A 72,089-nucleotide genomic window follows, 5' to 3' on the forward strand; every position below is an offset into this window, starting at 1 on the left:
CAATAAGAGGACAATAATGGTATCTACTTCAAATGGTTATTGTGAGAATCAGATGAAATATTTTGTATAACATACCTCAGACTGTGACAGGCATTCGATTATTATGTTGTGCATTTTACCACAACAAACAGATAAGTTCAGTAACTCCCCAAGGTTGCACAGTGTGCCCATGACAAAGCTAAGAGGTAGGCCAGTCTGACTCAAAGCCCATAGTCTCTCTTGAAAAAAAACAACAGTGCTTGATAAGAGGCATATGAGCCCTGGCCGGTTTGGCTCAGCAGTTAGAGTGTCAGCCTGCGGTCCAGAGAGACCCGGGTTCGGTTCCCACTAAGGGAGGTTACCTCGGTTGCAGTTTGTCCCAGGCCCTGGTTGGGTCGTGTGGGTGGCCACCACTCAATGTGTCCCTTTCACGTTGATGTCTCTCTCTCTCTTTCCCTCCTTCCTACTCTATCTGAACAAAATATCGAAAAAATGTCCTCGGGTGAGGATAAAAAGAAAAAAAAAAGGCATATAATGACTGTGTACCAGGAAAAATGGAGTTTGTTAAAAGTGCACTAACAGCCTTAAAATATTGGTTATTGTTTTAATTTTTACCTCCTCCACTAGCCTTGCTGATTCTGTTTTCCAGAAATAATTACAGTTTTGTCCTGTGAGTCTCCGAGATTCAAATGAGAGGATGGCACACTTGGCTGCGTCCGGGCCACATGCTCTGATCTGTCTAAACAGGTTGTTAGGATGGAGCCATAGCCGAGGGATCCAGCTAAATGCCTCTTTCAATACAGGTTGTGTCACATGCGAGTTTTTCAAGAGAAGCTGAAAATCTGACATTTTTAGACATGCTTTCTGGGTTTATAAATACTGGCAGTCAACTCAGAATTTAAAAACACCTTGCTGGCTAAAGAAATGTATGTTTGTTTACGAGGTCAGCTGCAAATGGGATCCAACAGGGTAAGTTAAATGAGAGGATGTTTGAGGCACTGGAACCGCCGGGGCGGAGAAGCCCAGGTGGGTGATGCCCCAGAAGTTCCTCTGGGGTAAGGGACAGGTTGGACTTGTGATGACAGAGGATGCTGAAATGATGAACCATGTGACCTGGCCATACTTCAGAACCTGATGTAGGGCTGGCCCCGGTGACAGATATCTGTGCGTTGAATGTGCAGCTTGTTGTTACGTCCTCGGCAGTCAGGTTACACAGAGGAAGTATTGTTCGATTCCCTCTGCTTCCTGGGCCCGCGCTGCGCGTGTCGCTGGGCATTCTCCACAGCCAGGCAACTGCTTGTCTCTGCCTTGGGGCTCCCTTGGCCTCACCTGATGGAGGGAGCACACACAGCCAGGCTGCTGGCGTCAGGTCACGGAAGCCAGGACACCAACCTGAACTATCCAGCAGGTGCATGGGCGTTGCTGGAGCTGAGTTTCACTTTCAATGATCTGGACTGTCACACGGCTGTTTGGTTCGAGTTTTCAGAACTCAACAATGCTAAATTAAAGCTTTGTATTTGTAGAATACTCTTTCATCCACTGGCAGAGAAAAGCAAAGTATAAAAATCGGGGGGAAAAATAAAACCTTAATAATCACTACAAATATTCCAAATGAGAACCAAACATCTAATGTTTAACAGTTATATAGGACATCACTTATTTGTGGAATATAATGAACATAACAGTCTGAGGAATAGGGTAGACCCAGAGACGTGAAAGTAGGGTACAGACTGACAACCCTCAGAAGAGTGGTTGGTGGGGGGAGGGAAGAGATAAACCACAGAACTTCTATGTATGTACGCATAACCGATGGACATGGATAACAGAACCGGGTATGGGGTGGGGGGATGGGGAGGAGGGTGTCAATGGGGAAAAATAGGAGAAATATCTGTAACAAAAATAAATGAATAAATAGAAAAAAATAAAAGTTATGTAGGACAATACTAGGTGATCAGGGGTTCTCAGGAGCAATACTGTTTCCCCCTCCCCCTCACCTCCCCCCGCCCCAGGGGACACAGAGCAATGTTTGGACACAGTTTTGGTTGTTGCAGCTGAGGGAGGGCTTTGTTTTTTTCCCCTAGTGGGTAGAGGCCAGGGGTCCTTTAAACATGCCACCCTGCACAGGACGGTCCCCCACAACAAAGTTATTGGGTTCAACATGCCAACATGACAAAGCTGAGAAACCCACAATAGAGTAAAAGAAAAAAGTTCATATGAGTGTGAGAAGGCAACTTTAGAAATGAAATTAGGGGCATAAGGTAAAGGCTGCCACGCACTGGGTTAGAGGTGTGTACACATGTGATATAGCAAATTGTCCTCTTCATGAACTCGTAGCTGGATTAATTAAACCAATTATACACATGATATATAAAGCAACCTGTCTCGCTTTATGACAAGAACCTGTTTTTGCTATAAAGGAGCTCAGGTTGCACATGGAAGTCCCCCAAAGGGGAAGGTGCTGGCATGCAGAGCAGTCATCATATAAACAGGCAGAACCTGAAAAGCAAAACCTAGGGTCTTTGATCCTCCCAGTGTAGCCACCAATTGTGTCATCGCCATCAAATGCTTCCAGTGGGGGTAGCGTTTATCTCCGACATCTTGCTTTACTGACAGATGCTTTCAATGGAAAGGAAATTCAGACAAGTAAACAGACGCTGCTGAAGGGATGTGCTGTGGACCCATCCCCGTGTCAAGTTCAACATTTCCCAGGGGTACCCCGAATGGCGGACACAGGTCTGATTTCCAAAGGAGAGGCTGCAGGGCAGCACAGAGTGGCTGGGAGGGTGGGACACGGAGATGAATTACTGAGTTTTGTGAAATGTCTGTTAGAAAGGAAGCAAGATTAGTATAATTGAGCTTTCTTTTTCTCTGAGAATGGTTCTGGTTTCTGTGAAGTAGTCTTAAAGAAATACTTTATTTCAATTTCCCTGCAAAGGGGAGGGGGTGAGGTCTGGCATTTGAAATATGCATATGATCTGTTAGATAAGGTAGACTTTTTTCCTTGCCCAGAAACAACCTCATTAGGCAGCCACAGAGGTCGTATCACCCACGTGAACCAAACCGAAACCAAAACCCAAATGAGCGTATTAACATGGGGTCCTTAAAAAGTCTTATTTGTCAAGCTTAAATGATGTACACATCCTTTTTTTTTTTTTCCCCCACATTGGTAATCCTCTCTCATAGTTCCCATTATTAAAGCTCTCTCTCCTTTGACCTTGACCAACATGAAAAGAGTTTGTGTTTACTGAGTACTTACCAGATGCTGTAAGCACTTTGCATACAGCTAATTATTTAAACCTCACTTGTGAAGTACGTATTATTATCCAGTTTCCAAATGAGAAAACTGAGGCCCAGGGACATTAAATAATTTGTTAAAAGTAATTCAGCTAGCCCGGCTGGTGTGTTTCTGTGGTTGAGCATCGACCCATGCACCGAGATGTCGTTGGTTCAATTCCTGGTCAGGGCACAAGCCCAGGTTGTGGGCCAAATCCCCAGTGTGGGGCATGCAGGAGGCGGCCAATCAGTGTTCTCTCTTATCAATGTTTCTGTTTCTCTCTCTTCCCTTCCTCTCTCTCTAAAATCAATAAAGTTAAACAAAATTTTAAAAAATCAATAAAGAAAAAGAAAAGTAATTCAGCCAGTCAGTAAGGAGCTGAGACTCCAGCGTAGGCTGCCTAGCTCCAATGTCTCTGACTTAAACACTATCCAGTGTGGTCAGAAAGCAGGGTTTAGAATTTTTCAAAGCAACATGAGTCAGGTTTGCCAGAGAGAGTGTTGAGAAAGTTAATTGCTTGTTTTCCTGAGATTTCTTTAAGTTCTCCTTACTTTGTTTGCAAGAAAAGAATATGGCTACCATCAATAAATTAACGAACAGTAAGTGCTGGCGAGGGTGTGGAGAAAAGGGAGCCCTTGTGCACCGTTGGTGGGAATGCAGACTGGTGCAACGCTGTGGAAAACAGTATGGAGTTTCCTCAACAAATTAAAAACGGAATTACTATTTGACCCAGAGATCGCACTTCTGGGAATATATCTGAAGAAACACCAAACACTGATTCAAAATAATATATACACCCCTATGCTCATTGCAGCATTATTTACAATAGTCAAGATGTGGAAGCAGCCCAAGGGCCCATCAGTAGATGAGTGGATAAAAAAGCTGTGGCACATTTACACAATGGAATACTGCTTGGCCATAAAAAAGAAGGAAATCTTACTTTTTGAGACGGCATGGATGGACCTGGAGATTATTATGCTAAGCGAAATAAGCAAGAGAAAGACAAATACCATATGATCTCACTTATATGTGGAATCCAATGAGCAAAATAAACTGACAAACAAAATAGAACCAGAGGCATGGAAACATGGAACAGACTGACAGTTGTCAGAGAGGACTGGGGAGGTAGCAACTGCATGAAAGAAGGGAAGAGATTAACCAAAGAACATATATGCACGACCCATAGACATAGACAACAGTGAGGTGATGGCCAGAGGGAAGGGGGCGGGGGCTGGGTGGAGGTGGGCTGAGGGGGAAAAATGGGGATATGTGTAATAGTGTCATCAATAAAAATAAAATTTAAAGACTACGAGACATTTAAGGGGAGTCTTCCCAGGTAGAAGTAGACAAGAAAATAGACTGTACTGGACAGTGTCTTGAATTGTATTTAAACTTACCAGCTGAGTGATGTTGGGCAAGTTACTTCCCGCCTCTGAGACTTGGATTGCTCATTCGTAAAGTGGATAATAAGACAATCTTGTGTTGTAAGGATTAAATAATGTAATTCAGGAAAAGCACAAATGCAGTGACTGGCACACAGAAGGTGCTCAATAAATACCAGTTCTTGTTCTTGCAGAGAACCTAGTGGTGGGATTATAGAGTGGGGGTAGATTAACAAACAAATCTCAAGTAACCACAGAATTTATATGCATGTACGCATAACCGATGAACATGGACAACAAAGCTGGGGATGGGTTGGGGGTGGGTGGGAAGGAGGGTGTCAATGGGGAAAAAAGGAGAAACATCTGTAACAAAAATAAATTAATAAAAAAATCTCAGGTAAATATATATTTCTTAAAAATTTTATTTTTCTTTATTGATTTTAGAGAGAGAGGAAGAGAGAGGGAGAGACAGATAGAAACATCGATGAGAGAGAACCTTGATGGGTTGCCTCCTGCATGCCCCCACTGGGGACTGAGCCCACAGCCTGGGCATGTGCCCTGACCGGGAATCAAACTGATGGCTTCTTGGTGCATGTGTCAACGCTCAACCACTGAGCCACACCAGTTGGGCTCAGATAAATATTTTAAAACTGTGAGATGAAATTCTGGCTCTGCCACTGAGAAGTAAGGTGATCCTTGGATAATCATTGACTTTTGGAAACTTTAATTTATCAAAGACAGGTATGATGTATTGTGTGAGTCCACAGTATATGACTGTCTTTGTCATTTACGAGGTGGCACTTTTTTGATCTTAGAGATAATACCAGGCAGAACAAACAAACAAAGCCCAGGAAGAGGAAGCTAGAGATGGGACACCTAATGTGTCAATATTTTGATATGTAGCAAACAGCTGTTACTATTTTGATGACAAGAAAACATCACACAAGGAAGGCGGTAGCATTTATATAGCTGGAGGGGGCTTTTCGAGGTCACTGGACTTTATCTCAATACCAAGCTAGTTCAAGGTGATTCAACATTTCATGGATGTGAGAATGAAACAAAAAAAGTACGAAAAACACAAAGACTGGGTGATGGGTGTGTGGCAGGTAACTTGAAAGCGGTGAAACATTTTCCCAGGTCTGTCGTCTGTCGTAGTCTTCACAAGAGATGACTGCTTTCCACTTCTGGGATTTGGTTCATTTCTCAGCTCTTTGCCGTGGAATCGGATCCTAGGAAGGATCGCCCTCTAGAGGTCAAACTAAAGAGAGACTAACTGAAGATAGATTCACATCCGGGAGGATTTGGGAGCTGGAAAAAACTCCTAATTTGAGAGGAGATGACTGTAGGCTCTGCAGAAAGGGAGGGACTTGACCATGTTAGGTGAATTAGTATAACCCAGAGGTAATTAGTTAATCCAGCTTTCTACCCCTCCGAGGCTTCCCCATTACACTAATTAAATAAAGCGACAACTCTTTAATGACAAATCCCTTTCATAAGCAGGAAGTTTAAGCACACTAAACAGAAGACGCAACAGTTAATCAGCAACTGATGGCCCTTTTCTATTTATTTACTTTCATCACTGACACAAAGACTGATTGCTTTAACGTTGTATGCAAAATTTGGTTCATTTGTCAAGTCTGGACAGAATGAATGGAAATGCCAGGTCCACTAGATTTTCCTTGTGCTCCTCTTATACTGACTGTTTCCGAATGTCCCGAAGTGAACTGATGGAGCGCACGCATGTAGGGGTGCGTGAGGGAGCCGTGGTCACAGCTGTGGGTGCAAAGGTGGAGCATAGGGAAATCCTTTAGAAAATATACTTACACCGGCATCTAACAAGACATTTATGAATGCTTGAACATAGTTAAAACTGTCATCCACATTTAAGAGAATTGTTTTAAATTTAATTTTTATTTTTCAATTTTAGTTTACTTTCAATGTTGTTTTGTATTTGTTTCCGGTGTACAGCATAGTGGTTAGATCATCATATACTTTACAAAGTGTTCCCCCTGATATCTCCGGTACCCAACTGACGCCATACATAGCTATGACAGTATTGTTGACTGTATTTCCTATTCTGTACTTTACTTCCTCGTGACTATTAAAAATTTGGACTTCTTAAGCCTTTCACCTTTCTACCCAGCCCCCCCCCCCCAAACCCCTCCCCTCTGGCAACCATAAGTCAGCTCTCTGTGTCTATGAGTCTGTTTCAATTTTGTTTGTTTTGTTCTTAGAATCCACATCTAGGTGAAATCATATCGTATTGGTCGTTCTCTGGCTGAATTATTTGACTGGGCATATTACCCTCTGGGTTCATCCACATTTGCTTTCACAAACGGTGAGATTTCATTCCTCTTTTTATGGCCAAGTAGGGTTCCGTTGTGTATATACACGTACCACAGTTTTTTTAGCCACTTGTCTATTGACTGGAATGCAAATTTGAAGAATATTTTTATTAAAATTTTCCTCATAATGAAACTGGCACTTACTGTCTACTTTGACCACTAAAGAGCCAATGCATTGGTTTAAATATTCATAACTTTTCAGCCTAGAAAGTTCTTTCCAGAGTTGTAGAATTTGTTGAAGTCGTGTAATTTTTTTTTATATCGGTAAATCCTTTATAAATTGGTAATAATAAGTAATGGAGCTTGGTAATCAGTGACACTTAGTTCTATGCTGTTTGCCATCACTGTACATTTAGAGAATTGCACTAAAAAAAAAAAAAAAAACATTATCTTTCTTCTAAGACGTTATATTTTGGGGTGATTTTTCAGTTCCTCGCGGAAGGTGAGCGGAAAGCTGCTTGGATCTTAACCGAAAGCTCTGTCAAGACCATAAATTCTAGGAGTGAGTCGCAAAATCAGTAACAAGAGTCATGGCATCAGTGAAGTACAAGTCTGAGACCCCTTTAAGGGTAGGATGTAAAATAGGTTTGAAAGGCGCAGCACGGGCACCTCAGGATGCAGAAGCAGGTGACCAAAAGGAAGTGGAGGTCTTCTTTGGCCAAGCACAGAAATGTTGCACCTCTGACTTAAATTTAACAAGTTGCATGGAGAAGTACTTCTAGCCTCACAGATCTGACCTGTGTATAGTTTTAGGGAAGCAAAATATCATTCTAACTTAAATAGCATGTTAGCAAGTCCGTTTTCTCCTTTATACTCCTTTTAAAGCCATGTAAACAAAGGAAAGCGTCGCTCACAAAACGGCCTGGAAGCGCCTCTGTCGATCTGAAGGAACGTTGGACGGAATTATCCTCAGCCTGACATTTGTATTCATTCATCTTTGGTGCTGAAATCCCTTAGCCTTTGTTGAGCATTTGAAATTATAAAGAGTACAATGGGTTGTGTTTTGAAGTGGTTACTTTTAGGAAAGAGAAAAGGGTAATAGTTATACATTTTGTTTATTTAGTAGTTGTGAAAGGACTGGGACACATTTTGTGATCAATTTAGCCTAATATACACCCACATAGATGCACACACACAGTACTCTCCATACAACACATTGGCCATCATTTTTCTCTAAGACCAGCCCATCTAATCTAGGTAGGATATGTGATATTGGTTCAAGATAAAAATGCATAATGTCAGGAATGTGCGTCCCCCAAACTTTTAAAATACCTTTTATTTTATAGGCTCTGCTCTTGATCAATAACAATTAAGTACATTTTTTATGAATAAAAGAATACATTATCATAATGGATAAAGCATCTGCATCAATCCAGAATGGTTTATGTTGCAAAGATCTTTATCTCGCAAGGGCTGACGGGTCTGCGTTTGAATCCCCGCTTCTGGCATTGAACCCGGTGACATTGGACTCTGACCAGCAACCATGGGTATACATACATATGGCTATGTAATTATTTTATTTCAGGCAAAGGAGGTTAATGAGAAAAAAATTCTAAATTTTTTTCTGAATGCTTAAGAGTCTGTTGTGCTTGCTCATGGTGGTGGGTGGGGAAGGGATTAAGAAAGAACAGTTCCTCAGAACTGAAGGAATCGAGAAGTCTGCAAAACTTGACTGTTGCATGGAAGTGAAGAGAGCTGGCACGAATGTTTCCTAGAGTATCAACTTTTATATTAAAACCTATTTTTGGTTTTAATAAGGAAGGAATGCCCACCGATCGGCCTGAAGCTGAAGTGGTGTGCGGGCAGATCGCTTCCCGGTGGTTCTACAATATTGACATCAAGTATTGTGTGCATGCGAGAGAGGAAGTAAGAGAAAAAATGTATTTTGTATTTGGGGGAAATCATGTTTTTGCTCTCTCTCTCTTTTTTTCCCCCAGAAGACAGTCCCCTTAAAAATCCTCTATAAGTTTTAGAATTTATGGTCAGTTAATTCTGAGTTGTTTTCTTCTTCTTCTTCTTCTTTTTTTTTTTTAATCCTCACCTGAGGGCATTTTTGCATTCATCTTCAGATAGAGTGGGAGGGAGAGAAGGAAGAAGAGAGAGAGAAACATTGATGTGAGAGAGACACATCGAGTGGTTGCCACCCACATTACCTTAACCAGGGCTGGGGACAAACTGCAACTGAGGTACATGCCCTAAGTGGGAACCGAACCTGGAACTCTCTGGTCTGCGGGCAGACAATGTTTTCAAATAAAAATTTCATCTGTTGGTAACGTGAGGCTCAGACCTTAACTTCAGTATTCCGTGAGTGCCAGTGCTTACCATGTGGCAAAGGAATAATGAGTGGTACCTAGACGCTAATGTGATACCCCCTCCCCCCTGCAAACGTCTTCTCTTTCTCCACTTCCAGGAATTAGAGATGAGTTGTGCCCACCTGCCTCCTCTCATTCAAGCAGGATTTATCTAGAGAAAAGCTTTTCAAAAGGAGACATACCAGTTTGGTCCAGCCAATGTGGCTCAGTGGTTGAGCATCGACCCATGCACCAAGAGGTCACCGGTTCGATTCCCGGTCAGGACACATGCTCAGGTTGTGGGCCCGATCCCCAATGGGAGGCATGCAGGAGGCGGCCAATCAATGTTCTCTCTCATTGATGTTTCTGTCTCTCTCTCCCTCTCACGTCCTCTCTCTGTAAAATCAATAAAGGAAAAAAAAAAAAAAAGAAGAAGACATACGAGTTTGTCTTTTCCCTCTTCTTATTCCAGCCCTCATGGCATGCCCCAGTCTGTCGGTGCTGGAGTACAGTGATAAAAGCTAGCTTCTAACTACAGTGGAAGCTTGTCACTGACATGGTCAGAGATACTCCCAAAAGTCTGTGAGTATTTTTTTTCATCAGCTCCCCGTATTTTCAGAGGTTTATAACTTGGTGGTAAAAGGATTTATAAATTCTGTAACATAAATTGATAGAAGGTGGAAAATCTCCTAGGCATTATTTTAGTGGCTGAAAATATTCTGAAAAGTTTTTGCTAAACAAAGATATAGCCAATCTATTAAATGTGATGCCTTGAGAGAGTTTAGAAAGAAGTGAGATAAATAATTCAGTTACCTAAAATTCATTGAATGTGGATGATTGTAAGTACTGATAAATAGATGTTTATGGATAATAGGTACAAACAGATATAATGTGGCAGGTATATAACCTTAGTACTTATTCACTGTTTCTAGAAGAGTGTGTATATGCATAAATACACATATACACATATTTATGTAGTCTACCTTCAGACCATTCTCAAGCATGACTATATATCTAAAATATGTTCCTATTTTGTGATACATGATGACTGCACAATGTATTTTGATCTAAAATATGTGCTTTTTTCACATCTACAATGGAAGGTGGAGGTAGAATGGAACATAAAAATGTTTTTTGTTCATAATTTAGGTGTAAATCTTCTAAGACCGCCAGAACATTTTGTGAATTGAAAGACTTCAAATAGCTTTTCTAAGTTCCTGACTTAAATAACCAGAGGGACTAGGAATAAAAGAATCTGGCTGTTTTGCCATAATAATTCTATTGAATTCCTGAAGCCCAGCTGAAAGTGGTAATTTTAGTTTGGAATGTACACTTTTTAGTATTGATAAACTGCAGAACATTAAGAACAATGGTTGAAAAGCCTGTGTAATATTCTCTCTCCACATTATTTCAAGTGTACATTTATAAAAACCTGCCCAAAGTCACTGGTAGTGGAAATGTGGGGTGGATGCAGTAGATAATATTAGGACTTTGCCCAGACGTGTTTATATTCCTTTTTACTAATTTTGAATTTTCTCCTCTGTCATTGTGCTTCCCCCCCATCAGTTATGGCTTTTCTGAGGTCTTCCCATAGGCTACTGGACACCTTTGTCTGTGCACAGAATTTATATTCTCTGGGGGCTGTGCCAGTGACTGACAGGTGCAGGAGCGTGCAAGCCCCAACTCCTTGTCTGGAATGGGAACCACTTGGAGGCGTGGCTGACAGACAGGGAGAGCTCTCCAGCAGGGTCAGGCTGATTTCGCCCTCTGGGGACTCTGCCTGGCATTGCACCTGGCTGGGCTTCCAGTTTTCTCTTACCAGTCTGCCGGTGTCCTGAATCACTCCCTTCCGTGAGTCTGTATTTCAACATCAGTTTCTGGAGCTCCAGGTCTGAGCCTGTGAAGGAACAAAAAGGAGACGAGCTTATTTACAAAGTTACATGGTTTCTCTGAGAGTGTTTACTTTTGACTTGAATTAAATCATCATGGGACCCCAGGAGTGGAGATCGTTTCAAGTGGAAATCACAATTCGGTGGCTCTGCTCCCTATCTCGGGATGTCCTTGTTAATACCAGGAATTTTACTCCTCACTGCTAAGCTGTTCAGTGGAGTCCCTGGATGATTAGTGTGAAATGACAGAATGTTATTTATACTGGCCGAAAAGAGGATATATTTGTCCACATATCTGAAAAGTCAAGCAGTAGAGTTTCAGGTACAGTGAAATCCAGGTGCCAAACGTCATTAATATGATTCCTCTCATTTTCTGGTTCTGTTTTCTTCATGTTGGCTTATTCTTGGACAGATTTTCCCTGCTGGTGACAAAGATGGCATCAGGCTATCTTAGCACCTTCTGGACAAAAAGCTTATATTTTTCTATTCTTCTAATAAAGGGACTGGAGTCAATTCTTCTTGAAACATATTGTGTCATGGATCCATCCCTAAATCAATAATTGTGGCCTGGAAATGGAATGCTCCCATTGGCTGCTCTGAATCACATGGGGGTTGGTGTGAGCTGGGGTCAGCTCATCTAATCTTGTGGCCTAGCGGCTGGAAAAGTAATAGCTCCCTGAAGGAAGACCAAGTGCTGACCTACAGAGCGGGGCTGGATGTTGGCCAGGCCAAAACAATAGGTGTCTCCTAAATGATTGCAAAATCTAATGGGCTTTAGGGTCTGTTTTTTAAAAGAGGGGACAATAAAATGTGTTTTAACTTACTTCATAGCATCAAATTCAATCCCTTGAATGAAGTTTAAGGGATTTTACAAAGGCAAGGTAACGTTATAAGTTATCTTTCTCTGGTCTATGATGAAGGGATTATGTAAGGAGATATTACTAAAGTGTAAGACATAACCAATTTTCTTGATCTTACCAGATATTGACTCCAATATGACTTTTTTAAAATCCTCACCTGAGGATATTTTTCTTCCATGTATCTTCAGATAGAGTGGGAAGGAGAGAGAGAGAGGGAGGGAAGGAGGGAGGGAGGGAGGGAGAGAGAGAGAAAGAAAGAGAGAGAGAGAGAGAGAGAGAGAGAGAGAGAGAGAGAGACATTGTTGTGAAAGAGACACATCGATTGGCTGCCTCCTGAATAACCCTGACAAGGGCTGGGGACCAAACCACAACTGAGGTACGTGCCCTTGACCTGAATCGAACCTGTGATTCTTCGATCCACAGGTTGATACTCCAACCACTGAGCCAAACTGGCAAGGGTGACTCCAATATGATTTTGAAGGAGTTTGGAGAATATTTCTTTGAGTTTGCAACAGATCAGAGTTTGACCATGTGCTGATGACTGAAGCAGGAAATTTCTATAACTTCATGGAAAACTTGAGGCATTACCTCGTTACTTGTCCCTGTCACACCAACAAAGAAATGACATATTTTAAGAGCTTTCAGAGTTTTGCAAAAAGTCACTAGCAGGTTAATAGTAGAGCAAGTATCTTAGTTCTCACTCTCTTTGAGAAGAGTTTTCAGTTTTCAGTAGGTAATGAGCAAAGTAGATAATTGGCTGGGAGGTAATGGGAGTAGACACTTATTCTGAGAATTGCTCTTATACAAGTCTACTTATTTTTCAGTGATGGGTCTTTTCTTTGTAAACAGTGCCAATTATGGGAGGACATGGGGAATTTAATTATTAAGTTAAACAATAAACTCTTTGAATTACTTCAGTTTCCAAGGGATTCAACAATTCTATTAGTCCAGGTGCATATAAGTAAATAAAATCTTGAAACAATCAGAAAACCCTGGTACAAGAGGCAAAAGATTAGAAACACAGTACCCTGGGACCTAAGTAATATAATTAAAAGAAGCATTAAAAAAAAGTTGTCTTACAAAGTAGATGAAGACAGTTACCTTGATTCCCAGAAGCTGTCCCAGACCCTGGGTGCATTAGTAAGATCTGCATATATTTTGTAACATACAGAAAACGTATCACGTCATTTACCTTTCTAGCATATAAAGACATTTTGAAAGGGCAAATACTCTTGTTTAAATGCCACTTATATGTCACAATCGATAGTAAAGTTAGAAGGGAGACACATACTCCTAGCATTATGGAAGACAATGGAATATAGTAATAGCAACTATCATTTATTAGGGTTTACAAGGTCTTTTTCTTGACGATGTAATTTACTCTTTTATTTAAAAAAATGTTTTTATTGATTTTTTTAGAGAGAGAGAGGAAGGGAGAGAGAGCTAGAAATATTGATGTGCGAGAGAAACATTGATCAGCTGCCTCCTGCACGCCCCCTACTGGGAATCAAGCATGTGCCCTGACCCGGAATCAAACTGGGACCTTTCAGTCCATGGGGCAGCCACTCAACCCACTGAACCACACTGGCTGGGCTGTTATTTACTCTTTTAGACGTAGAACAATTAAGGATGACACTTTATTTATTTATTTATTTATTTACTTACTTACTTACTTACTTACACATTGGAGATGAGTTCACCTTCTCACTGAGTAAAGACGAATGAGGATGAGCCAATGCATCACACCACTTCTCATTCATGTGGACTTTGCCATATTGTTTCAGGCGTCTCTGACTGTGAGGTTCTGTTCACTATTATTGTTGTTCTAGCTATACATTGTGAGTATCCTTCCTTTTCTAGATTCACTGAAACATCCAGGGTGACTATATCAGTTAATTATTGCTGTTTAACAAAACACCCCAGAACTTGGTGATTTAAAACAATCATTTGTTATTTCTTACATTTCTAAGGGTTGACAGGGCAAGGAGACTCATGGAGGCAGCACCATTCAGCTGGAGGTCACGGGGCTCACAGTTCAAGACTGCCTCACAGACACCCCTGGCTGGTGCAGCTATTGGCTGGGGTGCCTCAGTTTGCTTCCAGTCTCGCAGCCCCACCAGGCCAGATTAGCTTTCTCTCACAGCAATGACAGGACAGTTTTCCAAAGCAGGCCAATGCAGAAGCTCCAAGGCTCTTTGAGGCCCGTGGGCTGGGACTTGTATAATGTCACTTTCAGCGCATTTTGTTGGTTAAAACAAGTCATGAGGCCAGCTCAAGTTCTGGAGGTTGAAACACAGACTCGGGTTTTGGATGAGAGAATCAGCAAAGTCCCACTCAAAGGTGCACTGTGAGATGGGAGAAATTTCAGGCTTTTAAACAATTTACCACAATGGTGATCTGACAGGTTGCCATTATTCTTTAATTAATTTGGGTATTCTAATGTTAAGACCATGCTAGAACTGTGCAAAAGGTTAACCATAACTATTTAAGCTCCTTCCTAGAGCAAGTAGAAGAGGATTCACAGGTCATTGCATTGGAAGGTTATGTTGCATAGTGCCTGTAGTTGACCTGTGAGCAAAGGTGAAAGGTAAAAAGGGTACTCTCTTTTGTAGACTCTTCTCCTACCTGAGGTAGATCAGGATAGTCTTACTCAAAGAGTGATTTATGGACTAGAAGCATCAGCAGTACTTGAGTGATGGTTAGAAATGCAGACTTTCAAGGCTTTCCCCAAAACCTACTGATTTAGGATCTCTGAATTTTTCCTCCCTATCCCGCCCCAGCATTGTTGTCTATGTCCATTGGTTATGCATATATGAATATAAGTTATTTGGTTTATCTCATTCTTCTCCCCGCCCCTGCCCCTCCTCTGAAGTTTGTCAGTCTGAACCACATTCCTTTCTATATCTTTGGGTCTATTTTGTTCATCAGCTTATTTTGTTCATTATATTCCACAAATAAGTGAGATAATGTGGTATCTGTCTTTCTCTGTTGGCATATTTTGCTTAGCATAACACTCTCCAGATCCCTCCATGTCATCTCAGAGGATAAAAGAGCTTTCTTTCTTATAGCTGCATAGTATTTCTTTGAGTATATGTACCATGGCTTCCCCCACTCCCCATCTATTGATGGACACTTGGGCTGTTTCCAGATCTTAGCAATTATAAATACTGCTGCTATGAACATAGGGGTACATGTAGTCTTTCTGATTGGTGTTTTAGGCTTCTTAGGATATATTCCTAGAAGTGGGATCAGTGGGTCAAATGGCAGTTGCACAGTAAAATTTGAGAAGTAGTGATTTAGATTAACCCCCCTTCTTGGATAAAAGCACTAGATTAGAGATACTTTTATCAAATCTCTTTTTTCATATATCTAGGATCAATCCAATGATCTATGTAAGATGGGATTATTTAACAAAATCATCTAGTTTGTTTCTTAAGAGGTTTGAAGCCAAGTGACTCATTGACAATTATTATTAATAATTATCCTACTATGTATTTAGGAAACCAGTGATGAGAGATATTATATTATTTGTTCTGATTGGGATTAGAGGCATCACACAGGATTGTTCCAAGAGGGCACCTTATAAACAATTGAGTGCATTGAGCTTTGTGAACACATGTAGGGTTCATCTTGCTCAAAGGCAAAACAAATACACTCTGGCAAAGCCCGACCAAAGAGTATTACGCTTTTGAAAGGAACGTCACGGCAGACAGCTGTTTGCATTCATTTTCTAAAGGAAGGGATTTAGGCTCACTCACAAAGATAAACATGGTATTATTATCCAGAGTCTGTGTTTTTTTTCTTTTAAGTAATGAAGAGTTCACTTATTAAGGTAGAAGGAAGTCATCACAGCCAATGCTCTAGAAAAACCATTTGTAAAAAGAGGTCATCATAAATAACATTAATGATAATAGCTAATTTTATTAGTAAATTCTCGGAAGGACTTTTGTTAATCAAGGGGTAAGTAGTCCCATTTTAAATGAGGCCGTTTTCTCAGATTTATACTTAGTATTCCAGAAATCATTGCAAGTTCCTGTGATGTTCATTATGTTTCAGCCCCAAGCCGACCACGACCTCATTATTTGCACTGATCATTCATCCACAGGCAGGCCACCTCTCCCTACACTTGGAATCATTGAGAATCCCACCAGGTAGCTAACAGTTAACTTTCATTCAGCAGACTCACAGGGTTGAAGATAATTTTTGATTGCGATACAGCAGAGGGCTGAAATGGTAGACTCCAGAGAACTTCACCTCCAGATTTTGCAGCTCCTCTCATCAAGAGGTAGAGTCGATTTCCTCTCCCCTTGATTCCGAACTGGCCATGTGACTTGCTTTGACCAATACAATGGAGCAGAAGTGACACTGTGAGCTCCTAAATCGTTTTTTAAAATTATTTAAAAATTTTCAATTACAGTTGACATACAATGTTTATTAGTTTCAGGTGTACAACCCAGTGATTATATAGCTTACAAAATGATCACCCTGATATGTCTAGTGCCCATCTGACACCATACATAGTTATTACATTATTATTGACTCTATTCTTTATACTGTGCTTTGTGTCCCCATGACTGTTCTGTAACTGTGACAGGGAAGCAAGAAGCTAGAAACATTTCAAGGCAGGAGGAATAGGGAAACTGAGACAAGAAAATTAAACAGGTCAAACAGTTTGGCAGCCTGCAGCCAGCTTGTAAATGGCACGCCCTTATATGCCCCCAGCCAAGGATGCTTGAGAGCAAATGGTTCATGTCTCTCCAAAGACAGCAGAGAGGAGCGAGGCAGGAGAAGGAAGGTGCGGTCCTATCGCACCCCACTCCCTAATCAGCAAAGCCAACAGTCTGGGGCTTGGCAAGATAAAATTGCAAGGTGCTTCTCACAAATCCTGGGAAAGCCACAACAAAGTAAAAAAAGAGGACCATGAAAATTAATCTGTACCAAGATATTCGGCAGAGAAATTTAAAAATCTACACACAGAGAGATATGCAAGGCAGAAGCCTCCCACCCCCTCACTCCTCAGATGAGCAGAGAGAGCCAGCCCATCTGCATTTGTTGTCGGATGACAGATCTGCTTCCCTTGCTTCTTCAATAAATTGGCATGTTTTACCTAATAAATTATTTTCTTAATAAATTTGCTTTAACACAGTGCATTATCTGGAGTCACTTGTTGGAATTCATTCATAGAGAAGACAAGAACTGAGGTGAGGACAGCCCCTGCCCTCTGGCTCAGGGGGCTGTCCCATAACACCTCTCTGGTGTTTGTGAGAGGTGCCTATAACACAACTATCCACTTGTACTTCTTTTTTTTAAATCCTCACCAGAGGTCATTTTTGTGTTCATCTTCAGATAGAGTGGGAGGGAGAGAGGGAGGAAGTGAGAGAGAGAGAGAAATATCAATGTGAGAGAGACACACCAACTGGCTGCCACCCACACAATCGCAACTTGTGCCAGGGACAAACCGCAAGCGAGGTACGTGCTCTTAGCGGGAACTGAACTCAGGACTCTCTGGTCCACGGGCCGATGCTTTAACCCCTGAGCCAAACTGGCTAAGGCCACTTGTACTTCTTAATCTCTTCACTTTAATGTGGAACCAATGCCTACATTTCATGAGACCTTGCGGCGTCCTCCGTGCTCTCTGGGAACACCATCCCAAAGTCACCAGCTGGGGTGGCACTTCTATCCTACTGACGGATGAGAAGCATGGCCTTTTGTTTTGTTGTATAGAACTGATATAACATAATGAAAGAGTTCACTCACAACTTAATAGAACCTTTTCCATTAAAACCAGAAAATATATCAAAAAGAGTAGGCTAAATACTGGATTAATCCTCCTTCTTGTTAGATAGTAACAATCATCCAGCGTGGAAATCACGCATCCTTGAAGTATGTAGAGTCTGCTGAACTCTCCTCTATCCCAGGAACCAGGGCAATGGTGAATAGGGTGGACACCGGACCTGCCCTCAGGGGCTTAGTACTAATGCTGAAGGCAGAGAATGCCAAGTGGACAGACTAAATGATTACATATTAGCATAAATGTTAGTAAACAAAGAGAGGGATGAGAATAATGGTGGGATGTGACCACAAAGTATAGGTGGTCAGGGCAAACTCATCTGACAGAATAACACCGAAACTGAGATCTAACAGGTAAGAATAAATCAGCTGCACACAAAGTGAGGGAGGAGAATTCCTCGTGGAGAGAGGAGCTTGAGTGAAGAGCAGGGGGCCGGATAAAAAGGGGGGTTGTTAGCATGGGGATTAAGCTTGCTGGCTCTAGAGTCAGAGTTCAAATCCTGCCTTTGTTGCTCACTAGCAGTATGACCCTAGTGAGAGCTTCTTTACTTCTTTGTGCCTCAGTTTCCTTATCTGTAACTAGGGCACTCTATGAGGTTGAAGACAGGGGGAAGTCATATCACAGGACTTTGTCGGCCACAGAAAGAGATTTGGGGACCACCTCACAAAGTATAATGAGAAGCCACTCAAGGGCTTTTAGAAGGAGAATGACCTCATTTGTTTTATATTTGAGGAGGCTATTTTTTGCAGCTGTATCGGAAAGAATAGGAGGAGGTATGTATGGGAGAGGCAGACCAGGTAAAAGGGAGTCCAGGCAAGAAGAGAAGGCAGATTTGGACAAAGAGTTGACAACATTTCCCGATGGCTGGCCGAAAGCAAGGCATCCAAAATGAACCTTCAGTTTTCTCTTGAACCACTGGGTGATTTAGGCTGACATTTACCGAGGTGGCATTTGCCTGGTTTTGAGGATCATGGAGCTAGATACGCTGGGTCTGGGCCCCGCAGAGTGTCTCAGGCCCAGACCCTACGCCTGAGGCTGCACTCCTAAAGTCTGGTAATGATTCCAGTCCTCTTCCGTACACATGAGAACTACTATTTTAATACTGCCCTCGCTAGCCCTGGCATTGATTAAGGGCTGTGTAGATAGTGACTATTCTAACGCTCAGAAGAGCACTTTGAGGTAGGCACTGTCATCATCACTAGTTCATAGAAAGGGAAGTCGCATAACCACATGAATTAGAATCCAAGGGAATCTCGCTCTCAGAGTTGCTCCCCTCGCCAGTAAATTACCTGTGGAGGCTGTGATACTAAGTAAAGTATGGGCAGTTTGGGCTTTTATATTAATAAACTTTAAGTTAAAGTATAACACACATACACACAAAAAAGTATAAAAATCATCCATGTGCAGCTCTGTGAGTTATCATGAGCTAGGCTACTTAATTTAAGTAACTCCATTCTACCCTCAATTGCGGCACGTATACACCCTAGTGGCTTTTTGTAAACATGAGGGCCTTGGAAAACCCAGAGAAAACCGTAAAGATAAGGGGGTTAATGATGGCCTTGGGAAACTCAGAGGAACCATGAAGAGACAGAGATTAATGATTGCCCTGACCTCTGTAAGAGCTCCGCTTGCCCCCTTTTGTATCAGTTCCCCCCCTTAACGGTGCCAAAAGCGACACCAAGGGAATGTAGTTTTTGCCTTTAGAAACGGGCTGCAAGAATACGTGCTGCTGTGATTTGGGAAACTATGCCCCCGCAGCCCGCTGGTGAATAAAGTGCTCCTCTCATTTACAATTCGGTTGTGCGTCTCTGATTATCTCGCTGACCCGTTATAACAATCAAACTAGATATGCCCAGGAACACTACTCTGGTTCAGCAATGGAACATTCCTGTGCCTGAGAAAATCCACCTCATACCCCTTCCCAGTTATTACCCCTCCTTCTCCTTAACGGTCATCACTCTCCTGATTTCTACTACAATAGCTAAATTTGCCTGTTTTTGACTTAATATAAATGGAGTTATAAGATTTGCCTTTTAAAACAAATGTGTGTGTGTATATATATATATATATATATATATTTTTTTTTTTTTTTGTAAGAGAGAGGAAGGGAGAAAAACATGGATCGGCTGCCTCCTGCACACCCCCTACTGGGGATCGAGCCTGCAACCTGGGCATGTTCCCTGACTGGGAATTGAACTGGGACCTCTCGGTCCATGGGACAATGTTCAATCCACTGAGTGACATTGGCCGGACAGATTTGCCTTTTTTTTAAATCCTCACCTGAGGACATTTTTGCATTTATCTTCAGATAGAGCGGGAGGGAGAGAGGGAGGAAGAGAGAGAGAGAGAAAGATTTGCCCTTTTTAAATGACAAAAGTCTGCCCCATTTTCAGACACTTGGGTCGTTGGGTGGAAATGGGAATGACTTGGTAGAAATGGACTCTAAATGCTGTGGAGAAACCGTCGTGCCCATGCAGGGCACTGTAGGGCCAGGGGAGGAGGGACTTCCCCGAGTCTGCCAGCAGCAGGCGGTGCCGTCGGCCTGGAGAGGAAGGAAAAGAACTTGGAAGGGACATTCCAAAGCAGACATCTGGAGCAGGCGTGAACGAAACTGGAGGGGAAAATGTCAGATGGAATTAATAATGTGGGAAAATGGGAGGTGAAGTTACTACTAAGAAAAGTTAAAAAGGGCAAGTGCAAGATAGGACATTTAGGGAAAAATCCTTTCCTTAGTTGGCATGTTCGGGGTGAGGGACCATTTGGAGTGGTCCTCTTTTCTAATTCCATTTTGAAAAACCACAAGGGTAAGCTCTTCAAAGCCAATAATATGGACTAGAAACTAGATCCTATAGTATGGTTTATGAGAGTCAGCAAAGAAGACGGAGGATGGTACGGGGTTACAGTAGTCAATCACTGGCGGCAGGAGTGCTGGAAGGGACTTTGCAACCTGACACCCGCAGTTCACAGAAGCCCAGACTGACTAAGTAGTTTGGGGCACAGTTAACCAGGGGACACCCCGAGGAGAGGCAGAGAGCTCCGTCCAGACCCGCATCTTATGAACATTTCGGTCTTCACTCTGTACCAAGCTGTCTTCCTCATGAGGCCAAGCTGTATACACAAAGGTTGTCGCCTGAAATCTTAACAAGGGGAGCTAGAATCACATTCAAGGGTCATTTGCATACTATTTATTCTCCCTTCATGAAGACCAGGGACACTAGTAGTGAGAAAACGGTCCTCGCCCTGGCCGGTTTGGCTCAGCGGTTAGAGCGTCCGCCTGCGGTCCGGAGAGACCCGGGTTCGGTTCCCGCTAAGGGCATGTGCCTCGGTTGCAGTTTGTCTCCGGCCCTGGTTGGTCGTGCGGGTGGCAGCCACTCGATGTGTCCCTTTCACATCGATGTTTCCCTCTCTCTCTCTTCCTCTCTCTCTCTCCTACTCTATCTGTACAAAAAATGGAAAAATGTCCTCGGATGAGGATTAAAAAAAAAAAAAAAAAAAAGAAAACGGTCCTCATGGGTTTGGCGGTGGAAGACTGGCAGCACCAGGGATATAAATTATCCCCACGCCCTGGATGATCTCTTCCCATTTCCTCAAAAGCTGGCTCCATCTCATCCTTCGACCTCGGTTCCTAAAAGCTGTACCTAATTATTTTCCATTTAGCACTCGATGCATTTCCCTCTCAACACTTATTACAGGAAGTGTTTATTTTATGTATGTTTTTGAACCCTTTGGTCGGTAAACCTTTTTGCTCCCTCAGCTGTAAGGTAAATACCAGCCCGTCAGGGGGCAGTCTGCCTAACTGATCGCAGACCTCTCGGCCCTGGCGCTGTACTTCACCCCGAGCCGGCCCAGGTAAGATGTCCTGTGTAAATAGATGGGCTTTTGGGAAGGCCTAGGTGGCAACCACAGGTCCTGGAAAGGCAGGTTGCTGTAGAGGCAAAGGACGTTGGTATGAGCCTTTACGACGCCTTGGGGCCTTGGAAATCCACGTTTCTATCAGCAGGTTTGAGGATTCCTGGTACCTTTAATTTATGTACATGGCCCCTCAGTTTAGAAATCGAGAGAAGCTGCAGGGGAGGAACCAGTATTTATTCCACTTTTCTTCAAGTCTTTCTAGTACAAAAAGTGTTGGCTGTCCTGGTGTGCCTAACGAACATCTAGGACGTTTTCCTGAGCGGGCTCCATGGAGGAAAGCAAGTGGGATTTTGTTTCTATTTCTGGGGTCATCCTAGTGAATCTGAGATGTCTCAGACACTGACTCACTGGCTGATTTACCTAAGTGTGGCCTGCAATTCTGGGGACCTATGCAGCATTTTAGGATCCTCTGAGCTGGAGTAAGTCTCCAATGGGACCCTCAATGGCATTTCAAGATATCATCAATCCCAGAGAACACCGAGTTCCTCCTCTCTGCCCCGCCCAGTGCATGGAGCAGGGGAGCAGATTTATTGTAAGGCAGATGCACACGTGAACACAATTTTGAGGCTTGGGAGGCCACAGAATAGTGCAATGAATGGTACAAATAGTGGTTTATCCCACGGGAGCCAGAATGCCTGGGTTCAAATGCTGTCTTTATCTCTTGGTGGCACTGTGACTTTGGGAGAGTGACTTGTCAGATCTGCGCTATTGCTTACCAGTTTTGGTGCCTGGGCTTTTACCTGATGGGTTAAATTCCATGCCCATAGAAGTCCCTTTCTTCTTGGACTTCTGAGACCAAAAGGCAATGTCATCTGACAAATGGTATATATAGATAGTCTCCTCATCTGGAAGACTCCAATGTTTACATGTAGTATTGTTGATCATCAGTGGAGAAGCAATACTGCTCCTAGTGAAAGGTATTTGGCACAATATCCAGGCTTCAGAACTAAGATGGCCCAGATCTCTGGCTGGGCAGCAGGTGCAGAGGTAAGCAAGACTAGCCTGGCTTAGAGCCAGAGCAACAGCTTTTCATTTTAGGTTATCTTCTTAGCTTAATCCACTGAGTTCTTTTTCCCCAAAGCAAATGAAATGCATATTGGCAAAATAGTGCAAATGTGTCTGAGACCATACGGTGGAGTATTTATTTTCTTATTAGGCAAATACTGTTAATTTAAAGAGAAAGTATGTGTTGTGAACCTATTTTAATGTGAACAAAGCAATAGCTAAAATACTTTTAACAAACAAGGCTGATACCATTCTTTTACATCTATTTCATTGTTTTACTGTCACATAATATTTGTGTATTTAAAAAAACCGATTTGTCTCACAGCCTTTTCAATCAATGTCAAAGTTAAATAGGAAGCTCAAAATAGAAACATTCAAGATTGGGTTAATGGTCTATCTCTTGGTGTGATAATCTAGTGAAAAGCTGAAAATTAAATGATTCATATAATCGAGTAACAGTGAACAGTCTCTTGGGTGAGGCAGTGCAAAAGGTTCAAGATAATGCAGAGAAATCTGTTGGTAGGCTGCTTGGTACTTCCACACACTGCATTAGACATTATGCAGACTTTGCTTTGCTTATGTTCTTCTGCTAAATCAAACATAAGCTTGTGTATTTGGTTGACTCCTAAATTGAACTATTCATGTTAGACTAAAGAGTGAGCTATGAATTCACTCTTAGTAGATTGAATTCTGTTGCCTTCTGTCCTAATTCTTGACGAAATGTTTTATAAGCCTGACAGTTGCAGAGATTTTAATCAAGATTTCTGCCCCCAATTATTTCTCTTTTCTTATAAACCTAAATTTTAAAAAATTGGGGTGTAATTTATATGCAAGTAAATGTACAAACCTTAAGTGTGTGGTAGACAGAATAATGGACTGCCAAAGATGTCCACATCCTCATCCCTGAAAACTGTAGTTATGGCACCATACCCGAGAAAGGGACTTTGCAGAGGTGCTTAAATTAAGGTCCTTGAGATGGAGAAGTTATTCTGGATTGTTCGTGTGGGCACCATGAGATCAGAAGAGTTTTTCAAAGCAGAAGAGAGGGCAGAAATGGAAGTCAGAGTGATGTGGTATGAAAAAGACCCCACCAACCTCCATCACTGGCTTTGACAATGGAGGGAGGGGACCATGAACGGAGGGATGTGGGTGGCATCTAGGAGCAGGAAGAGGCAAGAAAACATGTTCACCTCTATAGCCGTCAGAAAGGAACACAGCCCTGGCAATACTGTGATGGTAGCCCCATGAGAGGATCCAGGCCCCCAGAATTTAAGAGAACACATTTGTGCTGTTTGAAACCACCAAGTTTATGACAATTTCTTGTGGCAGCAATAGGAAATCAACACAACACAGAAATGAATGTTTACATGTGTATACATCTGTGTAACCATTACTCAGAACAAGACACAGAACATTTTCAGCACCCTAGAAAGTTCCCTCACACCCTTTACCAGTCAAATAGCCCCTCAGGAGGAGCCACTATTCTGACTTCTATCTTCATAGAGAAGTTTTGCCTGCCTGTTCCTGACCTTCCTATGAATGGAATCATACCCTGTGCTCTTTTGTGTCTGGCTTCTTTCTTTCTTTCTTTCTTTCTTTCTTTCTTTCTTTCTTTCTTTCTTTCTTTCTTTCTTTCTTTCTTCTTTCTTTCTTCCTTTCTGGCTCCTTCCTTTCTCTCTCTCTCTCTCTCTCTCTCTCTCTCTCTCTCTCTCTCTCTCTCTCTCTCTCTCCCCTCCTTCCTTCTTCCTTCCTTCCTTCCTTCCTTCCTTCCTTCCTTCCTCCTTCCTTCCTTCCTTCCTTCCTTCCTTCCTTCCTTCCTTCCTTTCTTTCTTTCTTTCTTTCTTTCTTTCTTTCTTTCTTTCTTTCTTTCTTCTTTCATGTGCCCCTAGTGGGAACTGAACCTGGGACTCTCTGGTCCGCAGGTCGATGCTCCAACTGCTGAGCCAAACAGGCCAGGGCTGGCTTCTTTCTTTTAATGTAATATTTTTGAAGTACATCCATCAATTCCATTTATTTTTATTGCTAGGTAGGATTCCATTGATGGATATATCACAATTTATTTTTCTTCTTTTCTAGCTTGTGTCTATTAATAATAAGGCTTTTTGTTGTTGTTGTTAATCCTCACCGAAGGACATTTTTCTTTCTTTTTTTCCCCAATTTTTATTAATTTATTTTTGTTACAGATGTTTTTCCTTTTTCCCCCCAGACACCTTCCTCCCCATCCTGCTCCCCCACCCCCTGCATTGTTGTCTATGTCTATTGGTTATGCATACATGCATATAAGTTCTGTGGTTCATCTCATCCATTCCCCTACCCCCTACCCTGAGATTTGTCAGTCTGAACCTTACTCCTTTCTGTGTCTCTGGGTCTATTTCATTCATCAGCCCACCTTATCATTATATTCCACAAATAAGTGAGATCATGCGGTATTTGTCTTTCTCTGATTGGCTTATTTTGCTTAGTATAATACTTTCAAGGTCCCTCCATGTTGTTTCAAAGGATAAGAGATCTTTCTTTCTTACAGCTGCATAGTACTCCATTGTGTATATGTACCACAGCTTTTTTTATCTACTCATCTACTGATGGACACTTGGGCTGTTTCCAGATTTTAGCCATTGTAAATAGTGCTGCTATGAACATAGGGGTACATATATTCTTTCTGATTGGTGTTTCAGGCTTCTTAGGATATATTCCTAGAAGTGGAATCACTGAGTCAAATAGTAATTTTTAATTTTTTGAGGAAACAGCATATTGTTTTCCATAGTGGCTGCACCAGTCTGCATTCCCACCAGCAGTGTACTAGAGTCCCCTTTTCTCCACACCCTCGCTAACACTTGTTGTTTGATGATTTGTTGATGGCGGCCATTCTGACAGGTGTGAGGTGATACCTCATAGTTGTTTTAATTTGCATCTCTCTGTTGATTAGTGACATTGAGCATTTCTTTATATGTCTCTTGGCCATTTGTATATCCTTTTTGGAGAGGTGTCTATTTAGGACCCCTGCCCATTTTTTAATTGGGTTCTTTGTCTTCATTTTTGTTGAGTTGTATGAGCACTCTATATATTTTGGAAATTAACCCCTTATCTGATGTATTATTGGCAATTATGCTCCCCCATACAGTAGGTTCACTTTCCATTTTGATGATTGTTTCTTTTGCTGTGCAGAAGGTTTTTAGTTTGATGTAGTCCCATGTGATTATTTTTTCCTTTGTTTCTGTTGCCTTAGGTGATGTATCCGTAAAAATTCTGCTGTGTATGATGTTTGAAATTTGTTGCGTACATTTTCTTCTAGGATTTTTATGGCTTCACGGGTCACATTTAAGTCTTTTATCCATTTTGAGTTTATTCTTGTGTATGGTGTAAGTTGATGGTCTAGTTTCATTTTTTTTGCATGTGGCTGTCCAATTTTCCCAACACCATTTATTAAGGAAGCTGTCTTTACTCCACTGTATGCTCTTGCCCTCTTTGTTAAATATTAATTGAGCATAATGTTTTGGGTCAATGTGTTCCAATGTGTTCATTATTTCTGCTATGTCATTCTTTATTTCCACTTGGTTGGTTTTCAATGTTTGTATATCTTTACTCATGGTGTTGAGCTCCTTAATCATGCTGTTGAACTTCCTCAAGATCATGGCTCTGAACTTTACCTCTGATAACTTGATTAACTGCATTTTATTCATCTCATCTTCAGTAGAGTTCTCTTGTTCTTTCATTTGGTATTTGTTTATTTGTTTCACCATTTTGGCTATCTCTGTGGGTTTTGGAGCCTGCCAAATTTTTCCTATGGGTGTTAGTGTTCTGCTGTTTGTGGCTCCCTCTACTGGGTTTAAATGAGTGTGGGAGGACCCATGTTAAACACCACCGTTAAGTCAAACCCAGGAAAGGTTCAGTTATCATCTAGTCTTTTGCCTGGAGGCTATTAGTCTCAGTTACTTGATGAGTCTTTGGTTGTAGCCCTCAGTTGAATGAAAAACTCCCTCAGGTGTTCAGCATAAGAGAATTTCCAGAGGGTGGGGCAGATGCTAGTTGTTAATGAGCCTCAATTTGCATTTCTCTGGTCCAGCTGGGTGGGGTTAAATCACTGAGGGAGGGGCTGCTGCTTTTCCCCAGAGCTCCGGGAAGGAGCAAGATGGCCACTGTTCTGTGTGGCTGTGACTCAGTGAAAACTCTGAGTACCCTCTAAATCCTGAGTGTCCCCACACAGTTCTAGTCCAGTCCACCCTCACTCTCCCAGAGCCCAAGTTGAATGGCTATAGCTAATTTAATGCTCTGTCCTGGCCCTCTTTGCTGTGGAACTGGCTTGGGATTTTACCCCTGAGGGAACTGCTCACAGCTAAAACAGCTGCTGTCTGTGGGCTCCCAGCCCACCCTCTCGCACCTCTGCAGAACTACCAGGCTTAATTCAGTGTTTTTTTTTTCCTGTCCCTGGTTATATGGGCCCTCTCCAGCTGCTTTTATGTTGCTTCTCCCCAACAATTTGTCTTTATTTTAGTTGTAATTCCAGTTTGGTCCTGGGAGCTGGTCTGTGTAGCTTTCATTCACTCCACTGCCATTTTGGAATCCCCATCCAAGAATATGTTTCCATTGTTTTTTAGAGAGAGTGGAAGGGAGGAAGGGAGGGAGAAAGAGACAGAGAAAGAGAGAGAGAGAGATGTTAAAGACATATTGATTGCCTCCTGCATCACCCCAACCCAGCCCGAGTATCAAACCAGCAACCCTTCGGTTGGCAGGCCAATGCTCTAACCACTGAGTCAAATTGGCCAGGACAATAATAAGGCTTTTAATGGACCTATGAACCTATTTCTTCTGGAGAATTGCTGGGTTTGGGTGTTAGGTGTATATTTAACTTTAATCAAAACTGCCACTGGTTCCCCCAACTGGTTGTAATATTGCTGAATAATTTTGAAAAGGTTTGGAGAAGTTGCAGAAACTCAAGGGATACAAAAATTTCTGTAGTGGGCTGCCATTTGTCATACTTATTCGTGAAAAGAATGCATTTTGTGGCATCATATTGCACAGAGAGACCTGGTTGTTTGGAGGAGAGCAAAGAGCTAGGTGAGACCGTGGCTGGAACACGGTGCTTTAGACTTTCACCTGCCACTTCAAATGCTCAGCTCTGTTCCAGGTACTTGTCAGAATAAAAGTTGATATTATGTAACTTAACTAGCACTAATATGTGCTAATCACTGTTTGGAAAATATTGATGGCAGATGTAAAAAAGACCAAAGAAAGAGGAGAAAAAAGACGGAGAGCCTTGGGTGTGGAATATTGCTGTTTATTGTCCAACACATTAGTGAAATGAGTATGGTGACAGAGATCCTGACAGAAGCATAAGCACCAGCTTCCGGAGACATTGAGGAGACATGTACCAGATGATAGTTATGCATTTGTTTTTCAAAAATCTTAAATTTCACAAATACGCTAGTCCCTAGACTTCCGTCATCCTTCCCATCTTTCGTTTCAGTGGGTGATGAGATGACAGGTACAGTCAATCCTCATTATTCACAGACTCTGTACTTGTGAGTTCACCTTCTCATGAAAATTTATTTATAACCCCAATCAATGCGCACTACTGTTTCATGGTCGCTTGCAGGCGTGCACACAGTGACAAAGACATTTGAGTCCCCAGGCATATGTTCCCAGCTGACAGTGAGCAAGTCGATGCTCTGTCTTCCTGTTTCAGTTCCTAGGATGCAAACAAGTGTCTTTCCCGTGTTCTATTAGTGCCAGGATTTTCACATGTATGTGCTTTTTGTTGGTGATTTTGATGTTTAAAATGTCCCCCCAAGGTAGTAGGGCTGAAGTACTGTCTAGTACCTTGCGAAGAACACATGTGTTAGATAAGCTTGCTTCTGGCATGAGTTAGTGTTGCTGGCTGTGAGTTCCTCATCGAATCACAATATATATTAAACAAGGCACCTTTAAACAAAAATACGCATAAAACAAGCTTATGTATGGATTGGTGGATGAAAATTTAGTGATTACAGGCTCACAGGATCCTAACCCTATAGGAGCAATTGTTCAATACTTTCTAATTCAGGTCTTGGTGAGGTTATAGTGCATGAGGATCCACTGTACATAGGACACAGGCCCTCGGGTCCACTGATATCCTTGAGACATTCCAGTGATAAAACACACCAACCTAACATAGAAATAAGAGGAAACACAGAGTTCTTACTGACTTGCTGAAGGGATTTCTTTAGGTTTATAGCCAAATTTGTATGTACTCCCATTCTGATCTCTTTTAAGTTAAGGGCATATGGCTTCACACTTGCTCATAACTGCTTTTCTACCTAAAATAAATGACAAGCTGTGACAATGCTCATAGAATCACTCCAACTCCCTGTTTTATAGAGCAGAAGTCTGAGGTCAAACAAGTTCAAGGGATTGCCATGGTCTGGAATTCCATTTATTCCACTGCCCTTTATTTAGTAAATATGAATAGATCTGAGGAGAGGAGGCGACAATAATAGCAGTATATGATACTCGTTAAAAAATCAATATGGTGGATCGAAAAAAATGGCGGCGGAGTGAACGGAGCTACACAGACCGTCTCCCAGAACCAAACTGGAATTACAACTATAACACAGACAAATCGACGGGAAAAACCAACAGAAAAGCAGCTTGGGGGACCATACAACGAGGGACACCGACTCGATCCCGGTAGGCTTGCGAAGGCGCGAGACAGGGCTGGGAGCCCACGGTCAGCTCGGCAGCGGCCTTAGCGGGGAGCAGCGCCCTCGGGTCACACTCCCAGGCGGCTCCACAGCGCAGCCGGGACAGAGGCTGAAACAGCCACAGCCACTCACCTTGGGCTCCGGTAGAGGGAGGGCAGACAGGACTGGAACTGTGTCGGGACACGCGGGGTTTGGAGGGCGCTCAGAGCTTTGGCTGAGTGCAGCCACTCAGGACGGTGGCCACATTGCTCCTTCCCAGGGCTCTGAGGAGAGGCAGCAGCCCCTCCCTCAGAGATCCAACCCCACCCTGTGGGCCATTGAAGTGCTAATTGAGGCTCACTAACAACCAGCATCTGCCCCACCCTCGTGAAAGCCCCTTGGCTGAGCACCAGAGGGAGTTTTTCAATCAACTGACAACCAAAACTCATCAATTAACCTAGACTGCTAGCCTCCAGGCAAAAAGCTAGAGGATAACAGTACGTTTCCTGGGCTGGCAACTTTAACCAGGAAAGTAAGACTTGACAGTGGTGTTCAACGTGGGTCCTCCCTCGCTCATCTAAACACAGGAGAGGGAGCCACAAACAGCAGAACACCAACACCCACAGGGAGAACTTGACAGGCTCCAAAGCCCACAGTGATAGCCAAAATGGTGAAACACAGAAACAGAAGCCAAATGAAAGAGCAAGACACCTCCACCGAAGATGAGATCAATGCGGAGCAATTAGGCATGTTAACAGAGCTAGAATTCAGAGCCATGATCTTGAGGAAGCTGAACAGCATGAGTAAGGACATAGAGACACTGAAAATAAGCCAATTGGAAATTAAAAACCAACAAGAAGAGATAAAAAATGACATATCCGAAATGAAAAACACATTGGAAGGTTTAAAAAGCAGAGTAGGGGAAGCTGAGGACCGGATCAGTGAATTAGAAGACAGGGTAGAAAAAATCAACCAATCAGAAAAACAAAAGGAAAAAACTATGAAAAAACAGGAAGACAGCTTAAGAGAACTATGGGACAACTGGAAACGTAATAATATTCGCATCATAGGAGTCCCCGAAGAAGAAGAAAATGAGCAAGGGATAGAGAATATATTAAAAAAAATAGTGAGAGAAAACTTCCCTAATTTGGTGAAGGAAGAAGGCATTCAAGTTCAAGAAGCACAGAGAGTCCCAAGTAAGAAGAACCCAAACAGGCCCACACCAAGACACATAGTAATTAAATGCCACAAATTAAAGACAAAGAGAGAATCCTAAAAGCAGCAAGAGATAAGCAACAGGTTACCTACAAAGGGAACCCCATAAGGCTCTCAGCTGACTTCTCACAAGAAACACTACAGGCCAGAAGAGAATGGCATGAAGTAATCAAAGTCATGAAAAACAAGAATCTGAATCCAAGACTACTCTACCCAGCAAGGCTATCATTCAAAATAGAAGGTCAAATAAAGAGCTTCCCAGACAAAAAAAGGCTAAGGGAATACATTAGCACCAAACCAGCACTGCAAGAAATATTAAAAGGACTGCTGTAAATAGCAGTAGAAATGGGAAGAAAAATAGAACCACACTAAACAAAAATGGCAATAAATAAGTACATATCAATAATCACCTTAAACGTTAATGGATTGAATGCTCCCATAAAGAGACACAGAGTAGCTGATTGGATAAGAAAGCATGACTCATCTATATGTTGTTTACAAGAGACCCACCTCTCAACAAAAGACTCACATAGGTTGAAAGTGAAGGGATGGAAAAAAATTTTCCAAGCAAATGGAAAGCAAAAAAAAGCTGGGGTAGCAATTCTCATATCTGATAAAATAGATTTCAAAATGAAGACCATAACTAGAGACAAAGACGGCCACTACATAATATTGAAAGGATCTATCCAACAGGAAGATATAACCTTGATAAACATATATGCACCCAATATAGGAGCACCAAAATATATTAAAAATCTTCTGGAGGACTTCCAAGGAGAAATCGACAACAATACAATCATAGCAGGGGACTTCAACACCCCGTTGACAGCACTGGATAGATCCTCTAGGCAAAAAATTAGCAAGGAAACAGAGACTCTAAATGAAGCACTAGACCAAATGGACTTAATAGATATCTACAGAGAATTACACCACAAAACTACAGAATACACATTCTTCTCAAGTGCACATGGGACATTCTCAAAGATAGACCACATGATAGGACACAAACTAAATCTCTACAAGTTCAAGAAGATAGAAATCATATCAAGCATCTTCTCAGATCACAGTGGCATGAAACTAGAAATCAATTGCAACAAGAACATGCAAAGACATTTCAACACATGGAGGCTAAATAGCATGTTATTAAACAATGAATGGGTCACCGAGGAGATCAAGGAAGAAATTAAAAACTTCCTGGAAACCAATGAAAATGAACACACAACAACACAAAAGCTATGGGATGCAGCAAAAGCAGTTCTGAGAGGGAAGTTCATAGCACTACAGGCCTACCTCAAAAAACAAGAAAAATTTCTAATTGACTGTCTAACCAAAAAGAAAACCCCAGAGCAAGTAGAAGGAAGGAAATAGTAAAGATCAGAGCAGAAATAAATGACATAGAGACCAAAAAAACAATTCAAAGGATCAATGAAACAAAGAGCTGGTTTTTCGAAAAGATAAACAAGATTGACGGACCCTTAGCTAGACTCACCAAGAAACAAAGAGAGAGAACCCAAATACACAAAATCAGAAATGAAAGAGGAGAAGTAACAACCAACACCACGGAAATACAAAAGATTGTTAACAACTACTATGAACAACTATATGGCAACAAATTCGAAAATCTAAGCGAAATGGACAAATTTCTAGAAACACACAGTCTCCCAAAACTATTCCCGGAAGAGATAGAAAACTTGAACAGACCAATAACAACCAAGGAAATTGAAGAGGTAATCAAGACTCTCCCAGCAAACAAAAGCCCAGGCCCAGATGGTTTCACGGGGGAGTTTTACTGAACATTCAAAAAAGAACTAACACCCATTCTCCTCAAACTATTTTAAAAAATTCAAGAAGAAGGAAGACTTCCAAACACGTTCTATGAGGCCAGCATAATTCTAATTCCAAAACCAGAAAAAGACACTACAAAGAAAGAAAACTACAGGCCAATATCCCTGATGAACATAGACGCCAAAATCCTGAACAAAATATTAGCAAATCGGATCCAGAAGTACATCAAAAAATTATTCACCATGACCAAGTGGGATTCATTCCAGGGATGCAAGGCTAGTACAATATTCGCAAATCAATAAACGTGATACACCACATAAACAAAATGAAGAATAAAAACCACATGATCATATCAATAGATGCTGAAAAAGCATTCGACAAAATCCAGCATCCATTTCTGATAAAAACGCTCAGCAATGTAGGAATAGAGGGATCATATCTCAACATAATAAAGGCCATATATGAAAGACCTACAGCCAACATCATACTCAATGGACAGAAACTAAAAACATTTCCATTAAGAACAGGAACAAGACAGGGATGTCCACTTTCGCCACTCTTATTTAACATTGTACTGGAAGTCTTAGCCACAGCAATCAGACATGAAGAAAAAATAAAAGGGATCCAAATTGGAAAGGAGGAAGTGAAACTGTCATTATTTGCAGATGACATGATATTGTACATAGAAAACCCTAAAGACTCCATCAAAAATCTATTAGACTTAATAAATGAATTTGGCAAAGTAGCAGGATACAAAATTAACGTCAAGAAATCGACGGCATTCTTGTACATCAATGATGAACTCACAGAAAGAGAAACTGAAAAAACAATCCCATTTACCATTGCGCCAAAAAAATTACGATACCTAGGAATAAACTTAACCAAAGAAGTAAAGGACCTATTTACAGAAAACTACAGGTCATTGAAAAAAGAAATAGAGGAAGATATAAAAAAGTGGAAGCACATACCCTGTTCATGGATTGGAAGAATTAACATAATTAAAATGTCCATACTACCCAAAGCAATCTATAGATTCAATGCAATCCCCATCAAAATACCAACGACATATTTCATAGAACTAGAACAAATACTTCAAAAGTTCATATGGAACCAAAAAAGACCCCGAATAGCCACAGCAATCTTGAAAAAGAAGAACAAAGTAGGTGGGATCACAATACCAGATATCAGGTTATACTACAAAGCGACTGTAACCAAAACAGCCTGGTACTGGCACAAGAATAGGCATATAGACCAGTGGAACAGAACTGAAAACCCATAAATGGACCCAAGGCAATACGCTCAATTAATATTTGACAAAGGTGGCAAGAGCATACAGTGGAGTAAAGACAGCCTCTTTAATAAATGGTGTTGGGAAAATTGGACAGCTACATGCAAAAAAATGAAACTAGACCATCAACTTACACCATACACAGAAATAAACTCAAAATGGATAAAAGACTTAAATGTGACCCGTGAATCCATAAAAATTCTAGAAGAAAATGTAGGCAACAAAATTTCGGACATCATACGGAGCAGAATTTTCACTGATACATCACCTAAGGCAACAGAAATAAAGGAGAAAATGAACACATAGGACTACATCAAACTAAAAAGCTTCTGCACAGCAAAAGAAACAGTCATCAAAATGGAAAGGCAACCCACTGTATGGGAGAACATCATTGCCAATGATGTATCAGATAAGGGGTTAATTTCCAATATACATAGAGTGCTCATACAACTCCACAAAAGGAAGACAAAGAACCCAATTAAAAAATGGGCAGAGGAGCTGAATAGACACCTCTCCAAACAGGACATACAAATTGCCAAGAGACATATGAAGAAATGCTCAACATCACTAATCATCAGAGAGATGCAAATTAAAACAACAATGAGGTATCACCTCACACCTGTCAGAATGGCCGCCATCAACAAATCATCAAACAACAAGTGTTGGCGAGGGTGTGGAGAAAAGGGGACTCTAATACACTGCTGGTGGGAATGCAGACTGGTGCAGCCGCTATGGAAAACAATATGGTGCTACCTCAAAAAATTAAAAATTGAACTTCCATTTGACCCAGTGATCCCACTGCTGGGAATATACCCTAAGAAGCCTGAAACACCAATCAGGAAGAATATATGTACCCCCATGTTCATAGCAGCACTATTTACAATAGCTAAGATCTGGAAACAGCCCAAGTGTCCACCAGTAGACGAATGGATAAAAAAGCAGTGGTACATATACACAATGGAGTACTATGCAGCGGTAAGAAAGAAAGATCTCTTATCCTTTGAGACGACATGGAGGGACCTGGAAAGTATTATCCTAAGTGAAAGAAGCCAAGCAGAAAAAGACAAATACCACATGATCTCACTTATATACGGAATATAATGAACATAACAGTCTGAGGAATACAGTAGACCCAGACACATGGAAGTAGGGCACAGACTGACATCCCTCAGAAGAGGGGATGGGGGGTGGGGGGGTGGGAAGAGATAAACCACAGAACTTATATGCAGGTATGCATGACCAATGGACATGGACAACTAAGCTGGGGACAGGGTGGAGGGGGGGTAGGGTGGGGGGTGCCAATGGGGTAAAAAGGTAAAATATCTGTAACAAAAAAATAAATAAAAATTCATAATAAAAAAAAAAATCAATATGGTGCCGACTGGTGTGGCTCACTGGTTGAATATTGACCCATGCACCAAGAGGTCGCTGATTCGATTCCCAGTCAGGGCATATGCCCAGGTTGTGGGCACAGTCCCCAGTGCGGTACATGTAGGAGGTGACCAGTTGATATTCTCTGTCATTGATGTTTCCATCTCTCTCCCTGTCCCATCCTCTCTCTCTCAAAACAAAAAAGAAAAACATATTTTAAAAACAGTCAATATTGTAAGAATAAATTTTGGATTATCAGCATCATGTATACCTGGGCAATAATCATGAACAGAAGCGTTAGTTTCTTAGATACTTTAGAACTCCATCCTTGCAAGCCCAGGTGCAAACCGACAGTGCCGCACTACAGAGAAACCCTGTGACTGGGTGACTGCCGACGCACTGTCTCTGTGTGAGGAAAAGCTCTGCATTTCGGATGGATTAGTAGATACCGTTTGGCTAACACTTGGGGGATTCCCAGTTTATTGACTTCATGAACATAGGACTACGTCTTTCTTCTCCTGTTCAGAGTGAAACAGACAGGTGTGAGCACCTAAAAGATGTTTCCTGACCTTCAGAACACAGACATTTGATTTGACCATTAATTTTATATTGTACATTCTGAAGTAATTTTCAGTATCTCATTTGAAAAGTATCTCACCTAAATAGATGTTTATTTAATTGTCAATATTTTTATTTCGCTTACATATTTTATATATATATATATATATATATATATGAAATGGTGTAATTTGTTTTGTTGTTCTGAAAGAAGGATGATGTCACAATCTGGAGAGAAACAACCATATGAGAATGTTTGAATGCTGCCATTATTATGCATGAAGGTGATGCTACCAGTTCACTCCATTGGCATGACATATGCTTTGTGTTGTTTTTCTGTGTAATCAATAACACTTCCTCTGATCAGAAGATTTTACTATAGATATTTTGGAAAATAAAAGGACAAAGAAGAAAATAATTTAGTCACAGTTCTGTCGTTCAGAGATGAGTACTCTGGTGTTTAGATGTATCTTATCTTTTGTGTACGTGCATTCACAGACTTGTGTTGTGTTTTTTTATATGTAACAAAATGGGATTCTATACTCTATGTTTTACACTTAAATTTAATATACCATGTATATATTCCCATGAAATAGTTTTCAAAAATTATAAAATTCATCGTACCACCAAATTTACTACAGCATTTCCCAGTGTTTGAATATAAAACCTATTTTTTGCTTTTTAAAGTAGCATTACAATGAGTATCTTTGGATATTTTTGGCATAGCTCTGATTGTTTCCTCAGGATAAATTTCTAGACATGTAATTACTGGAGTAAGGAGTCCAGAGAATTTTCCTGGTATTCGCTCAAGGTTCCCTGCGCCTGTTGCAAGGGAAGGGCCTTTGATGTGATGACTGAAGAGGAAGGGGATTGACCTCCTTGTGGTGATAACTGTCCCAGTAGAGGCTCCAAACTGACCACTGGGGTAGAGCCTAATACTCTGTTTTGGTAGAACAACTTCTTCTAACAATTTTCCTAGAGCTGGGGGGCGGTACCTGTGCTTAAGAATCTTTCTTTTTAAATGGTATCTGCAAACGATAATATTTTTTTATGACTGAAGCTTATATGTTGTAAAAAAAATGATAACATTGTATACAAAAGCTATTTGAATATTTAAAAGGAGAACATATATTTTGGACAGGCAGGAGAGTTAGAGTCAGAGAGGGCCATGTATAGATTGATAGGTAGGTAGATAGATAGATAAATATAGATAGATGATAGATAGATAGATAGATAGATAGATAGATAGATAGATAGATAGATAGATATAGATAGATGATAGATAGATAGATAGATAGATAGATGATAGATAGATAGATAGATAGATAGATAGATAGATAGATAGATAGATGATAGATAGATGATAGAAATTTGATGTTATTCTGCTGGCTGTGAAGAGAGTCGGGGCCATAAGCCAAGGAATGTAGCTGAAGCTTAAAAAGGCAAGGAGATGGATTCTCCCCTAGGGCCTCCAGAAGGAACACAGCGCTGCCAAGACCTTGATTTTAGGACATCCGACCTCCATAACTCTAAGATAATAAATGTGTGTTCTACTTTGTTATGGCAATAATGGAAAACTAATAAAAATGTCCCAGAGAACATCAGAATGATGGTCGGAAGGAGAGTGACTTCAGGGACTGGTGAATTCAACAGCTTAATGACACACTCAAGGTCCTAGATTCTTTATAACATTTTTTTTTTTTTGACATCCTCAGTGTGGTTTGTGCTTTTGTTTTTAGGCTAACCTCATCAGTGGTGACAAGACTGTTGCTTCAGTTCCAAGCATCACATCTCACACCTCATTATTTAGTCAGGAAGGGAGAATAATTTTCGTACTTATTTTTTAAGAATAAAGAGCACTTTCTCACAATAGCAGAATACTTTTTTACCTGTATGTCCACCACTCTTTATATTGACCTTGAAGTCAGGATCACTATGGGAAACAATGCAAAGTGTTGGGTGGATGTTGTGATATGACATTGCCCAGGGTAAGTGACCTTTGAGCCTTTGAATATTCTTGTTGTGTTTGATAAGGGTGAGAGTTGACATTCAGGGCAATCCACCTCAAATGAAGTGTTTGTCAAGAAGATGTGCATTTATTGACTATTTGGAGACACAGCCAATAAAGCATTTTGCATAGAGTGTTATAGGATTTCACATTTAATTCAGCCCTAATACTTACCAGTGAGTAGCCGTGGAAATGGCCATTAACGTAAAGGTTCATAATCTTCTTTTAAAAGCTCTGGATGCAGATTGCCTTCTAAAATGGTCGGAATGTACTTATTTACCTGTAACAAACACCTTCTCGAAGTGATTTCATTGACCTATTCCATTTGCTAGCATATTCAGTTAATTACATCTCATTTTGTTCTGAGGTCCAGCTGGGCAGGAGAATGATGTCAAGGTAGTGTGTGCAGAAATTTGGCTGTAAATATTCACAAGAATGGCTGCAACTTCATCAACTTTTCTGTTGCAGCTCGGTGACTCTGGAATTGCCAGTCCCGGTGGCGAGGAGGGTCCTCTGTATGAAACTGATGAGAAATGACTTGGAGTTCATTGACACCTTTTGAAGTTGCTCCAGTCTTCAAACAGGAAATAAATCCTTTCAGTCCATATTTCAAAAGTAGTTTTCAAACACATTGTTTTTCTGTGGGGAAGAACTTTGGGGCCATGTTCAGTCTTATGCAATATATAAATTCTTTCTTGCCACCACACAGCTGCAGGAGGGCTGGGTTCATCAAGGGTAGAACTGTGGTGCCATGGAAAGGGTGCTGACCATGAGTCGGGGGACTCGGTTTCAAGGTGCGCAATGCCACTAACTTCCGGTGCAGAGCTGGGAGTCGGAATGAATCTCTACTTAACTTTTCCTTGAAGGCAAAGACCATGTCTTGTACATTCTCCTGTCACTACTATTCCTGTTGTGATTGTTTCTTGAGTGCTTACTGGTATTGCAGGAGATGTTTTCTAGCTCATGACATCTCTACATGTCAGTATATCTCCAGTACACCCATGAGGGAACTGAAGCTTGAAGAGGCCAAGGGACATTGCCTAAGATCACATGGGCCTGCAGGAGTTAGGGCTCAAGATCAATGATAAGCAGGGTTGGTCTTAGCAACCAACATTTACAGCAGTGATTCTCAAACTTGACTGCACATTGGAATCACTGAGGTTGCTTTACTTTAAAGAATTCGAATGCTGAGGTCCATCCCCAGGGATGGTGACATGACTTGTCCAGGGTGCAGCCTGGGCAATAGGATTTTTAATGCTCCCCAGTTTCTTTTATTTTGCAGCCAGGATAGAGAACCGCTGCTTTATATGAAGTTTTAGGCATTAGGGAGAGAAAGCTGGGAAGACAGGTACTTTCCAATTTGGGGGCTTCAGTTTTCAGAAGGCTGTCTTTTCTTGGAACATTCTCTGAAGAGATCCTTTAAATGCTGAACTCTTGAGACTGGAAATGAGCTTCAGTGCAGCTCTAGACATGTAAAGTACTTGAGGGGGGTGGAAAGAAGCCAATATTTGGGAGGAACAGTTTAATGAGTTGGCTTAGGGCTGACTTGATGTTGGGGAGTCTCCGTTTTAACAGAGGAAGGAGTATCTGTGTTTAATAATGTGATGGCAGGTTTCTACAGAGTTGGTCCAGACAGGACCATGACCAAAGGCAACCACAGAGATGGAAATGACCAACGTTTGGGTAGACAATATAAAATCATCCCCATAGCAGATGAGATAAATATGAGGAAAGGAGTTGGCTCACATTTATTTGTTACATGTGACCATGGTCATTTAGCAAATTGCTTTTTCTAGTGCACTAAATGATATAGCAAGTGGTCCAAAGAGTTATTTGCTTCTGAGCTATTCAGTCATGCTTCTGCTACTCAATGCCAAATGGTTTTTTGTTTTTTGTTTTTGTTTTTGTATTAAAGAATGGGGTTTATTGGACAAAATAGTATTTCAAAAATTGAGAAACTCCTAGGTGTTTTAGAGAATGAAGTTTCTCCTATTTAGAAAGTTTTGCTTGTACCTCTCCCTCTATTTCCATCAGAAATGAATTCCTGGACTCAAGTAACCTAGTGTGAATTAAAAATCCTCAAGGTTAAGAGGGAAAGGAAGGAGAAAGGGTGTGGCTGGGGAATTAATGCTGGATAGAATTAGGCACAGTTTTCATAAATGACTAAAATTATGACTGATAATTGTGTCCCATAAAGAAAAGGTGTGCTGTATTTCTTGGAATCCTCTTAACAAAGATGGGTATATATTTATATAGTCATCATAAAATGGTATTGAGCAGATGACAGAATAAATCCCTTTTTATCATTGTTAATAACAGACTTTTAATTGGTCCTCAGATTTAGACATCTCAAGTATATGAATTTCAAGGTGATTGCAGGAGGAGAAATTCTAGTAAAAAAAAAGAAAGAAAAAAATGAGAGATATTTCTTAAATGTAAACCTGGGAGCCACAGAGAATGAATTTTTAGTAAAACCTGGACAGGAACAAGTTTAATCTCTCTCTGAGTTCAGGGTGAATTGTGTTTCAAGTTCAACTTTTGATGAATTTTTAATAATGCCAAAAGAAGTGTGTATGTATGAGATTGGATAAATTCAAGTTTTCTTTTCTCACCTTTTAGAAAACTAATTGTGAGCAGATTATTGTACTCATGAAATATTTTGACTGTTTTGTGGCACTAATGATAAAGGTAGAAATGAAAAAATTAAAGGTATACCAGGTCTTTTATTCATTCTTGTATTAAAGAGTATTTTCTGATTACATGCTTTTTTGAATACAGCTTGAATGAATGTATATTGCCTTGCATCAATATTTAAAAAATGAAGTATTGCTGCAGGAGCAGAACTTACTCTCTTAAAGGAGGAATATAACTAAACATTATTTGTTGATTGTAATAACCACATACTTCTCTCCCAGACTGTTTTTATATATTCTTTCAAGTTCTATGGATGGTGTTTTCCATAATCAGTATTTTGGTTTTTATTTTGGTGGCAAAAACTATAAATCTCAATGATTATGCCTGCCAGGAATCACAGTGGGTCCCAAGATCTGTTTTCTAGAGGATAAACTAGAATTTGGACCAATGAATGCCAGGCAAACTAATGAATGTCATAATGTTTCACATTGTCCCTGTACGCAGCTATCTTTCTGGTTTGTCCTAGATTCACAGCTTAGGGAGTAGAAGGAAGTTAAAGCCATTGGAGCAGACAGAACTGGGATGCTAGAAAAATGGCCAGGGTTTGCCATTCTGAATACATTTAAGTCTTCCTTTGTTTCCATATGCTTATTTGTTACAGTAAATTTGAAGAAGACTATAGTTATAAAAGCAAATAGCTCTGGTAGAGGTTGGTGTACATTGATAATTGATGTAGCTGTTAATCTGTCTTTCATCACCTACAGAGTTATTAATTTGTGCCAATTATTGGTAGTATTGATGACCATTAAGAATTTATCATGGGGTGGTTTCCTCTTCCTACTTTGTTCTCTTCTTTACAGGTAAAGCACCTGATTCTGAATGCTGAGGAAGATTCTTGCTGCCCACCTGTTAGCTGATGATGTTAACCAAGAGAAAATCAAAAGCTAGAAAAAATAAAAGCTAGCAACTTGACATAGACATTTATTTTTATTAACACTTTGATTTAAAATTAGGCATATGTTGGGAGTCTATGCTTTGAATACAAAAAAAAGTGTCTTGTATTTGTTTAGTGCTTTATATAACATATCCGCATACATGATCTCATTTGATCCTTAGATACCCTGGACATTGGGAATGTAGAGATTATTTTCATTTAACTGAGAATGCCTCAAATTACAAATATTTTAAATTTAATGACTGGCTTAGTGTGGCCAATTCAGGGGACAGCATGGCACTCTTACAGGATTGTTAGACTTATGGACTCTTAACTCAGTTCACAGAACATACATGAAATGCTGGTCACATGCTAGTCATTGAGCTTGTCATGGACTTTAATTTATTATTATAACTTGCCAATTATGACATTGTAATTTAGGTGGTTGTCATTTATTGTTTTTTATTTATTGCTTTTTAAACAATCTTCTTGGGAAATGTTTCTTTAAACTGATGTTAACACAAAATTTTCCATTTCGTAAATATACAGAGAATATAATTATGCATAAACTAAAAAATGTCAGTAATCTCATAGGTTGACTATTTACTCGGTGTTTGTCTTTATTCCTAGATAAATTATTTTTACATCTTATTTGTATCTTTCTCCTCTGGTTGTAACCTTGCCCTATTGTATACCTGTTGTGATGTTGAGAGTATTGTGAACTTTAAATAAACATCATAAATAAATGAAGCATTTGACCCTTCATGTGGCTTTTACCTCAGGGTATTTGTTGATTCATCCATTTTCTGTTTAGGAGTCCTTTCTTAGAAATGAACCAACCATTCCTACCCTTTCCTTGTTTTAACTGCTTCCACTTCTACTTGGCACCAGATTTGGGGAGCCCTGGACTATTTTCTTAGTGTTTATAGTAGTGGATCACAAGCATAGCTGGATTGCAGAAATCACCTGGGAAGGCTTGTTTAAAATGTGAATTTCTGGTCTTCTTTCGGACTACCTCCCAACCTCTCCAATCAATTCAGTTAGTCTGAGGCATGGCTTGGAATCTGCATTTTAACACTCTAGAAATTTTAATATATTTGTTTAAAAAGGGTATTGGTGTTAAAGCGTGATTGCTGCAAACCGGGAAGTGGAGATGTTCTCTTGACTAGAAGTTCTTGAGGGAGTTCTGAGATTCCCAATCCCTAAAAGTAGTGACCCTGAACACTTTTTCTCTCCTTCTAACCTGGCTCAGTGTTGTCATCAGCCAGCCCACAGTTGTGTTGAGCCCACAATGTATGCGCTTGGAGTTGGCTGTGTTGGGTTGTGCTCACATGCCAGTAGTACAGAGTAATAAAAAACCCAATGAGATAGTATCAGTGAGATATGGATGCACAATTAACTACAAGGATAATCACTGTTGATTCTATGTTCTTACTCAAAAACAGACCTTTTTTTTTATATTTGTTAGTTTGATCTGAAAAGTGATACTTATGATGTGAACAGCAGCATTTTCCGATGGCATAACACAGATACTGAACACTTAGCACACAACTCAATTTATTCATGTTTAATTGCTCATGTGCTGCATAGAGAGACTACAATAGCTGCTACTCACATCAACATTCATATGCAACAGCAACACAAAGTCATCGCTTCCATTGCTTGGTCAAGTCCACTGACCTCACACAGAACATTCTGTGTGTCTTACTGGGTGTCTTGCAGAGTTCTTTGCAGGAAAAGACACTGACTCAGTGAGGCATTGGTGTTCCCATATTGTGGGCATCAACGATTTCTTAAATGTTACCACCTCACACAGTCTATTCTGCAATGGTATTGAGCTGATTTGTGGTCTGATCTGGTGGGTATTTCAAAGAACTTAAATTTTTGGAATATGAAGCTATGTCCATGGGTAACAGGAAACTGACTGTCTTTATTTTGTCCCTAAAGAAAACAGAATAAAGAGAAGATAAATAAAATTTGTTAGTAGCTTTTATACAAAACATTTACTATTTTTCCAAATCACCAACCACTGCCTAAAGTGTTAAAACTTCATTTTTAATATGTCACATTATCTTTTTGATTTATTTGCTCATCAATTCAAGACTATAGTTGAAATTGGCCCTTTAATGAAGCTCAGTAAAGAATGTTGATAAAACTAAAATTTGAATCACTGAGAGAGGATCTGTATGCCTGAGAATTATTAACTTGATGTTTAAAGTTGAAGAATGCCATGCTCTCTCAGGCAGAAGGTCTTTTCCCATCCAAGCTCTTCCGTTGAAAGGAAGCAGAAATTGGAGGCAATTACTTTATAATCCAGATCAATCTGCAGTTATGGGCTTTGAAGTGACTGAATATCCATCACGTCTGAACAATAAAGGGGAGAGACCAGTGACAGTAATGACCCAGCGTTATGTGAGCGATTAGCTTTTCATTTCGCCCATTTCTCTGTTTCCCTCTAACAGTGTTATGTAGAATTTTGACATAAACCAGGATAAACTGCTCCCAGGAATAAGCCTAAAGAATAGTGTTTAAAGTTATTGCCCTTTCTGCAATTTTGTTCTCTCTCTCTCTCTCTCTTTCTCTCTTTATTAGATAAGGCCATAAGTTCAGTGAATGACATTTAGTGGCCTGCATCTAGAGGAACACACAACTCCCTTCCTTGGGAGGGAGGCTAGTGGTTCCATTTATTGGGATCAATAAAACAATAACTGCTTCTATTTAGTAAGCACTCACTGCACTGTCTCATTTATTCTTCACAAAAGCAAAAAGGTAACTGCTATTGTGATTCCCTTTTTACAGAAGATTAAACTGGCATAGAACAGACACTTCACTTTTCCAAGGCCGTGTTGTTGGTCAGTGATGAAGTTGGGGTTTTAGCCATGTGAGTCCATGGGCTGCCTTCTTAACCATTTTGTTATAGGAACAGAAGAGAATATATGTATTTTAAGATGTCTGGTTTCTCCTATCAGTAGAAGGAATAATATAGCATTTGGAATTTTAATGGTCTCCATGGACCCTTTCTCCTAATCTTTTTGACAGCCCGAGATATTTTTCTTAAACGTAGAAGAAAAAGATTGCATTTCTTTGTCAAAATCTAGAAAAAATTAAAATCCTACCTCAAGTTTCAGGAGAGTATTTGTTCTTAGAAATATTGACATTGGCATTATTCTATAAAATACTTCCTTGATAAATAGGGGGCAAGTTCACAAGTAAATTGGGTATGCTGACTGACTGTTCAAAAAAGCCACTACAAACAAACTGGTCTCCATAAATCTTTGTAACATTATTAGAAAGAAATCAGAAAGTAAACAAATCTACCAAAAAATATTCAGAGAAATAATGTAATGACATGTTACTTTGCTACTTAATCCTTGAGAAAGTAAAATGTAAAGTAAAAAAGGACTAAAAAAATACAAGTTTAATTCCTACTCAACAGTTCTCTCTGAATCTATGGGATTTTATGCCAACCCAGCTGTTGATTTTCATTCATTACTGACTTTCTTGTTTTAACACAATCCTAAAATTGGCTCACTCTTTCATATTAAAGTAGATTCCAAATTTGAAATGGATTGTGTTCAAATAGTTTATTTGTTGGCAGCTTGGAAGTTGGAAAATGTTTTGCTTCAGAAAAATGAAGACATTATAAATGTTGGGCAGGTTCCCAAACTAACATAGACGATATATACATTGAAATGGGGAAATCGATACTACTATATTTCTCAATTAGCACTGTAGGTCTGTGAGAATGTAATGATTTAAGTGCAAAAAACCCCATCATTATAAAACATGCACTGTGCAATTTTAGACTACATAGACACAAGCCTGGAAAGAGATTCATTAAAATCTAAATGATGGTTGTTCATGCATGGGAATATGAAAAATTTTCTTTTTTTACTTTGAATATTGCATTTATATTTGTAATTTGTGATAATTTACAATGAACAATTTGTTCTTGTATGTAAATATATCTAGATAGATAGATAGATAGATAGATAGATAGATAGATAGATATAATTAAGTTTTTTTGAGGCAAGAGGCATTTTCTGGCAATTATATAAGAATTTCAACAATGTTTGCTCCTCTAACCCTTCTCTTTTCTTGTTATTGAATTACTTTTCTCTTTAGTATTTACCACCTTCTAACATAATATATATTATATATCTTTTCATGTTTGTTGATTATCATGTTACAAAGCAAAACATATATGTATACTTTTTTTTAGGCAAAGGGCACATCTCTGTTTTTTTGTCCCTTTTTGAAGACACACGGCCATTGGAGCACAATAGTTGGGTATGTATTTCTTATTTCTATATCCCACAGCTGCTCCATCAGTAAATCTTGTTGGCTCCACTTTCGAGACATATTTAGAAAGCATGTCCGTTGTTACTACCATTGGCCAAGAAATGATCACCTTATGCCTACATTACTTTTATAGCCTTAAACCTGGTCTCCTTGTTTTCTGCACTGTTTTTCTATAGTCTTTTCAAAACATGGCTCCTTATATGATCTTCTTTTTTCAAATTAAGAGTATGTTATGCACCCCAAATTACTTGGAATGAATCCAGACTCGTTGGAGGAAATGAAGTCCACCTTACCATTTTCCTTCATTTCTCTCTTCCTCATTCCAATGCGGTCACAACTGCCTCCTTGCCCTTCTCCAAATACGGAGCCTGAGCCTGAGCAGCTATCTTGCATTATCCGTTCTCAGTGTCTAGAACGTCCTCCGCACGCCCTGGGCCTGAAATCCAAAGAACCTCTCTCTTCCTTACTCAAATGATGAGGCATTTTCTGGCCATGATATAAGAATTTCAACAATGTTTGCTCCTCTAACCCTTCTCTTTCTTGTCATTGGTTTACTTTTCTCTTTAGTATTTACCACCTTCTAACATAATATATACTATATGTATTTTCATGTTTGTTGGTTATCATGTTACAAAGCAAAAAGCCCCACATAGGCAGAGTTTTGATAACTGTGTGTCCTACTGTATCCTCCTTGTCTAGCATCCTGCCCAGCGCATCGCACATCCTCAAGATGTATTTGTCGAACGAATGAATACATGTAACGAATACATGAAAAACAGACTGAAAGGAGAGAAACAAAATTCGTAATAACATTTGCTCCTCAGAAAGACTGGGAAAAAGAGATATAGGCCCTCTCTCTTTATTGGTAACAGTTTTTTTTTCTTTTATATATAAAAATGTCTATGAAGAAAATATGACAAAACTCTTACAGGTGAATACACTGGTACTTATAACACCAGTTTCTAAATATTTCTGTATTTTGAAATTTTTCATGAAAACATTTTTTCCTAAATTTCCCATAATGAGTGGACAAAGCACAAGCTCCTAGCATTCCATAGGAGGTTTTTTATGTTGAATCTTGCTCATTTCTACATCCCCACTCACTTCACTCCCCACAGTCATAATTTCTTCTATCTTCCTGTCTTTTTTTGCTCTACCTGGGATGAACTTTCCATTTTTATTGTCCTGGCTAAGTCTACCTGTCCTGCATGACTCTGGTTAATCTCTTTGCTCCTATAGTAGAAATTTCTATGAGTGAAACACAATTTTCATCTTGTCTTGTAAAATTCAAATAAAACTGGATCAACATTTGTATTCCACATCCTGTGGGATGTCCCACGCTCTTTCCAACATCTATGAGAATTCATGCTGGCCATGACTTATGGTGACACCTTGATTTGATTTCCTGCCACTGCTGACTTATATAACTTCCTTATTCTCTCCTTAGCCATCTGTATTCCATTTTCTCTTCTCCATGATCAGCTAATCATGAAACCAGGGCCCCCCTTTTCTTTATTTTCCTCCTTCTACTCTTAGGAGACAAATGTAGAGAGACTCTTTCTAAAAAGCCAGGGTCAAAGTAGGGGTTGGAAGATAGGAATGCAGAGTGTGGGGGAGGGAGGTCATGCTCTAGCATAGTAGAGCAGATAAATTGTGCTTGATGGTGACAGTCTTGTTCTGAAAGAGCTCTTGGCTCTACCCACTACAGGGCCGCTGGCCAACTTTCCTCTTTAACTCCCGGATTGTTTCTCTGATGGCTTCCCAATCCCCCCACTTCTTAGGCTGCTTCTAACTCCTTAAATGTGAATTCACATAATTTTCATCATTGGTTAGTCTTCACTTTGTCTCTTGGTCATTTGGGTTACCTCTAAAGGGCCCTTTTTATGCCACAAAAAGCCCGTTGAGGCACTTTCCTCCAAAAGAACAGTTCTTCCTCAGAGAGGAGTTCTGTGTTCAGCTCCTAGAGTATCTGTGTCTTCTCCCTGAGACACACGTTACTGTAGAGGTCAGTTTATTTATGTGTCTTTGTCAGTACGTGAAAGTTTCAAGCACAGCATTTTATTTTTGCTAACTCTTGTTTGGCTAGTTCCTAGATCAGAGTGTAGAGTATGATCATCAATGATGTTTGCTGAGTAAGTAAAGACTGTTTTTCCACTTATTAGAGGCCTCCACTAGAGAACGCCATCTGACCTCAGTTAATGTGTTCCTTTCGATTTCTGAATTGGTCATACGTCAGATGGAAATTATTTTGGCCTAGTATCCTATTTGGTTTTGTTTCCTCCATAAGATAGGACCTTGCTCACCCAGGAGAAGGTCTCAGTGGTCATCACAGCATGCACCTGTAAACTAGCGTAGGGCAGCTTGGACCTTACCTGCAACCAAGAGTGTGTCTGTGGCTGGAACTCTTGCTGGTAAAATAATCTTCTGAAAACGCTTTTTCTTCATTGTCTTGCTTCTTGACTGAAGAATATGCCAGTAATTTAACTGGCCCCCGAGCTTCTAGAATTCTACCATTTGGATGTCTTTCCCCAGCTTTCTTGGGATCATTTGCAGCAAATGAATGGACTGGTGAGGAGACGGAATAGCGTCGAACAATCATGGCGTTGCCTGTACAGGAGATACAAAATTGAAGTTTAAAAATTCCACATTTAATCCAGAAATGGAAAATCATGTTAATGTACTTTATGGAAACTAAGCAAAACTCTTATTTTTTATTTTTGCACAAGAGACATCCATTCACTGATTTACTTTACAAACAATGGAGTGGTGACCAATGTGCCAGACACTTTTTTAAGAGATGGGGATGTGGTAGCAAACAACGCAGAATTCTTGTCTGCATAGAGCTTACCCTCTTGTGTGGCAAACAGACAATTAGCACACAATAACATTCAGGTAGGGATAGATTCTAGAAAGACAACTAAGGCTGATGAGGGCAAGGGCATAGAGATGGAGGAGGGAGGGGGTCTGAAGACTCTTTAAATAGTGTGGTCAGGTAAGAACTTTCTGGACACACTGCATTTGAGCAGAGACTTTGATATATAGAGACAATAAAACAAAACTTTAAGTGGGAAGAGCATGGATCTTCTAAAGATGCTAATTCTAGATGTTTTCTCAGTCTTGATTCTAGAAGACCTAGCTCACCCTTCGTCCCTCATCATCTGAGTGGCCACAACTATTTGAACTGAATGATGCTAACTGACCTCTGTGTGTCTTGGCTTTAGTGGGGACAGTCATTATGAGGAAGCCTACTGAATGAGAGATGAAAGCAAAGAAGACATGTAGAAAGAAGCAAAAATGTCTTTTGTGAAAAACTGGAGTCCTGCAGAGAGAGAGATGGAGAGATTTGTGGCCTTAGTTTCTGAGGGTTTCTAATTCAATTTCTCTCCATGTGTGTCTTCCAATAACTCGTTTCTTGAGGTAAGTCAAGTCCTCTAGAACATCTCCTTGTAACTAAAGTAGCTTGATTAAAAGAGCTTCATTTCAGGGAGTCTTGGTTTGTCTGAACCTCACCTCTAACACTGCTGACTGACCAGGGCCTGTGATTCAACCTCTACTTAGACATCTAGTTATTACGCCAGAGGCCAGCAACACTGACCTCAGAGGTGGGTTTCCATTTTCTGGAGCACTTGATAAATGCTTGCGAAATGATGAGCATTTCTCGCCACAGTTTTGCCATTGCCCCTCATGGACGTGTAAGAAAGCCCTGCCCTGGTCAGGTTCCGAGAGTGCCGGAAGCACGGTCAGTTTTATCTATGTCTATGTCCACATCTGCGGACGGCAAATTATTATGACCATTGCAAAAATTGGAGGCTACCCTGGCTTTTTATAGTTCGGAAGAGCAGAAGACCAAATTTTAGGCAGGAGTCTGGGGAAAGTTTAAGTTCAAATCTATCTGAAGTGATTAACTACAAATACTGTTCATAAATTATCTTGAAACACTTTCTTTAGGTATGATATGTAGCTTCTGTAATTATCTAAAAACAGGCTTATGACTATTGACAGATACAAATGTTTCTGTTTAAAAGGATTATGAAACAATCTCTTTATACCAAGTGGTAAAACACACACACACCAGAGGAAATTATGCTGATAATAATCAAGTTATGGTTATTCTTATTTGGGATCTACACTCCAGCTTGATTGATTAGCAAATAAGCTCTTCGTTCTTCTCCCTGGGTTATAATAGTCTGTATCCTTTAGTTTCTTTTTTTTATTCTTCACCTAAGGATATTTTTCTACTTATTATCAGACAGAGTGGGAAGGAGGGAGAGAGACAGAGAGAAACATCAATGGGATAGAGCCACATCAACTGGTTGCCTCCCGCATGGGGACAAACCACAATTGAGGTACGTGCCCTTGACTGGAATCGAACCCGCGATTCATTCGTCCACAGGCTGATTTTCTAACCCAGCAGTTCTCAACCTGTGGGTCAAGACCCCTTTGGAAATCAAACAATCCTTTCACAGGGGTTGGCTAAGACCATCGGAAAACAAAATTACAGTTATGAAGTAGCAACGAAAATAATTTTATGGTTGGGGCTCATCACAACATGAGGAACTGTATTAAAGGGTCACAGCATTAGGAAGGTTGAGAACCACTGTTCTAACCGCTGCGCCAAACCGGCCAAGGCTGTATCCTTTAGTTTCTTACCAATAAGATGGAAAATATACTCAGCACAGCATCACAGAGTCATTGGCACATTTTTCGAGATCATTGCTAAATTCAGTTTATTTGCAGCAAAGGATATAAGTATATTGAAGAGAATCAGAAGCCCAACAATGCTGGAGGTTCCCTGCAAAGAGAGTTTCTTTTATTTCCTTGTAGCAAATTACCTCTTTCCTAATAGTCCCAAAGTGAGGTTGTCCAGGGCAGGAAGGCGAGAGAAACATCCCTGAAAATGCTGGTTGAATTTCATACCCACTAAATGGTTTTATACAGAATTACAGATGTTTCCACGATAATTTATCCAACAAAAATTAATTCTGAGCAGGGGCTCTGTATTCTCATTATTGCGTATATCTATTTCACCAAGCAGCTCTGTCCCTGGGCTGTAGCATCGCTCTGTGTCCTCAGTTGAATGATGGGAAGCAGGCTTCTCTGCTCATCAAATCTCATTTTGTCTCACTACACACATCACAGAGCCAACAGAAGACCTTTTCAGTTCCAAGTGATTCCTTTCCAGGTCCACTTTAATTGTTCACTTTCTTAAAGTGAGACTCACACTTATGATTTCACATCATTCCTTCTCCAGGAATAGGTTTATCTTATTCTGGTCTCGAAAGAGATTTGGCCACGTTGCTTGATCTCTCTGTGTCTTCTACCCTCAACTGTAAAATAAGGGGATGATCCCTAAAGTTCCTTTCCAGTGTCAAATTTCAGTTGCAAGTAGGAATTTTGATTAATATAAAAATATCTTATCAGAACTGCTAATAAAAAACTTACACTCAAATCAAATAACATTTTTCTGACGTATCCAATGATACTAAGACAGCTACTATCAAGAACTCTTGTTGCATCTTACTTCTGCTATCTCATTTAGTAGATTAGGAGAGTGATCATAAAAGCATTTTACATGCATAGAATCACAGAGTTTTATAGTTGGAACAGGCCTTGGAGAGCGTCTGTTCCAACCCATTCATTTTTATATGATGATGCTAAAATTAGGGGTTCTATGTGGTTGTCATGCTCAGGTCAATATTCTTTCTACTGTGTCACTTTCTTCCATAATAGTGCATCACATATAAGACACATATAAATGTCATTTAAAGCAACTGAACTGGGCTTCCAAGAACACATTTAAATCACTTCTTTCTGTGTTTTATCTGTACAACAGGTAAGAGTTGCCAAAACTTATGCAATGTTTTTACCCATCCTTTTCAAACTTAATGCTAATATACTCATTGGAAGTTACCATCCATCTGCTTTAGAACTATGATATCAATTGTCTTATTAATATTCTAACCTCGTCTCAGCTTGATGGCATGCTCTGCTCTTTGAACAGTATAATACTTGTTTTAGAGTAGCACAAGATACACAGAGACCCGACTTATTTTCTTATTAGGATAAGCATAGAAAATAGGTTTGAAGGAGTATTGTTTACCTTTGGAGTAAAGGCAAGTGGTTTCCAACTAAAGAAAATTTTGTCCCCTAGAAGACATTAGGAATGTCTAAAGGCAATTCTGATGGTCGTGATTGGAGAAGGGAGGCAGGTATGACTGGCATCTAGTAGTTGGAAGCCAGGAAAGCTGCTAAACATCCTACAAGGTCCAAGACAGACACCTACAATATAGAACTACTCAGCCCAAAATGTCAAGACTGCAGAAATTAAGAAGCCTTGGAGTAAGGATATGTTACAAATGTCTATTTTTTTCCACCAGGAGAAATTTAAACCTCCTTGTAGGTTATGCTTTCAATTTTATTGGACAACCAACAGACAGAACTACTCAGATCTAGACAAAAAGCTCAAAGACCCTGATTGAAATCTGTTTTAAGTTTTGAAACGTAGGGTCTCATCCTAGGGAGAGACTTCGCTAACAGAGAAAGCAGCTGGTAAGGACCACATGTCTCATTGCCAAGCTGTTCAGAACCTCTAAATGGCATTGCCTGGAGCATGTGGCAGATACTATTAATAGAGCTTTGAGTATTTAATTATGTATATCAATTTTATTTGAATATGTTGTGTGTAGGCAAGCACTGACAATTTAAATATACGATGTATTTTTTGCTCTGTTGATTTGTGACTTCATATATATTTTTCACAGTCAAAATTAGACATTGACCCTGCATCTTCAAATCTTCAACTTATATCGTAGGTTGAATTAGGTTCAGTAGAGTTCTTTGTAAAACATTGGTAAGTGACAATATCTGTCATTGACTGTGTGTTTGCCAGGTGCTATATTAAACACCTGGTCTGTTATTGCAGTTAATCCTCACAACCACATGAGACAGGTACTACTAGATTTTCTTTCTTAAATTTAGTTTAAAAAATTATAGTTGAAATTTACTATTATTTTGTATTAGTTTCAGGTGTACAACATAGTGATTAGACAATAATTTATGAAATGATCTCCTTGATATTCAAGTTATTACAATAATATTGACTATATTCCCTGTGCTGTACTTTATATCCCCATGATTATTTTGTTAACTGCCAATTTGCATGTCTTAATCCCTTCACTTTTTTCACCCAGTCCCTCAACACCCCTCCCCTCTGGCAACCATCATATTTATGAGTCTGTTTCTGTTTTGTTTGTTCACTTATTTTGTTCTTTAGATTTCACATATAAGTGAAATCATATGTTGCATATGGTATTTGTCTTTCTCTGTCTGACTTATTTCACTTAGCATAATATCCTTTTAGTCCAATCCATGCTTTTGAAAATGGTAAGACTTCATTCTTTTTATGGCTGAGCAATATTTCATTGTACATATATACCACAACTTTTGTATCCACTCATCTATTAATGGACATTTGGCTTGCTTCAGTGTCTCCTACTGTAAATATCACTGCAATAAACACAGGGTGCATATATATTTTTAAATTAGTATTTTGGGCTTTTAAAGATGTATACCCAAAAGTAGAATTGCTGGGACATAAGGTAATTTTTAAAATATGTTTGAGGAACCTTCATACTGTCATCCATAGTGACTGTACCAATTTTTATTCCCACCAATAGTGCACAAGGGTTCCTTTTCTTCTACATTCTAGCCAACACTTGTTGTTTGTTGATTTATTGGTACTATAACATATAACATTTTCAAATGAAGAAAATGAAGATTAAAGATGAGTCAAGTGGTTAATGAGTGACCTATCATTGGCAACCATATTTGTCTGACTGATATTCATACACTTAACTATTGTGCAATGTCATTCAACTTAGTAAGTGAGTATGCCACTTGACATATACCCAGTCATTGTTCTCTTACTTAGCATTTAAATGCTTGAAGCAAAAAGACACATTGTTTTTAATGTGCCTGATTTTCACAAACCTGTCATTCTTATGGAAATAGTTTTAATGTTGCCGAAATATGTTGCTTAAAGATGCTAAAGAGATGTTTGCCTCCGGATTCAAAGCTCATCTAACAATAGAAAAAGGATGAAACTCGCCACTGTTAACACCAAATTATGCAGTTATGTGAGAGGTGCAATAAACCTACTATTTAGGAGATATTTGCAAAGATGGGCACAGCCCAGAAGAGCTGTGGACTTTCTTTACCTTGTTGTTCTCGCACATCTGGTGCTGAATCAGTGGAAATACCACCATGGAGTGTTGCTGGAGATTGTCCAGGCACTTTTCCTAGTTTTCCAAAGTCTGTAACTTCCTCTTCCTTTTCATCCCCTGATTGTCCCTCTGAGCCAGGGGTTCTCTGACTACTTGAAGTCAGCTTCATCCGGAGGGCTTGATTCTCTTTCTCCAGCTTGTTGATCTCTGCCTGCATTTCCTGGATGACTCTCATGAGCTGGGCGTTAGCTCCCATCGTTTCTTCTATGGTTTGTCCCTCTGGGGAGGCAGGTCAACTGCTGCTCATAAGCTAAATACACAATCTGCTCATTGGGACTGGTAGATCCCTCCTATCAACCTCCCGGAACAATGGATGTCATTCTTCGCCGTGCCCCCTTTCAGCACCTGGGTAGTTAGGCTGTCAAGGGAGGTAAAGGATTTCCATGACTTATTCATTCTAGGTTTTGTTTTCCAGAACAGAGCTTTGCTTTGTATTTTACATCTCATATCAATCCACAGTTCTCAAATATATTGCTTTGTGTCCAAAGAGAAGAGAATGCTCTAAAATGTCCAGTGAGAAAGAGTTTCTTGTTTCCGTCATGAGCTCGCCATACAACCAACCACTCACTTTTTTCTCTGTTGCTATTTCTGGGGTCAAATGTTTTATAGAATCACCAACTGTCACAAGTTCAACTGTCAAAAGTGGCACATAAGGATTATGCCTTGTCCTCTCTGTAAAATAAGTCATAGCTTGGCTCTTCTTGGGTAAATTATTTGTGTTGACACTTGTTGATTAAGGGTAACAGTAACCATAGGGGTTCATATGAATTGCAGTGAGATTTTATAAAGTAAAGTGCTTGTCATTATACCTAAATTCCTCAAGATAAAGTCAAGCATCATATAATTGCTTTTCAGTAGGTTTCTATCTTATAAGCATTTTTGCTGTTATTTGGTTTTAGGAGTGTTTGTTTGGACAAAGGTTGCCCAGGGATATTTTGGGAGTATAAGAAGATACAAATTTAACATTAATCTTGAATGAGAAAGACATGAAACTGTTAATAGTTTTCATTATGTATTTCCTGAAGAGGTTTCTACATTGGGAATGAGAAGTAAAAATCTTAAATACTATGTGCTCTGATAGCAGTATCTGTTTGGAAATCCAATTAATGTTTAAATATAAATGCTGTTTTGCAGTAGGGTGAAAATGATTAGAACGCTTTTCATGGTGATAGTTTTCTAAGTATATTGATGTTTTTGCCCATCTTAATAAATATTTGTTGATTGGTCAAGGCTGAAGGTAGAAGAAGTGATTGGAGAAAGTATTATTTCACTTGTAGTCATACAAATTTATTTTATGTAATTAAATTTAAGGATGTGCTCACTAAAAAGTTAGTCTAAAAATCATGAGACTATTTTGATATACAGTTGACCCTTGAAAAATACTGGTTTGAACTGTGTGGGTCCACTTATATGTAGATTTCCCCCATAAATACCTGTTATTTCCCACCCATGGTTCGGAGCCCAGGGATGTGGAGGACCAACTCTATGCGTTGATCTAGCTCATGTAGCATCCACGGATTTTGCTGTCCATGGGGGTTCCTAAAACCAATCTCCTGTGGATACTAAGGGACAAATTAAGTTTTGGAGGAGTAAAATGTTATACCCGGATTTTCAACTATGTGTGGGTCATCCCCAACTTCTATATTGTTCAAGGGCCAACGATACTACTTCTATATGTATTTAAATTAATTTCAGTAAATAAAGTGGTTGTGGAAATATGGAACATGGAGTTAGATGAATATTAAAGGCCATCCAGTCTAACCACCTAGCAGATGTTCAAATTTGTTTCACGATTTCTCTGTAATGGATTATTGACTCTATATGGGAGTATTTCTCTTGCGGGAGAGTGTCCTTCTTACTGAGGCATTCCACTTACTTTTAAATTTAAATTATTCACATTGGCCAAAAATTGACCTTCATGTAGTTTGTTCTTAGTGCATCTCTTTGGAGAGGAGAAGCACATGCCTCATTCCTGTTTTAATGAAAATTCTTGTTTCATCATGTTCTAATGAGTGTCCACTTTCCAGAATAAATATCCTCAATTCCTTCAACTGTTCATGATGTAATGTGGGTTCGAGGACTTTGAGTCCACCATGGTCACTCTTCTTCAAACATGTTTTCATTTGTGGATAGGCCTCTTGAACTAAGACATCCAGGTCTAAATGCATTCTCTTGAAGGCATCTAACGAGCCTAGAGCATACTGCCATACCTTCTGTAAAGTGTTTTGTGGGAAATATTTTCTAAAAGTGGGCAGTAGAAATTATTCTTGGAGTTGTATTTAGCCAACACAGCAAAAAATAAAAATAGCTTGTATAACTGTTGGAAATAACAAGATATCATAATTTATAGATAATTTGTACATCTAGGAAGCCCTAGAAAATGAATAACAAATGTTATTTTGTAATCTACCCATATGTTAAAAAATAAATACTGAAAAATCAGTAGTTTTCCGAAATACTATTAATAACTATATAGGGAAAAAACAAAAACCGGAAAAGTATTTCACTGACAATAGGTCCTTGCAGAGAAAAAACTCAGGAATTATTATTTTTTTTTAGGTTTGTAAGGTTTATAATAAAGGAAATCTAGTATTTTACTAAGATAGGAAACTTAAGAAAACAAAGTCTATGCTCCTGGTGAAAAGACTGCATGTTTTAAGAAAATAAAATAGTTTTTTGAACCTAAAAATGGTGAGTGAAAAGGAAGTATGTCCAACTATATGTGGATGGTAATATCAAAACCATCTAAAAAGAGTGAGAAAGAAATACCCCAAAAGGAATACAAGTTCTATCCCTGTGTGGTAACATTTTGAATAATTTTTATTTACTTTTGTATACTATCTGGATTTTAAAAGAAATTCTGTAGTTCCACAGAAGTCTTCCATAATGAAAAAAATTAAGTAATAAAAACAAAATAGATGTGAAAAAAAAATGTATTAAAATGAACTGACATCACATTTTCTTGGGACTTCTTGACTTTTGATGAAGTCAAAAAGCTAGTGAGAACTAACATTTTTTTACCAATCTAGTTTTAGCCTTTAACAGTTGTGATAATTTAAAAACTCAATATATGAGTCAACACTGCTTAGAATTAGTAAATTTTTATATAAATGCTAGGATCAATGGTTCTATTATTATTTGTGATATATATTTTAAGGATGTGAATGTCTTATGCAATGGAACAGGGTGAGCTCAGAGAGCCCTGCTTTGGGAACCTGGCTGTTCAGTGGAATTGTATGAGAAGGAGGGAGAAGTGGACTGGGGTTCATGGAAAACATTTCTGTGGCATAGTCTGGGAAGTCCAGGCTGATAAATAGTTTTGGCATCTGAAGTTCATGGCAATGGCTGACAGGTAATAATTCAGGCAAGAAACTGGTTTGGAGATCTGGCCCAAAGGACAGCAGAGCAGGTGCTTTTGGCTTGTAGAAGAGCTATAGCCATCGCCACCATGGCTCTCTGGGCGAGCTGTGGACTTTTATGCTAAACTAGCAAAATCAAGACTGTGGGCTCTCTTTCCAGAGCAGGGGTCCTCAGACCCCTCCGCATCCCCTGGGAGTGCTTGCTTAAAATGTAGGTCTTAAGGGCACTACCCTAGACCTATTGTGGACCCTCTTGCAGTAAATTGGTAAATCACATGATAAGAAACTCCTTAGGTTCTTCTTACACACATGAAAGATTTGCAACAATTATTTCAGAGCAGTATTGTCCAGCAAAAGTGTAATGCAACATACATATGCAATTACAAATTTTCCAGTAGTCACATTAAAAAATAAAACAAACATATTAATTTTAATATGTTTTATTTAACACAGTATATCCAGGGTATTATCATTTCAACATGCAAGTAAATTTAAACATTGCAAATGAGATATTTTACAGTTTTCCTCATGCTAAGTCTTTAAAATCCAATGTGCATTTTACACTTAGAGCCCAACACAATTCAGATACTAAATTTTCGTTGGAAATACTTGATCTGTATTTAGATTGCATAAAGTTGACTGTTGAAAAGGTGGGTTTGCATGCCCAGTGGTTGCAAATGCACTTACATGCACTTGGGTAGTAGCCAGTCCTCTACACAGCAGCCTCCAGCTACCCTCTGGCTGAACAGGAGTAGAAGGCAGTGGGCATAGAGATCTACAAGGTCTGCCGTGGTCCCGTCTTTGGCTCCACTCTGATTTCACCTGCTACCCTTCCCCTTGCTCCACCACTCTGCTCTGCCCCAGTCACACTGTTCTCCTCGATTATGTAAACACTCCAGGTACATTCCTGCTTTAGGACCCTGGTCCTGGCTGTGCCTGTGCTTGAGGGTGTTTGCTCCTGATGCCCACATAGCTAAGTCCCTCATCATATCTATCAGCTAGCTAGTGAACCTCATGCCTCCAGCCTCCAGCAGGAGTCGGCACTGTGGGGACAGAGTATGTCTTTGGCTCTTCCTACATCTGAGGGCAAAGTTTTAACACAGGAAATTGCATTAGCTTGTCTGCTTCCCAGACAACAGAGTCAACATCAAGTGCCTTCCTTCGATCTTCTTCAAATAATTGATGACACAGCATGTTCTTTTCCTGGACATAAAATCATGCCTTCCTGGGATGTGGTGTGCAGGATTGACATGTGGCTTCCTTACCTGTGAGAATCCTCAGTTTTGGTCACTGACAGAGGATGAGCAAGGTTAGATTAGAACTCAGGGATTTTGACTGCATCATTGTCACTCAAAGATGTGTCCTTCTGGGTGAAGGTACACAATTCCTTACCCTCAAAGACATAATAGAAAAATGTCACTTACATGAAAGCTTATGTCTCACTTTTCAAGTGGGCATACATTCTGCTGTTATAAATTACTAAACAACTGTTGAGAACTTCTATTTTTAACAGCATTTGCTGAGAATTCACTTTGACCTTGAACTTGATATGTAGCTATTGTCGAAGTGATTTCCCAGGTGACCGGAAGCGTCTGGTGTTGCAATGAGCCCAGACTCAGGAGCAGATTTGACAGGCTGCCATCTCATCGTTGTCTTGACATCTGAGTACCACACAGTGGCAGAGCTGTCATGTGGAAAGGACGGAACAGATAAGAAGTTTTTGATGGGAACAGAAGCCTGTGAGAGGGATATTAAAGGTGTCCTGGGTCAACTCACTTGAAAGCAATTAGCAGCTTCCCAGTGCAGCCGTTTGCGAGATGATCTTGGTGTGGCAGCTTTGTGTGCAAGAAGAGGCTTCCGTGGAGATGGGTACAAAGGAATAGCCACCATCTGATAGGCCACTGCTGCCTTGAGGTGAGTTTCTTTTTTTTTTCTTTATTGAGAGAGGTTTAGAGAGGGAGGAAGGGAGCGGGAGAGAGAGATAGAATCATTGGTGAGAACATGGATTGGCCACCTTCTGCATGCCCCGCCCCCACAGCTGGGGATCAGGCCTACAACCTGGGCATGTGCCCTGACAACATCCTTCTTTTTTTCTGAGTCCCTATCTTTCATACGGGCAGTTGTCTCCATGGATACTTGTGAAAATTAAATAAATTTATACTGACAAATGCATCTCGGTGCTTTGAAATTAGTAAGTTTTCAAGAAATGCTAGTTGAATAACATCAAGTTTTAGAATTACAGGTTGCTGGTTGATTGTTTGGTCTGCTGTCTAACATTCATCATGAAGGCAGAGGGTTTCAGAGGTGAAGAGAGGGCATGGGTGGAAAGGCCTAGATGGTAGAGGAACAGACCTGTGTGCGTGTGGTCTGATTCAAGCTTTGGCACTCAATAGCTGTGTAACTGTAAGCAGCTTGTTCTTCTCTGCTGAGCCCCAATATTTCTGTGAAAACCCATTTTGGAATTTATGGACCGATTGAGAAGAAGTGACATCTTTACTACACCGAGTCTTTATTATGACACCGATTCAGATCTAGTTTTAAGTATTTCAATAATGTCTTGTAGTTTTATCCATAGAAATCTTCCACTTATGTGATACTTTCATTATCATTTAGCTCTAAATATTTTAAAGTTTCTATTGTTATCATCCCATTCATTCATTCATTCAATATTTATTTACTGTTTACCATGTGCCAAACCCTGTTCAAAGCCCTCGACATTTACTGGTGATCAAAAGGCAGAAATTCCTACTTTTATGAAATATACATTCTAGTCAGAAGACAGCAAAGAAACAAAATGTAAAGCATGTTAGAAGGGATAAGGGCTATAGAGAAATATAAAGCAGAAAAGGGGCACAGCATGCCAAGTGAGGGCATTGGGAGTTCATTTTTAAATTCATTTAAGCAAAGCAATTCAGAAAGATGTCATTGGGAAGGTGACCAGAGGGAAGGGAGAGGAAACCGGATGAGAAAACAACGTTTCAGACCTTGTGACAGAAAGAACAAAGGCACTCGATTCTCGTTACATCTGAGGACATCCTGGAGTCTAGCGTGATGAGCGTGGAATGTGAAATGGAGAAAATAATAGAAAGAGTCAGCAAGGTAATGAGGGGGCCAGACCACGTGGGCTGTAGGCTGCTGTGTAGACTTTGGCTTATTTTTCCAAATCATATACTTTTAAAACCATTTACATTTATTGTTATTATCAATAAATTTGGATTTACTTCTATTTTTTTTCTCTATTTGCAATCCTTTTGTCTTTGCTCCCTTCTCTGTGTCTATCCTTGTCATGAGTGGCTTAATAAAACTCCCTTTACACAGTGCTGATGTTGAAGAATGCAGCCTCTGAATGCACTCTCTGGGTTTGTGTTCTGGCTCCACCCCTTTCTAGTTCCATGAACTTGGGTCAGTTACTTAACTTCTCTGTGCCCTGGCCTCCTGTCTGTTAGAATGGTGAGTAGGAGCATTTCTCCCATGGGGAGGTTGTGAGGATGCCGCCAATTCTTCAAACAGTGGCTATCAGGAAGTGCTCAAAACTGGTTTGCTGGTTTGGAATCAATATATTGGTTTTATTTCTATTCTAACATATACCATTAATTAAACAACTTTTTTCCCCCTTATTAATTTTAGAGAGAGAGGAAGGGAGAAGGTGAGGGAGATAGAAACATTGATGAGAGAGAACATCAATTAGCCACCTCCTATATGCCCTCACTGGGGATTTGGCCCACAACCTGGGCATGTGCCCTGACTGGGAATTGAACCAACGACATCTTGGTGCTTGGGTCGACGCTCAACCACTGAGCCACACCGGCCCAGGTTATACTGTTAATTTTTAATGTACATATTTTTTCAATAAGGTGAAAAGTTATTCAATATTTTTTCCTCCTCTTGACCACTGCAAAATCTAATACTATTTAATTTTGAAATACTGCCTATATGTTATTGTTGTTTAGAATTTGGATTTGAGCAACAGGCTTTGTGTTTTGCAGTTATCAGATTATTAAATTTAACAAGATACTTTGACTGTTTCTGTGATTACCCCACCTTTTCTCTGGGGTCATCTTTCTTCTTGCTTTTGTGAATATTTTAAAAACCAGTTCTTTTCATGAGAGTCGGTTGGAATAGGAACTATGTTTGTATAACTAGATAGGCTTCTATTTCATCCTTACTTGTGAATGAGAGGTCACTAAATATAATATTCTATGCCATGTAGAAGGGCTCTTGAAAGTTCCCAGCCTTCCCTGTACATCACTGATATTTCTTTCAAACGTCACCTAACAACTACGAGATTAGATGCAGGTGCAATGATTTCAACACTCTGGGTATTTTCCTTCTCCTGTTTGCCTCCATTTCATCTCTATATTGATCATTGTTGATGGAATCAGACAGTGTATAAACACTGTGGCTTGAATAACACCCACCACCCTCTTAAGAAATGTGGGCAGTATTTGCATTGTTCTCTCTGTGTTGGTGCAGACTCTCTGGATGAAAGGGATTCATTTGTTCAGCAAAACAAATAAACACATAAATAAAAGCTAACATTTGAATACATTATTCTGTTGCCTTTCGGACTTTATTGCTAGTAAGTATGTTGCAAACTTAAATCTCATTGATTTATAAGTAATTTAAAGATTTTCCCCCAGTAATTTTTACATATCTTTATGATCTACGATGTTCTACAATTTCATTAAGATATGATTTTTATCACTATTTATCCTGCTCATTATTTATGGTGAATTTATGATCTGTTCACAGGCCTGTTGTGAAGACTAAATAAAGTAATTGGCTTACTTTTCAACCTTGATCTTCAAGCCGCTCTTTCCACACTCACCGTGTTCTTCCACACGAACTTCCTTCGATATTGAACGTTCTCATCGCAGGATCTTTACACATCTTGCTGCTTTAAGCTTGAAAATTCCTTCCACACCTTCACCTGCCATTCCTAGATTCAGTATCCTTTCCTTGGAGATGTCTGCCCTGAACCCCTGACCAGGTTGGGGGACCACAGCACATTCCCTCATGAAACCCCATACATTTCCTTTGTAACTCCTGTCAAAATTATAATAAAAAAGTATTTCTTGCATATCAGACTCCACCCCTACATTTTATACTCTGAAAACAGGGGCTGGGCTCATCTTGTTCATAATTGTATTCCCAGAACTTGACTGTGCAAGTCCTGTTCTTGCAAGAAGAAGATGCCAAGACAGAATCCGATGTACAAGGTATTAGGGGAAATGCCTGTGAAGGTCAGAGGGGAAGAAAGCAGAAATAGGCAGGGAGAGTCAGGGAGAGAGGGAAGGAAGGGTTGGGTAAGAAAGAGCATCAGACTGCAGACCACTCGGCCAGGCAGATGTGGCGTTCCAAGCAAAGGCTGCTCTTAGAGAAATCCTGGGTTGGGCAGGAAATTCTAGCACTAGTAACCCCGCTGAGCTCAGCACCGATAAAAGTTCAGGGGAGTGGGTTTTGGGTATGTTTGCAGCAGACCTGGAGGTGTGGCAGCTTGGCTAGGCTGTCAGGCAACACTGCTCCCCACTGAAGATTCTCTTAAGGGAGGTCTGTGTAGGTCCTTCCACTCCAGGCCAGTGGGGTACTTGGAGTGGGTTGAATAGTGTCTCCCAGAAAGATATGTCTACATGCCCGGCTAGTGTGGCTCAGTGATTGAGTATTGACCCATGCACCAAGAGGTCGCCGATTTGATTCCCCCAGGTCAGGGCACATGCCCAGGTTGTGGGTCAAATTCCCAGTTGGGGGGCATGTAGGAGGCGGCCGATCGATACTCTCTCATAGATGTTTCTGTATCCCTTTCCGTCTCTCTTCCTTTCTCTCTAAAATCAATCAAAAAAATAAAATAAAATAAAAAGATATGTCTACATTTCAATCCGTGGACTCTGTGACTGTGACTTATTTAGAACAAGGGTGTTGGCTGATATAATTGAGAATCTTGAGCTGAGATCAATAGCTAAGTGAGGTTAGTGACTGCTATACTGGGCAATGCAAACAGAACACATTCATCATCCTGGGAGGGCCTTTGAACAATGCTGTTCTCCTATGTTATTTATATTAGGCAACATGATAGTGTCTGTGTGTTTGTGTGTGTGTGAACATACTCATAGACAATTCAACTAAAACCATATGGAAAGAATGTCTGAAAAATGAAACATTATTGTACTTAGCCATGGTCCTCAGTGCTGGTCAGGCTGATCTCTAAGGCAGGCTGCTCCTTTTTCCTGACTGTATAGCTATCCCCACTCTCCTCCTACTTTACCTGGTCTCTCAAAAACCTACAAAAAGATAAGATAATTCAAGTGTCTCCCACTAATCCTTGCATTGTCTAACTGATTGAACAGTTAAAAAATTTTTTAAAAGAAAACTTTATTTCTCAAAATAGTGATTTTTTACTTAGGCTGTCTCTGTGTGTTGTTGCACTTATGTTTTTAAATTGTGGGAGGAGGTCATTGAGAGGACGTGATCCCTAGTTGACCTGTGGGCTGGACTTGGCCATTGGAGGCTCCTCACACCCTCCCATGTCCTTGGAATGTGTGTTCTGCCCACTGTTCCCTCACGAGCAGGAGAGGACACAGGCACCGTGACTGATGGGTATTATATTATTCGATCTGTCAGGTGTGTTGGGTTAGAAAAAAACTAAAAGCAGTCTGTGAGCATTGACACTCTTCCTCATGATCACATGATGATGATCTTAGGATCATCCACCCTCATGGACAAGCCTGTGAGGGTTATTCCCAGAGTCAGTGGAATGCTTTGTCTTTCTGAGAGGCCATTACTCATAGATTCTATTCCTGGGAGTAAAACTGTTACAGAAATAGCAAAAAAAAAAAAAAGTGACCCATTTATGAACACGTCTGCTTTAGAAAGCTAAATTGGTCAGAACTGTGTCGGTTTTATATTACCTATCTTAATTTGTAGATGAGGAGAAATCCGTGTGTTGTGGCTTCCCACAACTTTGATTACTATTAACCATTCATAAAATGGGACACTATTTATTTTGCAGTTTCACTTAGAGTCTTTCATGGCATGGCGTTTCTGCTTTGACCTCATTTGTTGTAACAGCTGTAAACAGACTATAGGGCCTCCTTACTCTGGAAAAGATGCTCCTGCTTCTCTGAAGAGGATCACCTTCTGTGGGCTCATGTTGCACAATATTACCAAGTTTTTCTCTAGATTTAACTTCTGCCGTTAGGAATCCTTAGGAAGGGTAGTGTCACCTGGGAGTATATGTCTGTTACTAGTCCCAGAGCTATGGCTTCAAGAGCCTTTACGATGCCAACCTTTTGTTTATTAGTATTTCCTTTAATGAACGATGGGCTTCGTTCTGTTGATCTGCACCCCTTTTGAGTATTATCATGTTGCTTCTCCTTGGCCAGCACCTTGGATAGGAATATAGAGAACTACGTTTGAAATGAAGGAGAAAAACTAAATAGAGGAGGAAGCCAACCTTCTAATGACTTCTGCTTGCCAATCAGCATTCTGAAAATTTAAAAAAATCTAATAAATTGTATCAGAGTTGCTGTATTTGGACCTTTCATATTCCATGGGCTCCATCTAGCTATTTATTTTGAGTTTTGAGTTTTTATTTTTTGATACCTAATTATCACACCAGTAGGTCACATTGAAATGAAAGGGCGTTGTCCACCCAGTGTGGCTTAGCGGTTGAGCGTCAACCCATGCACCAAGAGGTCACCAGTTCGATTCCCGGTCAGGGCACATGCCCAGATTGTGGGCCTGATCCCCAGTGGGGGGCGTGCAGGAGGTGGCTAATCGATGTTTTCTCTCATTGATGTTTCTATATCTCTCTCTCTGTCACTTCCTCTCTCTCTAGAATCAATAAAGGAAAAAGAAATGAAAAAATAAAGAAATGAAAAGACTTTAAATGATGTTTATCTTGCAAGAAGCAGCAACATTGTTGGAGGTAACAATATAATTTTACATTTATATCATTAATAATTATGAAACATTTTCTTATTCATTGTCCTACTCTGTCCTAAGAGCAACCTAGTCCTATGGAGTACTGTTCTGTGCCAAGGCAGACAATGAGTTTTGCAGCTAACTGGCCCTGGCTTACAGTTCCATCTCTGACACTACCTAGATATAGGACTGCTATGGATGGAATGTTTGTGTCCCTTTAAAATTGATATGTTGAACCCCTAACCTCCGGTGTGGCTATATCGGGAGAAAGGGCCTCTAAGGACGTAATTAATATTCAGAGAGTCAAGGGGTGGGTCCTGGTGTGATAGGATTAAGGTCCTATCAGAACGCTTGTTCTCTCTGCGTGTCCATGCACACAGAGAAAAGACTGTTAGAGGACACAGTGAGAAAAGTAGCTCTCACCAGACACTGAATGTGCTGCTACCTTGGTCATGGGCGTCCAGCCTCCAGAACTTGAGAAAATAAATGTCTGTTGTTCCAGCCCCAAACCTGTGGTATTTGTCATCACAACCAAGCTCACTCAGACAAGGATCCTGGGCACTCTTGAATACCTGAGCCACACCTGTGTCTTGGAGATCAGAACATCCGGGGCACAGAGCCCTCTCCCTTTGCTCAGGGCTCTGCTCTCTTGTCACCCCCTCAGAGAGCCCTTCACTGTCTGGGAACCTGCGTCTGTCACACCTTATCTCCCAGGATATATATCCAAGTATTAATGTAAAACTGGAGATCGGTTCTCTGGAGAAGATGAACCAACCGGGCACATCAAGCTGAAAGCGTGAATGCCGTCCTGAGAACAGAGGGTTAAGTGAGCATCCACCCATCGAATGGGGGCAATGCGAGGACCATTTATTGGCAAAACAGGCTTATAATCCTAGTTAATTTTCTCTCGCTTCTGAAACATTTACCAGCTCACTCAGAAAGAGATCTATAAATATTGTCAATGATGCCACCGGTAGAGTGGTAGCCTCCCTCTCTCCCGCTCCCTCTCCCCATCTCCCGCTCCCTCCCCCCATCTCCCGCTCCCTCTCCCCATCTCCCACTCCCTCTCCCCACCCTCTCTCGTGGCTGCTCAAAAGGAGGGATTCAGTCAACACATGTCACAAGTGCCAGTAAATACTACCGACGCTTCTGTGGCTGCCGAGTCTGTTTTCTTCCCAAGGGGGTGACGTCACTCACCCCTCTCATTCAGTGTTGTTAAATCCAGGTGGGTGGGATACCTAGTAGCTTTACATAAAGTGAATTTCATATTCAAAGTTCTTAACTCAGTGGAGCAATAGCTTGAAAAGGTTTCTTACCACAAGCTGAAACCCTCTGTGTGTATGTGTTTGTGTGATTCTCTTTTGACAGATTGAAGTAATTCATTCATTTATGTAGTCAGCAAATTTCTTATTAAGCATCTATCTATTTAAGATGCTATACTGAACACTGGAGACAGACAGGTTATGACTTAGTAAGGGAGACAATCAAATAAATACATAAAGGATGAGAAGGTAAGGGCCCCGGAAAAAAACTCAGTTTTTAAAAGGTCTTGCAGACCATACAGAGAAATTGGCTTTTATTTTAAGTCTAAGTTTTAAAAAGATCTTTTGTCATTGGGTAGAGAATGGATCAGAGCACACATTAAGTAACTGGTGATGAATGTGAAGAGACAGGACAATTTATGAGAAAATATTTTTGTGACCCATTACTATGTAATGTGATATAAGGAATTTCTCCTACTGGTGATATTTTAGTAAAATAGTTTTCAATCCCAGGCTTGACAACAGTGATCTTGTTATGACCTGTCTGGAAGGGTCCTACTTTCTAGACGACTGCATTGCTTATGGTAGCAAAAACGATTTTATTTTCATGAGATATTATTTACTGTGTCTGTTCTGTTACGTGGCAAGACATCGTTGGATTTATCTAAGGACGAAATGTCTCCCTGAAGTCTGTGATTTTTGTGGTGATGGGCAAGTCTTATTCTAAAAAGGAGAATAAATGAACTATTACTTTTTGTTCTCTTATTACTTTATACTAGAGACTGTTCAAAATAAACTAGACTATTTTGACTAGTGCCATTGTATGAGAACAAAGACCCTTCTTTGTTCTTTATGCTATTAGAGTGGCTTTGGTAAAGAAAGGAATGAATAGTAATTTTCTCTGAATATATTTAAAAAAAATAAATAGAAGGTACTCTGCCAGTACAAAGAGAACTAAGAATATCTGCTCAGTTAGTTCTTCCAAGAATGGCTAGGCCCCTTACCACTTGGCCCTGTGGCTGGTTCTTCTGTAGGCATGAACAATGTAAGTGATGGGACTAGTTAACTCTAGATGGAATCTCCATGATGTCATTGGCACGTGGTTGTATGCGGTCTGGCTGGGTTGGAGGTCTTGAAATGGGGTTCCCGTGACCTCTTCCATTCCCCAATTCCACTGCCATTATGGTGGACTATTCACAGCAACAGTTCCCATGGCAGCCTATGAAAATGGGTTCACAGCACAGGGCGGAAGAGTCATTCGACTATGAGACTGTTATTTACATTGAAGTAGAGGGGCTGAGTTCTCTTTCTGACTTTGCCAGGATTATAAGTCATTGGAAATGTGGTTGGATTTGGATTCACTTCTGGTCTACTTTTTATATGAGATTTATATTAAATTCAGTTCAATGGGTTTTACATTCGATTTGATGCGATGAGTGTAGAAAGATCTGGGTTGAAGTTAATAAACAATCAAGGTACACTATCTTTGGTTGCATTTGTGATTTTGCTAAAAGGTATTTTCTATCAGGTATTTAAGTTATTCTTATTTTTGTTCCATTCAAATTATTGGCCTCTGGAGATGCTTATAAATTAAGCAAATGGCCATCTGTTTCTTAGATAGTCATTTATCTCCTGAAGCACCATTGCGGAGGTCTCCAGCTCCAGGCTTTTGTGATTGAAGCAGGAAAATATATTACTTTGCTCAGAGCCCTGGCCCTTATTTGTTATGCTACTACACAGAAAATAGCAATGTATCAGAGGGTGGGCTTAAAAAGTGTCAGAAGAACTAAATGATGCCAATAAATATGTGTTTGCTTGTTTCCATGAAAAATTCTGTGTCTATACTGCCATTACTATTTTTTTTCTGACTATTTATTTTCATCTAAATAGTCAATCAAATTATTATTTTTTTTTTGTAGTTGACCTTTTGGGTTCTCTATTCTTTCATTTTAAAAGTTTTCTTGGCAGTAAAGTATTATACTGAGTTTTGAGTCTTGCTTCTTTTATGTAACTCAAGTAAAATGATTAATCTAAAAGGCAATAGTTTGGGAATATTGGCTGGTGATAAAGTGACTCAGAAGTAGGAAATATTGGTGGGCTCTTAATTATTTCTTCAGGTTTTTTAAAAAAATAATAAATGCAGAGAGCAATTATGTACCGAGATGCATTTAACTAATCGCGAATGCAAATAGTTCACAGAATTAAGCATTTAGAAAATGTGTTATTTTCTAACCCTTAAGATGTTCTTGTTGTTCTTCATGATTGCAAAGACACTTCCATGTTTTCCTATCACCTTTTTCCTATCTGTTCTTCTGTTTATGCAACTATTGTATGTGTATAGTTTTCCCATAAAAGGCTTAAGAAATAGAGGGTGGTGTTGTCCCCCAACAAAGGATGGCCAGTGACCACTTTGGTCCTATCTCAGATGTGTTCGAACCCTTGTCATCCATTCACAGGGGTGTGCAGCCAACATCATCATCATTACCTAATTCTAGAAATTTTTCCTCATTCCAAAAAAAACCACTTTATCCCACAGCAATCACCCCACATGCCCTCCTCCCTCCCTCCCTGTGGCAATCATTAATCTACTTACTACTGTCTCTGAATTTTCACATTCTGCACATTATATGTAAATGGATGTGGTCTTTTGTTTCACCTAGCATGTGTTTTCAAAATTCATTCATACTGTAGCATTTTATGTAGGATTTTATGTCTTGAGAATTCTATCTCAATAAAAAATGTACATAAAATCATGGAATTTAGTTGAATAAATTTAAAAAAGACCTTGTCATCTAAATAAGCGCACACCAACTGTATGAAAACACTTACTTAAAATTAATGTACAAATATACAGTTCTAGTTTCTAGGTTTTCACTAAGTTCATGATTTTTCCACGGACTTAAATATTAAAACTGGACTTGACATAACCTTCTTTCTTGCTACATCAACATCAGTTTTTGCCACATCAAACATGCAGTGCCTTCTCTTTGATCCAGTGGAAAACTAGGTCACTAAAACCATCCCGAGGCAGAATAAGCTATGGACAAACACATCTATTCAGAGTTGAGTACTAGAGTTTGCATCTTCGGTTCAAAGTGTGTCGTGTTTACGTTTCTTGGCTCAGTTCCTCCTGCCATAAAATGGGCACAAGAATACTTCCTACCAGAGGGTGATTGTGAGGTGTCAGTGAGCGCTCAGAACAGTGCAGGGTACACAGTAAGTTTTTTTTGTTTTTGTTTTTTTTTAGTTTGTCCATTTATTCTCTTGAACATTTTATTTTAAATAATCAATTAAGTATTTTTAAACTTATCTTTATTGCTGAATGTATTACAGATGTCCCCTCTTTGTTCCCCCATTGACCCCCTCCTCCCGGATCCTGACCCCCTCCTGCCTTCCCCGCCCTATTGTTGGTGTCAATTGGTTACGCACAGATTCATACAAATTCTTTGTTTTATCTCTTCCTGCCCCCCTTTCCCTTTGAGGTTCATCAGTCTAACAACCAATTTGTACTTCTTAATTCCTTCATCTTCTTTACCCACCTCTCTAACCCCCTCCCATCTGGCAACCAACAAAAAGTTCTCTGAACCTATGAGTCTGTTTCTGTTCTGCTTGCTCATTTTGTTTGTAGATTCAATTGTTGATAGATATGTACTTATTGCCTTTTTATTGTTCATATTTTTGGTCACAGTAAGTTTCAAATGACGGAAGTAATTATTACTCCTTGATCCTGAAGCTCATACCCTTGATAGTGTTCAGTTGTGTGTGTTTATGGAACAAGAATTATGGCAGTAATGATTATAAATATTCAATGACAGGGGAAAGGTCTCTATTAATTCCTGGTCTTATACATTAGAATTCTGCTTATATGGCTAATGCGGTTTGGTTTGGAATGTTTATTCCTGGTGAACTCTGTGGCCATATGACTTATGAAGAGCATAATAGAAATATAGACTTTGAATAGGCTGAAGTCATTGAATGACAATAAATGCAATTCAACTCAGCTTTCTTTTTTCTAATAAGTATTATTTGTGCTAAAGGGTCAATAAAGAAGTTGGGTAGAACTTCACTTTCAAATTAATGTCATTAATAAACAGAATTATTAAAATGCAACTTAATAAAATTTCAAATTCTTCATCAGATTGGAAGATAGATTGTTTTATCTAATATTAAAATTATGAAAACAATCACATGAAAGTTTTAATTACTTGCAGAGTTTTTCAGCATTTATTAACTGATAATCTAAACTAGTAATTTTTATCTATAAGAAGCTTATTGCAATTGTACATTATTTTACCTATTTAATAAATGCAATAGACTTTGGAAGATAAATTAATACTATTATTGACATAAAATACATTCTATGTAAAAATAACTTTATATCTGTAGATGAAGTTATATATTTTTATAATAGGAGCATAATAATAAAATACCTGAATAGGACATTTTTTCACTTACAAAGTGATTTTATATGCACATATATTGATCTTATCTAGACCCTGAGTATTAATATTAATTTGTGAAAAATATGTTAAAGGCATACTGTGGGTAATATATTGTTTGAGGTTTTTACAGTAACTTAAACAAAATAGTTGAACAATCCCAGCTTCTACGGCTGACTGTTTCTGTTCCCCCAGATTTCACGTGTTAAAATCCTAACCCCAAGATGATAATATTAGGACATGTGGCCTTTGTAAGGTGAGTAGTTCATGAGGGTGGAGCCCTCAGGATTGTGACCAGTGCCCTTGTAAAAGAGACCTGAGAGTACCTTCGACCAAGTGAGGACACAGCGAGAAGGCGTCCTTGATGAGGAAGCCAATTCTGACCAGTCACCAAATCTGCTGATACCATGATCTTGGAATTCACAGCCTCCAGAACTGAAAAGTGAATGTTTGTTGTTTATAAGTTACCCAGTTTATAGCATTTTTGTTATAGTATTTCTGAATATACTAACATACCGACCCTCAAGGAGCATAAAATTTAGTAAACAAATTAACATATAAATAAATGACACAGCAATTAATAACTCATTTATTGTGTAATGCCAGGTACTGATAAATACTAGGGGGAAACAAAAAGCAAGATAGAAAGTTGGGCATGATCAAAAACAAGGGGAGGAATACTGTTCTGGATCCAATTTCAGCCGTGGATTTCAGAGAAGTCCCCTTTGAGGAGGTCATACATGAACAGGGACCTGAATAGAATGAAGAGCAAGACAGGCAACTGTCTGGGGGAAGTAATCCCAGGCAGTTGAAACAGTAAGTGCGAAACCTTGAGCTAGCAATGAGTTGGCCATGTGTGAGGACCAGAACGCGAGTGTGGCTACAGCAGAGAGAACCTGGGGAAAATGGTAGAAAGGGAGGTTGCAGAGGGAGTCATGGGCCCCATGACCTGACCTTGCAGATGGTTGCAAGGCTTCTATGCTAAGTGTACATGCAGCTATTAGAGGGCTTTGGTAGGAATGGCAAGAACTGGCTACATTTCTAGGTACTCATACTTCTTCTTTTTAAACAAATGAGAGAAAAAAACCCACAGGGGTGCAGTGGTCTGCTTAGCCCAGGGTGGAGAAGCTGGGGGTGCAATGAGCTATTGAAGTTTAGGTGTGCTGCCTACAACTCCCGGAGAGCTCTTTGCTGCACAAAACTTGCTCAAGGGTAAGGATAAAAACAAAACAAGTGATTCTGGGGCCGCATCTCATCCCTACTGAATCATAATCTCCAGGGAAAACACCTGGGAGTCTGGATGAGTAACTGGATGACTCATTTTAGTCACTGGATGAGTCTTTCTCAA

The sequence above is a fragment of the Molossus molossus genome, unplaced genomic scaffold, assembly GCF_014108415.1.
Source record: "Molossus molossus isolate mMolMol1 unplaced genomic scaffold, mMolMol1.p scaffold_m16_p_11, whole genome shotgun sequence".
Lineage (NCBI taxonomy): Eukaryota > Metazoa > Chordata > Mammalia > Chiroptera > Molossidae > Molossus > Molossus molossus.